Source organism: Nicotiana tomentosiformis, chromosome 3 (genome assembly GCF_000390325.3).
Source record: "Nicotiana tomentosiformis chromosome 3, ASM39032v3, whole genome shotgun sequence".
NCBI lineage: Eukaryota > Viridiplantae > Streptophyta > Magnoliopsida > Solanales > Solanaceae > Nicotiana > Nicotiana tomentosiformis.
In genome coordinates this window covers 87533486-87604548 of record NC_090814.1, presented here as the reverse complement: position 1 = coordinate 87604548, position 71063 = coordinate 87533486, and the positions used below count along the sequence as shown (strand labels likewise).

The following is a 71063-nucleotide window of genomic DNA, read 5'->3' as shown; positions in this document are numbered from 1 at the left end:
AAGCCGTCAAATTACTGTGTAATCTTACCATGAACATACCCAGGGGTAATCCCACGTCACCCTAATCCACATAAGCCTGCCGACACAACCTAACTGAAGATCCTTAATTCTATCTTAGCCCATAGACCATAGAATCCAATTTTCCAACATCCAAAATTTTCTATAAGACCCAAATCTTGCATCTATACACTGTATAAGTCTGAACAAGCTACATCAAGCCATAATCGTAACCTAAGACACAATCACATGTATACCACATAACTCAAATACTCATAGCAATAATTTCTAATCGCCGTAGCTGCTTAATATAACTCGGTACTGGTAATAAACCTCATATCAAACAAAACCTCATTCTAAAACCTTTGTACATTGCAAATGATGAAAGAAACAAACAAAAACTCATAACTATTCGTCAAATCAACCAGGCATGGAGCTTTCTCTCATTCGACAAGAACTATAGCTAATTTCTTTTTTGTAAGCCGATCTGCTACATTAGCCTTCCAAATATACCACAATCAAATCTGATAGCACCCATTATAGGTTCAATGACCTTACCTTATCCAGCACAACTATTCTATTGACACGCCACACCAATACAACTTGTAGAATAACGATTCTAGTGGTTTCAAGAATTTAGGTGCAGTGCCTAAGGATTTCGGGTCCGTTGTGTGGTTAAGGATCGAGTTCGTACAGTAGATTATGAAAGGTTCTTGGAGTGTTCTATGTTATCATCGGGTATGCGGTGCAGTATTTGAAAAAAAGAAGAAATAGCTTCGGATTCGAGAAGGGTCTTGCAGAACGGGCATACCAGTTGGAGATGCTATTATGCGCTTGAGGAGGGTGTGAGATAGTTCACGAGAATTGAGGTGATGTAGTCTCGTGATTTGGGTCACTCGGGATGAGTGCAGATTGAGTTTGTTATGTTTTAGAATGTAGCTATTATTATTTTTAAGGCAAATCAAGAGTAAATTGGAAGAAATGAGTTAGGTTAGTAATGGTTGAATCAGCATGATTGTGGCAATGATCAGTTCCTTCGGCGTGTAAAGTTATACATGTGGTTTGTGGTTGTACGTGCGGGCTTGACAGCTACCATAACTTGATTTATTGGGGAGGTATTTAAGTCAAATGGCCTTGTTGTTTAAATGGATTCCGGAAGAGTTACGATGGTCAAGATCATAACTTGGGATTGTATTTTTGCGGTTTGGGAATTCAGTTGTGTGTTGCAATGATCCTTCTGAAGTAAGTTAAGTGAAAGGAATCTAACCAATAAAGTATTTATTCTATTAGTAGTTCAGGGGTTATGATGAATTCTTGTACTCTAGTGTAGCGGCATGATAGGTGCAGTGAGCGGCATGGGAATTAGAAGTTGAGGATCAAGGTTACGGTTCGATGTTGATAAGAATGTTACGAGCTCGGATGAGCAGAGAAGAATTCAGATATTTAGAGTAAGTTGGCGTTATCTTAGTGTCACCTGAGAATGGTGTTCTTTGGAAGAGGCATTGTGTATTGATTTGCGGATTGTGATTTGCCTTACAGAATTAGTACGCTTGGTGGTATGGAGGTGCATATTTTGCTACCTGGTGCGGAAGGTCACAGGAGCATGCCCCACGAGAAGATTGTATAAGTGTGGCATGTTAGTCATTTGATTGTGAAATATTAAAACCAAGTATGGAGATTATAGTAATATCGGAATGTGATAGTTTATGCCTGAGAGGCATTCTATTCCTTGGGTTGTGGACTGTGTGAGGTTGTTCCGAATTTGACGGTTGTTCTTATGTGTCATGGAAAAGGTTATTGTGGATCCTTGAAAGGTTATTAGCCCAGTATGGTATGATTAGAATCAGATTGAGGTTCGTTGATGGGTCTAATGTCAACGTGTGTTGTACATCAGTCCGGATGTGTTCATTCAGCATAGCGTTGCTTATGGAAGAGCCTTCGGGCATTGGATGTTATTCCCGTCGTCAGTTATTCCATGTAATACTCTATTGTGCCATGTAGGTTGTGAGACGGCTTGATTATCTGCACATGTGTTGTGGTCCCGTGTAGCTTGTGGTGTTATATGAGCAGGATGGATCTCGAGATATAGGTCATTTATCGCACCTTAGTTGTGCTTGGGTCTTGTAGCGTATGGCGCTATCCGTCTCCCCAGGGTTGTATTTTCGCACTTGGCGTGCTTATGGTCGTTATTCGGGTATTTTATTGGTATAAGCATTATGGCTTGATGGGTACTTCCTTATTTATTGTTATGTGTGGATCGGGTGGTACGCCACCACGGATATGTTGTTTGGATCAGGTTGTACGCCGCAACGGTATCATGTTTGGATCGGGTTGCACGCTGCAATAGTGAGATGTTGTGTACGGTTCCATATATCTCTTCTTGTGTATTTTGTTTCTCATTCTCTTCATAGCGTCTGTTCGACCATCTTATTTATTACGCGAGCTGGATAGTTTCTTTCCAGAGTTCATTTTTTCTTATGTATCACATTCGAGTTTGTAGCTTGTCGGCGCATTGATGGCGTCAAATGAGATTATTGGTAGTGATTGAGATGGCTTACTGCCTGAGCATCTTATACTGGGTGAGACGAGGTTATTATACCTGAGATCAGTGCGATCAGAGTTATGAAAGGTATATTAAAGAGCAAATATCGTTATTCGGTTCAGAATGAGGTAATGGTCCCTGTCAGGAGAAGAGACTCCATGATTTATTGATTTGGTTAGGTGGTTATGAGTTTCTACACATCTCTTCCATCGTGGCAGTATCGCGAGAGTTGGAACATGGCTTATATGCGTTATGAGATATACTACGGGCTTCGGGTCAGTGAAATTTTAGTTGTTGTGCTTGGAGGAGGTTGCCTTGGGCAAATAAGTTATACGGCGCATTGTGTGATGTCAGCATGGGTGCATGATCATGTTTTGGTACAGTATGTAGTGACTGATAAGGTGTTTGTATGTTAGAATCAGGTCTTGTAGAGAAATTCAGAGGCTGGAATTTGGTTCTAAGGCTTATTGACTAAATAAAAAGGGAGGATCTTTAGTATGGCTCGAGCTAATGTGCTCAACTGGGTTCGAGATTTGGAAGGGTTCGAGTTGAAATCGGAACATTGGTTCCTTAAGTTGGCCTTAAAAGTCTAAGTTTGACTTCGGTCAACATTTTGAGTAAACAACCTCGGAATCGGGATTTGACGGTTCCAATAGGTTTGTATGTTGATTTCGGACTTGGGCGTATATTCGGATCAGGTTTTGGATGATCCGGGAGCGTCTTGGTGCCTAATAGTGAAAGTTGGTCCTTTGAAGGTTTTAGAAGTTCTTTAAATTTAGTTTGGAGTGGGTTTTGGTGATATCAAGGTCCAAATGGAATTCCGAGACCAGGAATAGTTCTTTAATGTCATTTAAGACTTGCACGCAAAATTTGGTGTCATTCCGAGAAGTTTAAGTACGTTTTGGTGCATTGGGAGTAAATTGAAGAACTTGAAGTTCATAAGTTTGATTCAATTTATTTTGGGGTGTGATTCTTAGTTTTAAAGTTGTTTCGGGCATTCCGAGAGTTCGAGCGAGTCCGTTTTATGATTCCAAACTTGTTGGTATGTTCGGGCGAGGCCCCGGGGGCCCCGAGTGTCAATCGGACGAGGCTCAGACCAAGTTGGAAATTGGGAGCAATAGCTGAAGCTCCCAAATGCTGCCATAATCGCACCTGCGCTTGGCCAGCCGCAGGTGTGAGCTCGCAGAAGCGAGCCAGAGCTCGCAAAAGCGGTCAAGGAAGGGTAGCCTAGGATCTGCAGGTGCGCCCCAACCTCCGCAGAAGCGGGACCGCTGGAGCGAAACCCCGTCCGTAGAAGCAGAGCCAGCCTGCGTGCCTGGGCACTTCCACAGAAACGGACTTTTGTCCGCAGAAGCGACAATGCAGGTGCGAGATCGCTGGAGGCAGTGAGGTCTCTTTTAAAACGAGACTTAGTTATTTTGGCTCATTTATTTCTATTGTTGGGCGATATTTGGAGCTCTTAGAGAGGGGATTTCACCTAGCACTTGGAGGTAAGTAATTTCTATATAATGCGTGTTAAATACATAGTTTATGAGTAGATTATAACATGTAAATTAGTAAAAATTATGGGTTTAGGTGAAAACCTAGGTTTTTGATAAAAATAAGATTTAATCATGAAATTTGTTATGGAATCTAATAAAAATCTTATATTTGAGTTCATGAGGTTATGGGTAACAACTTTCTTCAAAACATTTTGGAATCCGGGCAAGTGGGCCCGGGGGTGCATTTAAGGAATTTTGCAAATAGGCTTGGGAAATCACTTTGATAGTTGGGATATGAACTTTTAAGCGTGTATTAATTATTTTAAATAATATTTGACTAGTTGCGAGTTGTTTCGCGCCAAATTGAGGGGTTGGGCACAATCTTGGACCGGAAAGTAGGCCTTGAGACGAGATAAGTCTCGCGCCAAATTGAGGGGTTGGGCACAATCTTGGACCGGAAAGTAGGCCTTGAGACGAGATAAGTCTCTTTTCTAACCTTGTAAGAGGGAATTAACCCCATATGTGAACTTAATCATTATGTACTTCTATTTGTGGGGGGTTACGTACGTACGAAGTGACGAGAGTCCGTGTGTAGCTACTATTCATGCTTATGTCCGGGTAGATTTAGGCTTACACCATGTTTTTGTTGATATTGTTGCTTGTTTATGCTTACTAATTGTTTGGATTAAAGGGGAGGTTGAGGATTTCAATATTTTAAAGGTTCATAGCTGAATTTCTTACCTTGAAAGAGAATTGAGAAATATTATGATAACTTGAGAAAATCTATATTCAACCGCTTCGCAAGTACATTCCGCGAGAGGGGTAAATTTTCACTACTCCCATGGGAGTGGGTCATTCGCCTCGGTAGGTTGATTGATGTATCTAAGGTTCGGGTCGTTCGACCCTCGGCAGTGCACAATATATTTTTATGTATATTTGGATCGGGCCGTACGTCCTCGGCATAATTCGTGCGTAAAGATATTGGAACCCCTTATATTTAATATTGTTCCATGGACTTGAAAGGTGAAAATATTAGACGAGAGAAATGACTTGGTTCTCAATTGAAATGAAAGGACTGTTTACTTACTTTCCTGCTTTGAGTTCTATTATCATTTTATATATCATGTTTAATTACAACTTCATACTATTATATTTTTGGCCCATAGTAAGTGTCGAAGTCGACCCCTCGTCACTACTTCTTTGAGGTTAGGCTAGATACTTATTGGGTACATGTTGTTTATGTACTCACGCAACACTTCTGCACTTGATGTGCAGGATCTGAGGCAGGTGCATCTGGTTATCAGTCCGGCGTGCACGCTTGACTTCTGGCCCGAGACCACACGGTGAGCAGCCCTTCCGAGCCATTCAGCAGCAGCCCGAATCTCTCTTTTGATTTATTTTCTGTCTATTCTATTTCAGACACTCGAGTAGAGATCTTTTGTATATTCTACTAGTAGCTCACACAGTTGTGATACCAGATCATGGCACACGCTAGTAGACTTATGATTTTGGATTTATTTTTATGATTATGATTTGCACTGAGTTCCTTTCGTTTAATTATTTTACATCTGTAAATTTCTAAATCTTTTAGCAATGAGGAATGTTATTCACTTAGCAAACTTATTAAAAATGGGAAAAAACTAGATTGATTAGTGTTGGCTTGCCTAACAATGGTGTTGGGCGACATCACGACCTATGATGGAATTGGGTCGTGATAGGAAGAATGTAACGACCCGACCGGTCGTTTTGAGCTCTAGCTCGTCGTTCGGCGATTTGAGATCTTGGATAGCTTCACTTCAGGTATTATGACTTGTACGTGTAAGAAAATTCTAATTTCGGAAGCTTTAAGTTGGAAGAATTGACTAAGGTTTGACTTTTGAGTAAACGATCTCGGAATTAGGATTTGATGGTTCCAATAGGTTCATAAGCATTTCGGCGCTTATAATGGAAAGTTAACATTTTGAAAGTTCAAGAATTTCGTAAGTTTGATTTGAAGTGGACTTTGGTGTTATCGATGTCCGGTTGAGGTTTCGAGCCTTGGAATAGGTTCGTATCGTGATTTGTGACTTGTACGCAAAAGTTTGGCATCATTTCGGAATGTTTTGATATGGTTCGGATGCGTTCCTCGATGTTTAAAAGTTTAAAGAAAGGTTTCGGTCGTCGATTTGCAATTTTGATGTTGTTTTGTCACGCCCCGAACCTGATGGCGAGACCGGCACCCAGTGCCTTGCTTAACATAGCTTACCAACTTGCAACTGAGGGACTCTGAACATACAATGTCATACTTTGGCCACGGGGCCACATTGCAGGATAATTTGCGAAGCAAAATATAAAATAGAACGGAAACTAGCTTTGACTAAACATCAATATAAAGTTGGGACGACAAGGCCGTCATAACTACTACAACCGACAAACCAACAAAATATACATACAAAGCCTACAAGCCCAACATGTTGCACTAACTGACAGGATATGTCTACACGCTTTACTGGTAGATGTACTGTGATCGGAACAGGGCTCCGACCTACCCATAATATATATACATATATACACAATATGTACATAAAACCCTAGATCCGGCAACTCCGAAAGAAGTGTAGCTTACCGATCAAGCTGAACTCGGGCAACACCTACTGAGGATGTCTACCCGTCTGTCTCTCTGAACCTGCACGCATAAAATGCAGCATCCCTAGAAAAGGGACGTCAGTATGAAATAATATGCCGAGTATGTAAGACAATAGACTAACTTAAAGCTGAAACTGAACTGATAACATAATAACTGAAAGTAACTAGGATTCAAAGATGATCTGGAGATATACTTACCTGCTGATACTGACTCAACTCTCTCAATATAGTAAGTAAAATAAATGTACGGCCCTATAAGGATCGGTACGTGTAACTGCTCGGTCATAGTAGGCTCACTCATAAGTGCTCGGCCATAATAGGCTAGGTATCTCGGCCATTCTGGGCTCGCTCATAGGCGTTCGGCCACAATAGGCTTGGTATATAACTTACCATCTGATCAGAGGTTGCCCAATATGGGCCTGTCCATCGATTATAGCTCGATGGTGGTGAAAGTACTGTAATACTGTGTATATATATATATAGACCCTATGCTCGCTTGACTGAACTTATGAGACTAGAATAATGTACATAAGTTTAGGAATACAAACTTCTCTTTATGCCTCGTTATCAAACTCATGTAGTTACGGGATCATGCTAAAATGAAGAAAGGTTTAGCCTTAACATACCTTATCACAATCTTTACATTCACCAAGTTGAACTCGCCTCTTTTCACCTTAATCTACAACAACGTTAATAATACTATCATTAAGTTACGAAAGGTACAACTATCACACAACGAACGACAAGCTTATTTTGTATTAAAACGGGCAGCATCTCCCCTATAATCCTTACTTCCTCCAAATTCAAGATAACACTAACAACACAAGAAAACAACAATATCAACATATATACATTATTTTCCAACCTTATATACACCACAAAATACTACAAAACAGCCCAACATACCCCAATCTCTTCATAAACAAAACGACCACCGTAGTAGTGTCAAACAGCCCGAAAATGTTACGACGAACGACCAGCCCACCACCCTGCATTTATGTTGTGTTTATACACACCCTTACTCCTCCAAAACTCCATAAAACAATTGTAAAACACGCAATCCAACAGCAACACAAAACAATCCGCTACAAGTGAATAACTCGAAATCACAGCTTCCTATCACCGTCCCGTGAGTTCTTACAATTATAGAACGACTTTCCATACATCTCGAGCAGACAAAATGAATAAAAGAGAGCAGTAAACTTACCTTATTTGTTGAGTAACTCAGCTCCTATCTTGGTTCTTCAAACTCTAGGTTTTACCTCCAACTAGAACTTCAAAAGGAGAGAAATTCAATTAGGGTTTGTGTGTAATTTTTGGGAGGATGTTTGAAGGGGTTTAGTTATGGTTATTTTGTCCTCTTATCAGTGTATTATATGAATGAAATAGGCCTTTAAAATGTCTCTTGGACGACCCAAACTGGCCTATTTTTGGACTCTCATTTAAGCAAGTAGGTGACACACCTACTTGTTACCTAGCAGCTTGCGCAGTCTCGCAAAAATGCATATTCTCTCTACTCCAATGTCGTATTGACAAATAGTTTAATGTGTTAGAAAATAAACTCATAGATATTCAATTAAATAGGTGGAACACCCCGTAATTCTAAGTATATTGGGAGAAAATCGCAGTTACATTTGACCCAAATTTCAGTAAAATTTATGAACGTAACTTGTGATGACTTTCATCGACTTTTGTTCCACAACTCGCTTGACTTCAAAACAAAACACACGAATATCATACAACTAACTTAACTCATAACATAACCTCCTTATCATGTTAAGTACCCTAGTCTCACCCCAAAAGTACATGTTATAACATTCACAACTTGTCGACTTTCGACGAAACATTATTTTCTTCAATTCCTTTAGCTTCTAAACCTTCCAACCCTCTTTGTACTTGTTGTTCATGATCTTCAATATTTTTAACCTCCTAGGTAACATGATTAACTTACTATATATACTTTCAAATATGATCTCATTTTTGGTCCTACATTAATTTGCTTACGACACAATTTTACGTACAAAAATATAGGGTGTAACATCACGAATGTTTACTCTTAGAGACTTTTGGAAAATTTTGCCAGAGTCTCATCCATACACTAGACTAAAACCAACCTACATGCAGCTAGAAAATATACTATATATGCCATACATGGACAATGTCTATAAATAGAAACACTTGGCCTCACACGGCCGTCAATCATAAATACTGAAAGTCAAAAATAAGAGCATACCTGATGACCTATTGGCCTGAATAGAGTTGTGCTTATGTATCCCATCTCGAGCCATATCTTTAGTTTGAAATAGGTGGGGGTATTTAGACTTCATTTCTTCCTCTGTTTCCCACATCATCTCTTCCACATTCTTGCTTCTCCATAAAACCTTTACGGAAGCTACCTCCTTATTTCGTAATTTGCGGATTTGTCGGTCTAGGATGGAACCTGGAACTTTCTCGTATGACAAGTTATCCATAATCTGTACATTATCAGTAGGCACACTACTAAAAAATCAGGTTTTAGCGACTGACCAATTCTGTAGCTAAAGAGAAAAATTCGTCGCTAATCTCATTTAGCGACGGATTAGCAATGGATTATCAAGAAATTCTACTAGCTACGAATATTTTAGCGACAGATTAGCGACGACGTTCGTAGCTAATTCCAGTTTCTTTTGTAGTGGCACAACTCGGGTAGGATCGCCAATGCACTTCCGTAGCATAGATACGTAAAAAAAATGGATGGACAGACTCCAATTCCGAGGGAAATTCTAACTCATACGCTACTTGGTCCACTCTCCGAATAATCCTATAAGGCCCAATATACTGTGGGCTAAGCTTGCCTTTTTTTCCAAACCTCATCACGCCCTTCATAGGCAACACCTTTAAGAACACCCAATCATCAACCCCGAACTCTAAGTCTCGTCGTCATACGTCGGAATATGACTTCTGACGGCTCTGGGCTGTCAACAGTCGCTCCTGGATAAGTTTTACCTTCTCTACGGCCTGCTGAATCAAGTATGGCCCATGTAACCCAGATTCTCCAATATCAAACCACCCTATAGGAGATCTGCACTTACGCCCATACAAAGCCTCGTACGAAGCCATCTGGATACTGGAGTGGTAATTGTTATTATATGCAAACTCGATAAGAGGTAGATGTTCATCCCAACTTATTTTAAAATCCAACACACATGCTCGTAACATATCCTCGAGCATTTGAATTATGCGCTCGGCTTGTCCATCAGTCTGTGGATGAAAAGTTGTGCTGAGATTCACCTGAGTCCCTAGACCTCTCTCAAATGACCTCCAAAAATGTGTTGTAAACTGGGCCCCACAGTCAGATATAATAGATACTGGTACTCCGTGTAGCCGCACTATCTCCTTAATATATAACTTCGCATAATCTTCGATTGTATATATAGATCTGACTGGTAGGAAATGGGCTGATTTCGTGAGCCTATCGACTATCACCCATATAGAATTGAACTTACGATGAGAACGAGGCAAACCTGCGATGAAGTCCATGTTTATCGCCTCCCATTTCCACGTCGGGATTTCTATAGTCTGCATTAGCCCTTCGGGCTTCTGGTGATTTACCTTCACCTGCTGGCAACTAGGACACTAGGCAACAAACTCAACAATGTTCTTATGTATATCGTTCAACTAGTACACATCCTTAATGTCACGATACAACTTCGTCGATCCAGGATGAATGGAGTACCACGAATAATGTGCCTCTGATATAATCCTGTCTCGTAGCCCTACTACATCTGGAACACATAGACGACCCCTATATCTGAGAACCACATCTCCCTTGAGCTCTAACAATGGCTTCTTTTACTACGGAACTCGCTCTCTCAACTCGACCAACTCCGGGTCCTCGTACTACCTTTCCTTGACTTCAACTATGAGAGATGATTTTGTAGTGTTTTGGAGTACAACTCCACCATCGTCAGAATCTACTAACTGAACCCCCAAACAAGCCAATTGATGAATCTCTCTAGCTAATTGTCATTTTTCAGCCTTTACATGTGCTAAGCTACCCATAGATCAGCGACTTAAGGCATCTGCTACAATATTAGCTTTCCCTGGATGGTAGAGAATGTTAACATCATAATCTTTCAATAACTCTAGCCATCGCCTATGTCGCAAATTCAACTCTTTTTACTTGAAGATATATTGTAGGCTTTTACGATCTGTCAATATATTAACATGAACACCATATAAATAATGCCGCCATATCTTAAGTACATGGACAACCGCAGCTAACTCGAGGTTGTAGGTCGGATAATTCCTCTCGTGCTTCCTCAACTGCCTTGAAGCATATGCAATTACCTTCCCATGTTGCATCAGGACACATCCTAACCCAACACTTGAGGCATCACAATACACGGCATAACCCTCTGGACCCTCTGGAAGTGTTAAAACTGGCGCTGAGGTCAACCTGTTCTTAAGCTCTTGGGAACTCCGTTCGCAAGACTCTATCCACTGAAACTTAGCTGCTTTCTAAGTCAGCTCCGTCAATGGTGCCGAAAGGGAAGAAAAACCCTCTACGAACCTCCGATAGTAACCTTTTAAGACTAGAAAGCTACAAACCTCTGTCGGAGTGGTAGGTCTAGGCCAAGATTTCACGGCCTCAATCTTCTGAGTGTCTACCTTTATACCTTCATCGGATACAATATGCCTCAATAATGCTACAGACTTTAACCAGAATTCACATTTAGAAAACTTAGCATACAACTTACGATCACATAGGGTTTGGAGTACCGCTCGTAGGTGGTCTGCATGGTCCTCCTCTAAACATGAATAAACCAGAATATCATCAACAAATACTATCACGAACAGATCAAAAAATGGTCGGAATACGCTATTTATCAAGTCCATAAATATGGCGGGGGCATTCGTCAACCTGAAGGACATGACAAGGAACTTAAAGTGGCCATATCGGGTCCTAAAGGATGTCTTCAGAATATATATCTACCGAACTCTGACCTGCTGGTACCCCGACCACAAATCTATCTTTGAAAAGCATCTAGCCCCCTGCAACTGATCAAACAAGTCATCGATCCTTGGAAGTGAATACTTATTCTTAATGGTTACCTTGTTCAACTGCCTATAATCGATACACATCCTCAGCGAGCCGTCTTTCTTCCGCACAAACAGTACTGGTGCACCCCAAGGTGAGGTACTGGTTTGATGAAACCTTTCTCCAGCAAATCTTTTAACTGCTCCTTTAACTCCTTCAATTCGGCATGTGTCATTCTATACAGAGGTATGGATATTGGTTGAGTCCCCGGAAGCAAATCGATGCTAAAATCAATCTCTCGCTCTGGAGGAAAACCTGGAAGCTCATCTAAAAACACATCTGCGTACTCTTTGACTACTGGAATAGACTGAAGTGTAGGTATCTCAGCATCTGCATCTCTAACTCGCACAATATGATAAATGCACCCTTTTGCGATCATTTTCCTCGCCTTCAGATAGGAAATAAACCTACCTCTGGGTGTCACTGTATTACCTATCCATTCAAGGACTGGCTCATCCGGAAAATGAAATCTTGCTGCCTTTGCTTGGCAATCAATTGTGGCATAGCAAGCTGCCAACCAGTCCATGCCCATGATAGCATCAAAATCCATCATCTCTCGCTCAACTAAGTCGGCTAAGGTTCGAAGACTAGAAACTATCACCGTACAACCTCGGTAAACCCGTCTAGCAATAATCGATTCTCTAACCAGTGTAGATACCATAAAAGGATCACTTAGTATTTTAGGAACTTGACCAAACATCCCCGCGACAAATGGGGTAATATACAATAAAGTAGATCCTGGGTCTATCAGGGCATAAGCACCGTGAGAGCAAATGGTCAATATACCTGTCACAACGTCTGGTGAAGACTCCTGGTCCTGTCGACCCGCTAAAGCATAGATATGGTTCTAGTTACCACCTGAATTGGAACCTCTACCTCTGCCTCGACCTCTACCAGCCGAAGACTGAGACTCGCGCCCCGAAGGATGCACGAACATAGATGATCCTGTTGCTGAACTCGATGGTTGTGCCATACCCCCAGAATCTCTATTTGGGCCGCATCATATGCCCCGGACGCCCACAAGTATAACAAGCATCAGAACCTGCTCGGCATTGGCCTAAGTGTCCTCTACCACAGATATAACACCACGGCGGAAATGACCATGTCTACCCTGAACCTCGTTGTCGCTGCAAACCCGACGCCCGTGAGCTCTCACCTGGTCCTGACTGAGTATATCGGTCATACCTGTAACCTTGTAACTGAGGTGGCAGAGGCCTAGGTCACCGTCCGAAATACTGGGGCCTATAACTACCTTGAGACTGCTCCTGAGACCTGGCAAATCTCATCATCTTATGCTGCCCTTGCTCAGTCCTCTATGTACCCTGCTGCTGACGCCTACCCCTTTCTATATTCTGGGCGAATGCCTGAATTTGGGAGATATCCATACTATCCTGCAATGCAGTGGTGGTATATGCCTTGGTCAACTCTAGGCCAACCCTGCTATAAATCTGTGGATCCTGTCTCGCATAGTAGCAACTATGGATGGTACATATCTGGCCAATGAGTCAAAACGGAGACTATACTCTCGGACACTCATATTGCCCTGCTTGAGGGCTAGAAATTGATCGACTCGAGCCTGTCGGATGTCCCGCGGTAAGTACTAGTCAAGGAAGGCATCTGAAAAATTCTCCCAAACAGCTAGAGGTGTATCACGTCCCCTGGACCTCTCCCATCCCCCGTACGAAAGGATGGCTATATCTCGGAGTCGAAAAGTTGCTAGCTCAACTGGCACTCCTCAACTCAGTGGAGGGGGAACTGGAGGTGCGATATCCCTAGGGATCTCCTCAGGTGGTGGAGGATCCGGTAATGGATGAGTAGGGGTCTCGTCCTGGGCCTCAAACTGGGCCCTATCTACTTGGGGTACCCTGCTGGTCCCCTCACCCACTGCTATGTCTCTCTTCTATTATTGTTGAGAGGAGGATTGTACTACGTATTTATACTTGTTATTTTATTTATTTATTCTGCCTCATATCTGTTTACTTCTTACTGTACATAATTTATTGGACCACTAGTAAGTGTCAATGTCGGCCCCTCGTCACTACCTCTCCGGGGTTAGGCTAGATACTTACTGGGTACACATTGATTTACGTACTCATGCTGCACTTGCTGCACTTATTGTGCATGTACATATATGTCTGGTGGTCTTTTGGGCGCAAAGGCGCGGCTATTGCGGGGACTTTGTCGTGAGCTGCATTTCATGTTACGATCCGCAGCCTGCAGAGCCTCCATCAGAGTTATTTATATTCCCCTGTCTAATTTGTATTCCACACAAATGTTGTATTTAATTATATTTCCTAATTGATGCTCATGCACTAGTGACACCGGGTTTTGGGGGTTCCTACTTGTTGTTAATTATTGTAGTTCATGTAAATATTTTTATTTTACCCTATAAATTCTATTTTATACTATTTAATTAATGGAAATTATGATTTCAAACTAATAAAATGAGTAAACAAGTTGATCAATCACTGTTGGCTTGCCTGACGGCGGTATTAGGCACCATCACGACCTTTAGTGGATTTCGGGTCGTGACAGGCATGGCGTCATTCCCCTCATTGTGGGTGTCACTGATTGAGTCCTCGAAATGAGGTTGATCCCCTCGAACCTCGGGATTGTGCGTGTTGTTAACACCGTTATCTACTATTTTTTATGATTTTTTCTAAGACAAAATAATCAAAACACGTTAGTAAAAAAGGCAATGATCAACTTAATTGCACGACTGTCTAGGCCCCACGGTGGGCGCCAAATTATTTACCCGGAAAACTGTACAGTTGAATTTATACGTGGTTTTTAGACAAGTGAATTAATTTGATCCTAAAATAACAAGATAATTGAAGAAATATATAACACTTAGCCTTGATAGGAAGACGAAATAACATAAACAAAGACTCTGGTAATGAAGCCTCTGAGGCGCAACAATAATAAGAACAAGAACATAAAATAAAAAGGTAAAATTGTGTAATGACCCAATCGGTCATTTTAACTTTTAGAAACTTGTTCCCTAAAATAAAACTCCCCGAATACGCTTTTATTAATTTATGACTTGCGGGGATGGTTGGTTCGGGATTTGGAAGCGTTTGGGTTGAAATCGAAACACTTGGTTCCTCAAGTTAGCTTTAAATGGACAAGTTTGACTTCGGTCAACATTTTGAGAAAACTACCTCGAAATCGGGATTTGACGGTTCCAATAGGTTCGTATGATGAATTTTGACTTGGGCGTATGTTCGAATCGGGTTTTTGATAACCCGGGAGCGTTTTGACGTTTTGACGTTTTTGAGAAAAGCGTTTTGACATGCTTTTCGTGTCATTCCGAGTAGTTTAAGTATATTTCGGCGCATTGGAAGTAAATTGAAGAACTTGAAATTCTTAAGTTTGAATCAATTTGGTTTAGGATATGATTCTTAGATTTGATATTGTTTTAGGCGTTCCGATAGTTCGAGTGAGTCCGTTTTATGATTTCAAACCTGTTGGTATGTTCGGGCGGGGTCCCGGGGACCCTGAGTGTCAATCGGACGAGGCTCAGACCAAGTTGGAAGTTGGGAGCCAAAACTGAAGCTCCCAACTACTGTCAGAATCGCACCTGCGCTTGGCCAGTCGCAGGTGCGACATTCGCAGATGTGACAGAAGCTCGCAGGCGCGGCACTCGCATATGCGAGATTTCTTCGCAAAAGCGGAAAAGGGAAGGGGGCAATCGACCGCAGATGCGGAGAAATTGCGCACCTGCGAACGTGTAGGTGCGAAGAAGGATGCGCAGAAGCGACCTTGGCCTAGGCGAGTGAAACTCGCACCTGCGAGGATTTTCCGCAGGTGCAAAAACCGCAGATGCGAATACCTTCCGCAGATGCGAAAAATCTGTCCGGGCAGAACCTTAAAGTAGATGAAGCTCAGTCCATTTTTGTTCATTTTTCCTCCATGTTTGCGCGATTTCAGAGCTCTTTGTGAGGAATTTTCAACTAACAACTTGGAGGTAAGTTAATTCTACACCCTTTGAGTTAAATACATAGATTATGGGTGGATTATAACTAGTAAATCTTAGAAATCAAGGGTTTAGGTGAAAAACCTAGATTTTTATAAAAATGAGATTTTAACCACGAAAATGGTTATGGAATTGGATAGAAATTATATATTTGAGTTCTTGAGATTATGGGTAACGTTTTCATCTGAAAATTTTTGGAATCCAGGCACTTGGGTCCAGGGTAAATTTTAGAAATTTTACCATTTTGGATAGGGTAATTTATTTAATAGATAAATTTTGAATTATTGAACATATATTAATTATTTTATATAACTTTTGGATAGTTTTGGATTTTTCGGCATTGAATCGAGAATTTTACGCGACGCGGTAATCGAAAAGTGGACTTTGAGACGAGGTAAGTCTCTTGTCTAATCTTGTGAGGGGAAAATTACCCCATAGGGATTAAATTAAATAATTGTTGCTAATTGCGGGGGCTACGTACGTACGAGGTGACGAGAGTCCGTGCGTAGCTACTATAAATGCTAAAGTCTGGGTAGTTTAGGACTCAAAGCATGAATTACTTGTGTAAATTGTATTCCCTGATTAATTAATATTAAATTGATATATATGAATATATTGTGAATTGTTAGATAAAGATATTAAAGGATGGAAATCTCATATGCTTGATTTTCTGTTTAAATCAATTAATTGTTAAAAGAAATTGTTCTTCCTCCCGAATTTATCTTATAATAAATATACTCTCCTTCCGGAGGTACATAAAAATGTCCTCCTATCTTGTGGAGCGGGCCGAACGCCTCGACAGGATAGATGCATCTATGGATCGCGTCGCACGTCCCTCGGCAGTGTATACGACACTCTGGATCGGGTCGTACGTCCTCGGCAGAAATCATGCTTAATAATAATAATAATTACACGATACTTTAATAGCTTATTTAAGCTTGCGAAGCTAATTGATAAATTAAAAAATCCTTGAAATTTAATGAATTATTATTCTTGCTTGTTAAAGAATTAATTGTTATTCCTGTAAGTGATATTTAATTGATAAATTAGAAATTATTTGAATTGAAAAAGTTTAATTAATATATTGAGAATTGTTGCATTTGAAGGAATTTGATTATTTCCGCTGATTAAATAAATTATTTTAAATTCTGTGAATCATGCTGATTTAAATATCCTAGTTGTATTTCAATTATTATTATTGACCCATAATGAGTGTCAAAGTCGGCCATCTCGTCTCTACCACTTCGAGATTAGGCTTGATACTTACTAGGTACACGTTGTTTACGTACTCATACTACACTTGCTGCACTTTTTGTGCAGGAACTGAGGTAAGTACTAGTGGGGGGACCTATCATCTTACACCCACGTTATTCAGGGGTATAATGGTGAGCTGTTTCTCTGATCCGTTCTGCAGCTACTAGTGTCTCTCTTTGTATTTTTTTTCATCCTGTCTATTTTTATTTCAGACAGTATTTGAGATTTTATATAATCTACTAGATGCTCATACACTTGTGACACCAGGTCTTGGCACATACATTGGTAGAGTTTGGGTTTTATTAATTCTCTTGGTTTTAAATTTTGTCAATGAATGCTTAATTTATTGAGTTGGCTTGCCTAGCCGTAGTGTTGGGCGCCATCACGACCTATAGGTGAAATTGGGTCTTGACAAATTGATTAGAGCTTTGAGTAGATTGTAGTATTAGTTTGCCAGAAAATTTGTGTCCTTACAATGATAACAAAGCTCACTATTTATAGCTACATCTAGGAAATAAGGTCCTAGGATTGTACCCTTCTTTAATGTCAATTATGAGGGCCATTGATGAAGATGTAACGGTGAGCATAAATGTTAAATTCCTTGTAACGGGCAACATACTTAATATTGTGGAATATTCTCCATTAAATGCTACCGGCGAAGAGTATTTATTGCATCCTTATGAGTATTATTCTTTCTGGTGACAGATGGGACCGTTGCCTTCGGTTTTGGCTATCCCCCATCTTAGGTTCCACGTGTCCCTCTTTTGGGCGGTCACGTAGCATAGTATATTTTACCATATACAACAATATTATTATATAAAAATCATTCACTATAAAAATTAAGTTTTTCTTAGAATTATGTTGTATTTTACCTCTCTATAATAGCTTTTTACCTATGATAGTAACATAATCTTTATAGCAACTAATCTTAGGAAACGCGCGATGCGCGTGAATCATGTCTCAATGAGTATAAATTTATTTAAATATAGTATTGAGTTATATAATAAAAGTGTAAGTTTCTAAAGATGGTCATAAATACTGGTTGTGTATAACTAACTTAATAATTGAAGGAATTATCTTGGAAGTCCTCGATCATCAATAACTCAACCTAACATTTGTTCAAGGTTTGTAATTTCATAATTTCAGTTTCACGGCGTGCCTTGAAAATCTAAATAATCTTGAAGGATACAACTTAGAACATATAAGCAGCCAACTAATAATCTACGAACTTTAAATAAATACAAAATAAAAGTACAATAATAAATAAAAAAGACATTAAAAAAATATAGCAAGCTAGTAAGAGAATCTACAATTGAAAGCTAGCTAATGAACCCACACATATTTAGCTAAACGTATCACGGATTAATGACACGACCCCAAATTCCCTCCGTAGGATGTCGTGATGGCACCTAGTCTCTAAGACTAGGTAAGCCTATCAATGCGGAATAATAATAAATATCTGAAATAAATAAACTACAATTCAAACAATTTCAACTCCCAAAACCCGGTAGAAATAAGTCACAAGCTTCTAAGAATTTATTCTCTATGTCTCTATACATCAGAGTCTAAAGCAAATAAGGAAGACAACATAGTAAGATAGAAGGGGACTCCGGAGTCTGCGGACGCTGACAGATATACCTTGAAGTCTCCTCGTACAGCTAGTTTACTGATGCGTGGTCTGATAAGATGTACCTGGATCTGCACAAAAAGATGTGCAGAAGCATAGTATGAGTACACCACAGCGGTACCCAGTAAGTGCCAAGCCTAACCTTGGTAGAGTAGTGACGAGATCAGGGCAGGCCCTACTGGAGAATAAATAATAGCATGGTAAAATGTTTAAACAATATTATAAGATAAAATGACAATAGAAATGAATCAAGTAGTATGCCACATTTAATTACATCAAATAATGGCAAATAAATACCTCGTGAAAACAAAATAAAATTCTTTTCAACTTGAAGAAAATCACAATAATAATCAAAGGCAACTGCGGCCATAAATCAATATCAACAAGGGCACTCCCGAGGTACCGCCTCGTAGTCCCAAATCATAAACAAATTCACAATATCTCATTTCCTTATACCACCGCGAGAGCCTTCACAATTTATTTAAAGAAAGTATTTTTTTTCCCCGAAATAGCATCACGCGTTTTAGTCACCCTTATCACACGGCATGACTTTTAGTAGTCACCCCTACTAGCCATGCCTATCAAGCCACCCTTATCTTACCGCATGCGTTTCAACACCCAGACCTTATACCACCGCATGCATATCAATATCACAATATATCATAATTTGCACCTCAAGTGCCCAATATTTCAATTTTTCACAAAAAAATCAACAACAATATTTTTCAATAATAAAGAGCTCACGGCTCATGCCAGAATAATCCAAAAAAAAAATCTTACGAAAATATTCAATAATAAATAACTCAGGAAAATAATATTTCAAAATTTTAATACGTTGCTTCAATATCAAATTTAAAAATATCAAATACTTCATATTAATAATAATTCATATTAATAATATTTAATTTAAAGAAAATCAACCTTCAATTAATGCACAGTATAAAAGAAACCAAGTTTCAATTAAACAGGTAAAATAATTAACAGAAAAAAGGCAAACAAATCTAAAATATATATCACAGATCAATGATGAAGAATATAACAAGATAAAATAATTTAATAATTGCGCAACAATGATCTACACAATTTAAAAATATAATCTTTCATATTTAGCCCGTGTACACACTCGTCACCTCGTGTACACGACTTTCAACACATTTCAATAATCACATTAATATCAATTCTAGGGAAAATTTTCCCCACACAAGGTTAGACAAGTCACTTACCTCGACTTGCTCCAATTTAATCAAGTATTATGCTCTTTCCTCGATTTTTCAACTCCGATCGACTCGTATCTAGTCATAATTAATTCGATACAATCAGCAAAAATTATAGAATTAATTCTAGACGAAAATACTACATTTGTTTTCAATAAAAATTCGAAATTAACTCAAAAATGGCCCGTGGGGCCCATGTCTCGAAATCCGGCGAAAGTTACGAAATATGAACGCCCATTCAACCACGAGTCTAATCATACCAAAATGACTAAATTCCAATAACGATTCGACCCTTAAGTCCACAAATCTATCCAAGAGGGTTTTCAAATTTTTTTAACTTAAATCACCAATTAAATGTTAAAAATAGTGATGGATTCGGGTAATCTAACCAAGATTGAGTTAAGAACACTTACCCCAATATTTTTCCTTGAAGATATATCAAAAATCGCCTCTGCTCAAGCTCCAAGTTGTTAAAAATGGCGAATGAGACGAACCCCCCCTGTTTTTATAACTTACGGATCTGTCCAGGCTGACCTCGATCGTGGAATCCGATCCTGGACCTCGATCATGAGAGTCCGATCCTGGACCTCGATCATGGCCCTCGACCCTAGGGCTCGATCACAGTCGTCGATCCTGGCTATCGATCATGGCTTCGATCCTTACGACCTTCAATCACTGGCCTTGGTCATAACCCTCAATCCTGGGCCTTCGATCAGTGGCCTTCGATCATGGATTTCGAGCCTGCCTTCGATCCTCGGTTCGATTTCTGGGGCTCGATTGCACAGCAGAAGAGAATTTGCAGCAGCTATTTAAGTCCCATTTTTGATCCGTTAACCATCCGAAACTCACCTGAGGCCCTTGGGACCTCAACCCAATACACCAACAAGTCCTAAAATATCATACGAACTTATTCGAAACCTCAAATCACAACAAACAACGCTAAAATCACGAGTCACACATAGATTCAAGCCTAATGAACTTTGAAATTTTCAATTTCTACAAACAACACTGGAACCTATCAAATCAAGTCCGATTGACTTCAAATTTTGCACGCAAGTTATAAATGACATAACAGAGCTATAAAAAATTTCAGAATCGGATTTCGACCCCGATATCAAAAAGTCAACCCCTCGGTCAAACTTTCCAAAAATTCAACTTTCGGCATTTCAAGCCTAATTCCACTACGGACTTCCAAATAAAATTTTGATCACGTTCCTAAGTCCAAAATTACCATACGGAGCTGTTGGAATTATCAAAATTCTATTCTGGAGTCATTTGCACATAATTCGATATCCGGTCACTATTTGAACTTAAACTTTAAATTTTTCGTCAAAATTTCATATCTCGGACTAGGGACCTCGGAATTTGATTCCGGGCATACGCCCAAGTCCCAATTTCTGATACGGACCTACCGGAACTGTCAAAATACTGATCCGAGTCCGTTTGCTTAAAATATTGACCAAAGTCAACTCAGTTATGTTTTAAGTATCTAATTCACATTTTAATCCATTTTTCACCTGAAAACTTTTCGAAAATTTTTTTATGGACTGCACACGCAAGTCGAGTAATGGTAAATAGTGCTTAGATCACAAAATTAATTATTAAATTTAAAGATGATATTTTGGATCATCACAATTAAAAATTAAAAGATCTCATAAATTACCTTGTTATTTTTGTGCATATTATTGATTTCTGCTCAACATTCCGCATAATTGTAATTGTGCATTTAAAACTTTTAAAATTTAAAAGTATAATATTGAATAATTTTATTGATGCAGTAGTCTTGTATATTTTTAAAAAGTGAACTATCTATGTTATTGTTCAAGAACATGTACCTTTTCTTTCTTAAATCTTTTTATTTTTTCTTCATCTATCTTTTTATAATTTAAGTGTAAGACTTATACAAAATGAAATTTAATAAGAAAACAAATTAATAAGTAAAACTTTAATTAATTTTAAGCTCCTAAATATTAAAAAATAATTAAATACTATTAAATGAAGTGTTTCTTAAAATTTAACATAAAATTTGAGGGACTTCAAAATATAATTTTTTTTTATGATAAAGATCAAATTTGGAATGAAAAGAAAAAGGTTAGTTTTAAATTCTAGTCTTTCAACCTAGGTAAATATTATTTCATTAATGGTATTCTATTGGATGGTAATGCTCACATTTTTTTACTTAATTAATATGTTGTAATGACTAAAGGCTAAAGATTAGGAGTCCTTACTTAGTTTAATAAGAAAATAATTAATAACCAAAATTTTAGGTGATTTAAATGTCCTAAATATTAGGAAAGTAACTTAAATTACAATTGTGTCCAATGTAAAATCTATTTTTAGAGGGTAAAAAAGACGAACGGCATTTCGTTAAAGGCATTCGTGCTTTTAATATAGTATAGATATACTCTTTGTAAAATTACCCTTATATGATATCTATGTAGAATCTCTAAGATTACGAATAATAAGTCTAAAGATAAAGAATATTATGTTACTTGCATAATTAAAAATTTCACTCATTTCCATTAAAAGATATGTTTGTTTATTTTCATTCAATTGCACAAAAGTTTTTATCATGCAAAACGATTAATATTTGAAATATCTACATACATCTTTCCACTGGATAAAGTTTTTAATGAATTTATTAATAATATATTAGTTTTCTTTAATATGTATATCTTTTGAGATTTTAAATTTAAATAATTTTCTTATCTTTTATCTATAATATTAATTTTGTTTTATTAGTAATTTTTGTCTATAACAGCCAAATAATATCTAAACATCAAATGATATTATATGTGTATAACAATCATTCAGTATAAAGGCAAAAAAAAAAATCAGAAAAAGCGACGCGGTTATAAAAAAGGTTTGACTATATATTTTTATTATTTAGGTGCAATATTTTGATCCCGATAAAATTTCTCCAACACTTCCTTATTGATCTTATATTATTCACTAGTCTGCTATTTACTTGATTACCACTATCTCAAAAGACATTGGCAAAAGAACAACAGAAGTACAAGAAATAACTCAGGGCGCTAGAAATTTAGGAAGTCATATGTCTATTATATTACCCGTAGCTAGGAAACAATCTTATTTTCTCTCAATAACTTAATAAAATTCCAATAAGAGCGTAATTTTAAGTTGCAGAGAAAAGTTAAAGGGTAAATTGAGATACTTTTCTTGAAAAAATTGAACATATGGAAGGGCGGATCCACCCTTTAGCACGATTATAGTATGACACAAGCTAAGTTAGTATAATTATCATATATTTATGTAAAAAAATTCTTAAACTGGGTTAAATATTTGATCCTGTCCCCCCCAGTCGCAAACTAGACAGAGGTGTCATGACTGATAGACCTTTTTGAATTTTGAAAGCTTTTCTCGGTCGTATGTAAAATTCAAGTTCAAATTCATTTTGAACCTTATCTAACTTTCTTTTTAGTAATGCTTTTTATGTCCTTTGTCTCACTCATTTCCTTTTTAGCTACCTCCCAATTTTCTATCTGTCATTTATTATTTTTTATGTTTTTTTTTCTTCTATTCATATATTTTATCTGTGATCTTTAACAAGAACGCTAAAAAAAGAGCCTCCAAAATTTAAAAATTCCTTAAAATAAGCTTTTCTCTTAATCTCAAAACTTTTATTTTCTTTCTTTCAAAATAAAAAAACATGATTTTGGATTACCTATTTCAAAATAAAATAGTATATGAATTTTGGATTGAGATCAAATTTAATTTTTATAATTTTTTATTATAATATAAAAATTTGTGATATTTTATGATTGTTAAATACAATTTAAATCTCCTTATTATTAAATTATGATGAATATTTCGCAAGCATTGCTTAGGAAAATATGAGATTTATGATTTTAATTTATGGGATCTTGTAGTTTACCTAATTCTGCATTCACTTATGGGGTATAATTTATCTATTGAAGATATATTTTTTATTTTTCTTATTCTAATTGTGGAATCCCCTTATTGGAGATGTTATTTTACTTGTACAAATTTATTTTTAGCATACAAAAAAGATGTAGCCCCCTAGTGAAAATATTGATTTTATTTATATTGTTAATAATAAAGGTTTGATTCCTTCTTTAAAATGATAATTTGCAACTTGATGTCTCATACAATAACAACAACAATATATCCGGTGAAAATCTACAAGTAGAATCCGGGGAGGAGATATAATTTTCATATTTACAAATAAAAAATACTTTTTAAATTGCCTGAATAAACCAAAACAATAAATCGAACAAACGTTTCAAATAAACTATATATTAGTTATTATAAGGTATACGTTAAAGGAAATTGTATCATCCCCACCTTCAAATCCTAGATTGCTCTAGTATGTAGTCCACCCAATTTTACGTAATGAAAAGTATGAGAGAGTTTATTTGTATATTGTATAAGGGTATAAATGGACAAAAAATATATTTTGAATAAACCTTTATTAAAATTAAAAAGAAAAAAAAAACACATGTTTCATGCAAGATTTCGTTTACTGCAAAAGGTACAATTTTGCCCTCAACTTCATGGCTTGGTCCCGGTTCCAGCAGTAAGAAAAAGATTGTAAAAATCTTCTACTGTATTACGTTAGATTTCGCATTGAATGCTTCAATGTCAAATCCTTAAACCCACAATTTTCAATTCCAAGTTGCAGGGTAAACAAGTACTTGAGATTTACGTTTCGGGTTAGCAGTCCTCAAATCCAATTTCAACCTCCACAGCTGAATTTTGCAGTTCTCACTGCACTTGGAAGAATCGAACATATCCACAGAGGCAAGATTCTTCTTTTCATTCTCCCATTTCGTTTCTATGCAAATCTTTGATTTTTTTTTTTTTTTTTGATTTTGACTTTTGAGGAAATAGTTTGTTTGGGTACTGACTGTTGAATTAATATGTGCTATCACTTTTTGACCTAAACCTTCTATTCATCTTAATTTGGCACGTCAAATGAGAGTCTTCATATAGGCTTTGCTGTTGTCTGAGAAGAAGAGTAACTTCGATTTCTCATCTTTCTTTTCCTATGCGGGATTCGAGCTTGCAAATCTAGAGCCCTGATTTTCATGATTGCCCCGACGGGTTTAATGGGTTTATGAGTTTACTTGTTCGAGAGATTATTGATAGGGTACTGTTTTGTGACACTGAATTCACTTATATTTATGTGCTGATAAGGTTCAATTCGCTCCTCCACGATAAAATTTCCTGAAGAAAGGTGCTACACTATATATACCATGTTGCCAGCTTATATATGAATGGATCAGTCGATTGAATTGAACTCCGCTGATAATTTCAGTTATTTTCCCTACTATTGCCTATCATGATTTTAGGAGCTGGTACAGTATGGTATCAATGGCACTCGCTTCAATTCCAATACTCTATATGAATCACCTGCTGGATTCAGCTATATGACTCCTCTATATCCATCTGCTTTTATTCCAATACTAATTGACTTGTCTTTCAAGGCCAATTAGGATTCTTTAGAAATAGTGCAGTATAGATTTTTTTGATAAAGTAATAATTTTTACTAATGATGTTGGGCAAAAGATACTCATATACAAGAAGTATTCCAAAAATTAGAAAACCAAACAATAGAGTTGTTTTCTACCAATAAAAGTAGAAAAAGTAAAAAACACTAGCTGATTTCTTCCTATATTCCCAAAGCCTTGGTAGGCGAGTTACCGGGTACCTGTGTTGGTGGGAGGTAGCAGGTACCCAATGGAATAGCCAAGGTGCACGCAAGTTGGTCTAGACACCACCATCATAAAAAAAAAGTGCAGTATAGTTAGCTGTCATTATTTTCGAGATCGTGCATCCGAAAATCCTCAACCCCTGCAGGTTCCCTTGTATTTCTACCTTTTTGCATGTATTGGAATTAAGGCTGCTATTCCTACTTGGTACTGTTCTAATCAATTATTGATGCTATTGCGGTTATGTGCAGGCTATAGCATCTGCAGGCTGTCTGTGCAGAAGTTCTCATGGCTGACTCTGGAGAGAATAGTGCCTTATTCCCCATTTTTATATTGTCAGTAATTGCCCTACCCTTAGTACCCTATACAATACTTAAATTACTTCGTGCTGCTTCAAAGAGGGATAAGAGTATTCACTGTGAGTGTTCAGTTTGCTCTCGATCTGGAAAACATCACAAATCCATTTTTCGAAGGGTGAGCTATCAACCAAACATCTATATTTAATTTTATGTTGGATGTGTGCATGGAGATTATTATTGGTATTACAACCCAATATCCTGTTTTCTAATCTCTGAATTTCCTCGTGCAGATCTCTAGTTTTTTAACGTGTAGCAACCTGACTGTGCTGCTGCTCTGGGTCATTGTGGCCTTCCTTGTTTATTCCATCAAGCAAAGTAGTCGTGAGGTGAAAGTCAATCACGTTACAGTTACTTCTCCTAATGAGATTAATAGGTTATCCTAGATTTTTCTCCTTGCATATCAATGTTAGGAAGACATGCTTTGGGACTCCCCTCCCCCCCCCCCCCCCCCCCAAAAGAATTGAAAAAAGAGAAAAAGAGCCGAGAGTTGTTGCATGTAAAGTTTAAAATGTTTTTGTCGTGGATCTGGCTGACATAGTAGCCTTTTCTTTTTAATCAGATTGAAGCTTTTGATCCATTCAGTATTCTTGGGCTAGAACCAGGAGTTTCGGAATCTGTAATAAAGAAGGCTTATAGGAGACTTTCAATACAATACCATCCAGACAAAAACCCCGATCCAGGTGAGAGGTGTTACGGGGATGCAGTTAATTGTCTACCTCTTATTGATGAAGATCCGTCTCAGAAACAAAAAGAGTATAGAAAGGAAAAGAATAGAAAGGAACTAAAATTGATAAAGAATCGGGTATTCTTATTATGATCTCTGCTTACCAGTTATTAATCAATTTTCTTCTCCATTTTCAGCTGCTAATAAGTATTTCGTGGAGTATATTTCCAAAGCTTACCAGGCGCTGACAGATCCAGTCTCAAGGGAGAATTTTGAGAAATATGGACATCCAGATGGCAGACAGGTGTTGCGTTTTATCCAGTAACAAAATTATACTAGTACTGTTATCTATGTGGAATGGGAGAAATATGTTCAGTGCCTTGAAATCCTTACATAAGTATTAACTATATTACATCCTGCTGTAGGGTTTTCAAATGGGAATTGCACTTCCTCAGTTTCTGCTTGATTTCAATGGCGCATCTGGTGGGATATTATTAATTTGGATTCTTGGAGGTTTTATACTGCTGCCCATGGCATTTGGCGTTGTTTATCTATCAAGAGCATCAAAATATGGGGGAAATTTTGTCAGGCGTGAAACTCTAGCCACTTATTTTGATCTAGTGAAACCCTCCTTGGCTCCAAGGTAAAAACATTTTTGCCAAACATATGCACGGTAATTGTTTAATACATAAAATACATTAGACACATTGCATGGTGAAACCGCATGTAAAATATGATGGTGCATTAAGTGAAGTAGTAATAGTAGCTCGTTTGAATGTCTTCTTACCCGAACAAATTAACTCCCTTGGAATTTATCTTTAAAAAGAAGGGGAAAAAAAAAACTTCTTATGTAAATTTATATGTCCTCAGAAAAGAAAGAAAAAAAGTAGTTATCTTTGTCGGAGAAAACTCATTCAACCTTTGGTCTATATCTTTAACTAACTGACGCAGTGCACAGATTTTGTCCGTATTAGTTAAATCTCTGTTTCTTTGCTGCCCTCTATGATACATATGCTTAACCAATGTAGATCAGCTATTTTTTAATTGATATTTAGCTTCCATTGTTCTTCTAGATAGATTATGTTCACATCCAGTCAGAGCTATAATTATTTCTTTTATCAATTCTGAGCTAAATTGATATATAGCTGCTTGATTGATTGAGTTTATATACCAAAAGAATCAATTCCAGATGCACACGCCTTGCATATTGTCACCTCTAACATCTTACATGAATGTGCTTGAGGACAATACCCTTACCTCTGCATGCTCGCTATCCTGCTTATTAGGACATTCACTAACCTTATGAAACTTTGAGCCCGTTTGGACATAACAAATTTTTCCCCTTTTTCCAAAAAAATTTCACTTTTTTTCGAAATCAGCGTTTGTTCAAGTGAAAATTTTCGATTTTCACTTGAAGATGCATTTTGGAAATTTTCGAAAATTTGAAAAACTCCAAAAAGCTGTTTTTCAAAATTTTCACTCAAATAATTCACAAAACTTCAAAAACAACCCAAAATTACATTCATGTCCAAATACAACTTTAAATTTCAAATACCATTTTCACTTGAAACTTTTTTTCCCCCTATTTTGGAATTTTACAATTTTTATGTCCAAACGCCCACTTTATTAGAAATTTTACGTTCTTGAGGAAAAAAGTTCCTTTTGCCCTCATGCCCTGAATCCTCAATCTCTGAACATTAAGCCTCTTGCCTTAGTTGATATTAAGTGTACTCAGCTTGTGATATTTTTTAATGTTTTTTAAACTGCTTGTGACACTTGAAATGACAGCAAAGTTCTGGATGTCTTCATTAAGGCAGCTGAATTCATGGATATTCCAGTTCGAAGAGCCGATGAAGAACCTCTTCAGGAACTCTTCAAACTTGTGAAAAGTGAATTGAACCTGGATGGTAAGAATGCCAGGCAGGAACAAGCAAAATTTTGGAAACAACATCCTGCTCTTGTTAAGGTGAAGCTAATAGGAGATATAACAATGATAATTGAAGCATTTTATATTTGCCATGAATCTCTTGTAGCTAAGTTTAATTCCCTTCCTTTTTTCAGGCAGAGATGTTGATTCAAGCCCATTTACTTCGTAAGGCAGACACTTTCTCTAGTAACTTGCAGCAAGATTACAAAAATGTGCTGCAGCTTGCGCCTCGTCTTCTCGAAGGGCTGATCAAGGTAAATTTTTGCGTTACCTCTTAAAGCAAGGTGCATTACTCTTGCAGGGCACTTCTAGCATCATGCAGTGTTTCACTCCCAGAGTTAAGTTTCATGCTATTATTGCCTGTCAGATGACATGTCTTATTCTAGTTTCAAGTTATTCTTTTGCTAGTATGTCGACCCTCAGTACTTTGAGTTGAATTTGATATATTGAGTTTGTTATGGATGTACTGGGATACTGATGGAAACCTCCTAGGCTGTCCAAAGTGGAGGTAATTTGTCTTGTCTTTTCTGCTAGAGAACATACTGCCTTTTATTTTCCAAGCAGAAACAACCACAACAGGCACTCCAAAGTAAATAAAAGGCTAAAACACTAAATGAAAATACAAGATTGCTATGAAAATAGAGTAAGACATGAAATGGCAAAGCTCAAACCTGTAACATTCTCGGGAAACTGACTTGGCTTTGACAACCATGAACAAGTCCAGGTTGACATGCTTTTTAGCAAGTTTTCAAGAATTGTCTGAACCATTTTCCCATTCCTTAGCTTCTCTTTTTTGTTCTTCAACAATCCAGACTCCTTGTCGACATTCTTGTTTGCAACATCATAGTGAAATGTAAATTATGAGGACAAAATGAAGAAACTAGAACAGTATTTCACATTCCTTGACATATTTATGGCGGTTAGATTGTAACGTTGAGAGAGAAAATTTGCATCAGTATTGTGTATTCTACATAGTTGCTTAGACTTAGTTCATTACTTATAGATGTATTTTTTTTTTTTTTTGGGCGTGAATATTATTTGCTGCTAGTATGTGTTGGCTAGTATAAATTTGGCTTTGCACTTTACTCTTTGTTTCTCGTCTACCCTCTATTTTCAATTGTGACTTGGAGTTAGTACTCTTGTTTATTGTTGCATGCAGATGGCAACAGTACCACGCACTGCTAAGGGACATGGTTGGCTAAGGCCTGCAATCGGAGTCATCGAGCTCTCCCAGTGCATAATTCAGGTCTTTGATTTACTGCCGTTTAAGCAATCCTGCTCTGATTGTCTCTTTTGGAAAAAATTGCTGGATAAATTCAACCAAATATTGAAACTTGCTAGTGACCTCCTTGTTGTCATAAAACAGGCTGAAGATTTCGCTGAACACCCCCTGCAATTAACTTAAACCTCCATTGTAAGGCAAGCGTATATGACATCCGACAACCACACACTAGATGAACCTCAATACTTTTAAGTTCTAAAATGCCTTTGTTTAATAAATGTGTCAGACATGTCCCGAGTACTTCCTTTTAAAACATCCTTTAAGAGACTTTTTTCTCATAAATTATGCCTTCTTTTTCTGTTTTTGGAATTAATCCATGCACATATTGTTAGTGAGAAAGAAGGTTAATTGTAAGGAATTAGGAAATAGGAGATTTGAAGTCTCATAGGTTAAGTAATGCATACATAGGATTGCCTTCAGACTTGTGCTGAAGAGGGGTGGCTTTGGTGGTTGTTACTGCCTTACTGGTTATTTATATTAACTTGGTTCTGCTATTATAATGAAGAAGATTGGGAATGGAAGAATTAGACGAAGGAGTGAGGAGAATTGGGTTGCTAGTGGCGCTGAGACCGGGTTGTTCTGGTAGCTCTTTTGAGGCTGATAGCATTCTTTATTGCTGCCATCTGGTTTTTGAATAACGTTTACTCTTAAGGAGACAGATCTGATTTACATTTCTGTGGCCTTCCATATTAGAAATAGTACGCAATAGACCAGAACAAGCTAATACTCATTGAACCTTTGGTATATGAGTTTTTAATCCAGATTAGGCGGTCCATGATCCTGCAATTGCTCACTGCCAAACAGATTAGTCGATTTGATTACATGCCTTGTCAATCCAATATGTAAACATGAAGAAAGAGAGATTTTCTTGACATTACTAAAGGTACTACTTGTCACAGGAAAAATCGAGTTCTAAATTGCCTGAGAGAGAGAGAGACTTCTCTGCTAGCAAGTTCATGATAGAATAATTATGTTAATAGCCCGACATAGAGTAATGAATTCTGAAATTCTTTGAAAAACAGATATTTGTCACCCAACTGGTAAAGTTGATCTTAGGTTGAATTAGCAGAAAGGGAGTATTTAGAAAAGTTCTTTACACCCCGAGGAGATACTTTGATTATGTTTGATCTTAAGGGAGGTAATGTACAAGTTCCACCTTACACGTCAGAAAATTAGATTTTCCTCAAATGTCAACTAGACCTGGTAACTTGGACAGGTTGGCATAGGAAACTGGCCAAACCGGCCCAGAAAACGAGGTCCATGGTCGTTCCAGATGAAAAGGCAAGGCTGTATCGGTCCCAAATGTAGCCCAAATTCGGCACAGACCCGGGCTTGGCTATAGGAATGACCAGGACCGGATTGGCTCGTAATCGAGAAAAAGTAACTTACATTTTAGTAATACTTGAGGTTTCAATTTGAAGAATTCTTTGAAACAATCATCAAGTTTTCTTTGAAATCTTCCATTAACAATGAGGTTTCAATCTGAGATTTCTAAGTGTTCCATTTGGAATTCATCTCAAAGTTAATAATATGTGAGATATTTCTCTTCAATATTATTACTTTTCAGTTTTTAATAATATTTTACATTTTACACTGTTATGCTTCACATCCTTCAATATTATGATTATATAATAAGTTACAAAAAAAACGGGCGTCCCCTAGTAAAAGCTAGTACAACTGGTTTGGGGGCCAGAGCCGGTCCCACCCCCCTGGAAATTTTAACTGGCCCAGTTGGTAGCTCAATGTCAAACTCAAGCTTTCTTTCATTATTTTAAAAGCCGTGTGACCTTACTGTGTTAAAAGAAAAGCTTCTTCAGCTTTTCAGAAAATTGAGTAGTCTGTTGTGGATGCAGGCCGTTCCTCTTAGTGCTAGAAAGGCAGGTTCAGGATCCTCTGATGGTGTTGCTTCACTTTTGCAGCTTCCACATTTCAGTGATGCGGTCATCACAAAGATAGGGAAGAAGGTAAGCGTTCTTTTCCTATCCAGACATATTAGAGATGCTCCATAAGAAGATAGCTCTAGACAGTTATTAAGAAGCATAGTTTATTTTGTTATTGTTTTAGTCATCTACTTTATTTTCCTTCTAAATGGATTCAAGATTTTGGTTGAGCTTTTCAAACCATTTGGTCCAAGCGAATGCAATGAAACGGAAAGTTATTTTCTGACATTTCTTGGATACCATTCAATTTCATTTCAATTGTTAGCCTTTTTTTTTTCTAAATAAATTTACTAATAATGACCATTTCTCTTTTTCGCACTTAGATAAACCATCATTTGGATAATGCTAAAAGGTTTCTAGCTCCTGGAAGCTTTAAGTTCTTTCTTATTCAGTTGACGGGTACCCGTAGGTTCTAAGTTTTAGGCATGCTATTAGCATCATTAAATGGTATGGTACAGGCAACATTCTTTCTTCTGTCCTATTTACTAGGCTCCAATTGTTGTTTCATTATTATTCCTGACATGGTTCTTGTCATAGTCATAACGTTTACTTTTTGTTGTCCATGGAAGGTGCGTACGCTACAGGACCTCCAGGACATGACCTTTCAAGAACGTGCCGAACTGCTTTCTGGTGTTGCTGGCCTATCTGCTTCTGTATTACAAGACGTGGAGAAGGTACTGGAATTGATGCCTCGTGCAACAATAGAAGTTACTTGCGAGACTGAGGGGGAGGAAGGCATACAAGAGGGGGACATTGTCACAGTGCAGGCATGGGTGACACTCAGACGTGCTAATGGTTTGATCTCAGCCCTTCCACACGCTCCATACTATCCATTCTCCAAGGGAGAGAATTTCTGGTTTTTACTTGCAGATACCAATTCAAATGATGTCTGGTTTTCTGAAAGTGTCAACTTTATGGATGAAGCAGCAGCCATAACAACTGCTTCAACAATAACTGAAGCGAAACTGGAAGCATCGGGGGCAAGTATGGAGGAGATTACTGCTGCTGTTAAAGATGCTGTCACGAAAGTTAAGAGCGGGTGTCGACTGGTGTTGGGCAAGATCCAAGCTCCACAGGCCGGAAATTACAATTTAAACTGTCATTTGATGTGTGACACATGGATTGGGTGCGACACGAAGACAAACTTAAAACTAAAAATATTGAAAAGGAGCAGAGCTGGAAGTCGAGGTGGTCTTGTGGCTGAGGGAGTGCAGGGGGAGAATGGCCTTGAAGATGAAGATGACATTGAAGAAGATGAAGAGGGCGATCAAAGTGAGTATAGTGAGGATGAGGATGAAGATGAAGAGGAAGATGAGGCTGAGGTTGAGAAAAAGAATAATAACAGAAAGGGCTTTGCTAATGGCTCCGCTCGAAGAAAGGGTAGAAAATAAGGTCAAGGCGCATGAGAGACGAAATAGCCTGTCTTTTGATGTATTCTGGAATAGTGCTACATATTTTTTAGAATTGGCTTCTTGGTACTGAATGAACCACAATTTGAGAAAATTAATTTATAACAGTTTCACATAAAATTCTACATGGTTTGGACCAATTTCTACCTTCATTCACATTTCTGATTTCTCCCTTTTGGTTCCTATAGTTGTTCTCAACCTTCGCCCTTATACAAACTCGTATGCTCTTCCTCTTGGCATACGCATGAGGTTATGGATTCAAAGTGAATTACCTCAGATTAGTGGTGGCAAAATGAATAAAAGAAAATAGTTATCCACTCATATTATCCATTAGAAAATGAGCTGGATAATGAACTTTTTAAAAAGGGAAAATGGCCAAATATATCCCTCTACTTTCGAATATTGTCTATATTTAATCTCCGTTATACTATCCGATCAAATTTACCCCTACCATTATACTATCTGGTTAAATTTACCCCTATCATCAGCAAACATTTAAAAATTATCCCTTGATCTATTAAGTAATCCAAAATCTCTCAAATTCCTTTTATTTAAATCACTTGTTGTTTTTCCTACTCCACTATTTTTAAAAATTACTATTGATGCGAATTCTAAAGTTATTAGACTATACAAAGTATTCATGAATATTTTTAATTACCAATGCACCCACTTCTCTTCTTGTAATAATGGGTTTGGAATTGGTTTAAAATTTTATTATTTTCAACCATATACACACCGTATAATTCAGTGGGTCTATTTATTGTGTATTATATGCAGTTGATCATCATGTATGTGCATGCATATTCAAATATATTTTGTCATTGTATGGTTAGTATAGAGTTCGATCAACTAACTTAAGAGTGCACAATATGTAGGCATTTGATTAAAGCAAAGTTTAATTCGACAATGTAAAGTCTCCGAGGAACTTCAACTTCAATCACTAATGCGTCCAAAGTCTCCATACATTTGGTGCAACGAATTCATTAAAATTGGGATCTTGTAAATACTTTTAGAATTTAGACAAGCTACCTGATTTAGATTCTTCAATTTATTATACTTTGTTTATTAACGGTTGTATCATTTAATATTTTTCTCTTATTTTTTTTCTCCAATTCAGAAAGTAGGTAAATGCCAATTATTTCAAAAATAGTAGACCAAGAAGAAGAATCAGTGACTTAATTAAAATGATTTGGGAGATTCTGGGTCACCTGACGGACTGAGGGGTAATTTTTAAAAGTTTGCTGATTGTAGGGGTAAATTTCGCCGGATAGTATAACATAGGTTAAATGTAGACAATATCTGAAAGTAGAGGGGTATATTTGGCCATTTTTCCTTTTAAAAACGGATCAAATATGGATAAGAACCATATTATCCACTTAGAAAATGGATAACTAATGAGTTTAACTTTTATATTTGTAAAGCGTCAAATTGGGAGTTCCTCGAGTCTAAAAATTCTCCTAAAGTGATCATACTCAAAAAGCCATGGATAATATGGATATCTGGTTAACCCATTTTTTATCCGTACTAAATATGGTCCGGATCGAACAATTTATCCGTTTTTGCATTGCCCGTTTTCAACCCGTCCCATATCCGAACCGACCCGCGCGTTTGCCACCCCTACCTCAGATTAACTTAAATTACACCTATGGTTTTGGTGTTGTTGCTGGTTCATTTGATGATGAGCAGTTAAGTTCATCTCACACGAGAGGCAATGCAGTAATAAATGTCAAAACAATGAGATCTTTGATAGTATACAAAGCATTAAGTTGACATAGAAGATTCCCTTGATTCGCTAGGTACAGTTGATATTTCACCGGGTTCATACTCGTCAACTTCTTTAAGTTGCTCTACAGAATCTTCATCAACTTCATCTGCTTGATCTTTTGTTTGGTCTCCTAACTCAGACTCATCTACTTCTTCAGACTTACTTACAACATCACTATTATTAGAGTTATAAAGATCTTTTGTTCTTATTTTGACCCTCTTTCCTTTTATGTATCGATATTCCCACTTTGGGGGTGGGTATTTCTTGTTCAATTTCTGGTACTTGTCCAACTTTCCAAGTTTCTGAAAAACATTTCCCACCATTGTGACAATCGGCACAGTGGGCCTAATCCCAAGTTCTTCCATGTCTGCGAATATCTGCAGAAGAACACAAATCCAGATATTCAGCAATAGAACAAGACAGATACATTAATTCAATTAAAGAATACAATACATTGATGGCTCATGTAGAAAAAAAGCTTCCTTCCAAAAATAGTGTTATTCCAATGCAATCTATACCTTCTCATACCAAAAGAGGTTAAGCAAAAGTAGCTATGCTAAAGTCCGTAAATTCGGAGAGAGATTCCCCTGTTACCCGGCTTAGTGACAAAGGTGAGGAACAAGTCACATGTAGCATATAACGTTCATACAGTACCACAATAAGTCTATTCAAACTTAGTATCCCACCAAAATTAACCTTCAAGCTTTCTTTTTGAGTAACTTCAAAATCGTGTTCATTTTTTAAAGAGAATTGCTACATTTTGTATGTTAACAGAAGGTTCACTCGTCTCCGTTTACTCTTCTCAACACAAATTATTATCCTTTTATTCCTGAAAGCCTAACCAAAGGCAACAACTTTCACCAGTAACCTGGCTTGAGGGACAAGTTACATGTACCATATAAGGTTCATAAGAATTTGGAAACCCCGACAAGTTAGACGTACCATATAAGTCCAATCAAAATTGACAGTCAACCTTTCCTTTCCTTTATGCGTTAAAATACCTTTTCCTTCCTGAAAGCCTAGCTAATGGCACAAAAGGTACTCCTCAATTTAGAATCACTAAGGTTAAAAAGTTTCTGCTTCTTAATGCTCATGTCAAGTAAAAAGTGAAAACTCACAAATGGCTTAGTAGTTTAGCAACTAGAAAGGCTGCCTTTTTTGTCAGAATTAGGAGAAAGGCATTACCCATGGTGTAGGCATGTAGCTGGGAGATTTCCACAGGTTAACTTAGCCAATCTAGCTTTAACCTAACAATTGAGATAATGTAATACTTTAACTTACAATTTCAACTTTAAATTTCAGACTATATATATATTATCTTCTTTTTTAGAATGGTAATATTTTCATCTCTCTATCAGTACAAAGGTTGTACTGAGAAAACAAATTACATCCCCAGATTGGCAAAATAAAAGGGATCCCTCTCGACAAAAACTTACAGGGACTGTGATTTCGAGTATTGATTCACAATCATTTACAAGGTTGCTCTTACACCAAAATAAAAACAGTAATATACAATTCAATTTTATTCTCTGGATGGGATTTCTTTTATCCTCAAAACACCTGGAATTTCTTTCATTCCACACTGTTCGCCAAATACACACTGGAATCTTTCTCCACCATATTCTTCTCATTTAAACCCCCAGTTACACCACACCAGCATCTTAGGAGATTACTAGTTAGCTTTGGCACAACCCAACTCATTCAACCATACTTTGGAACATTTGCCACAATTGAGAGGTAACAACACCATGTAAGAACAAGTGGGAATTACCCTCAACCTCCTTTTCACATAGGTAGCATCTGGAACTTAGTATATAACCCCCTCTTCTTTAAATATATTATATCTTCTCTTATAAAACATTTCCACCAGTGTTAATAGGTGTATAATTAGGTCTTCTTTGACTTTGTCAAAACAACAACATCTATGCCTCAGTTCCGAACAAGTTGTCGGCTATATGAATTCCGTCAAAAGCTTAAACTATTTTTCCTATAGAAGCTCTACTGAGATCATCCACTAATCCACATTTATTATACGTGTTATTACTCTCTTCTGGGCTAATTCCAATTTTCATTTATGTACTTTTCTGCTTAAATCCAGAGGCCTAAGGGATCATGGGTAGTGAAAGAAAAGGCACTATTCCATGGAAATAAAAGAGCAAGTACCAAGATATAATTGGGAGAGAAACCAATAAATTGAAGGAAGAGAAAGAGGAAAAAATAAACAAATGCGGGATACCTCAAACATCTTGTCATTCATCTCCTTGTGATAGTATATGGAGATCATTTTCTGAAAGAAAATACGAGGCATGCTTTCCAGATTCTCAGAGAATAGTTTCAGCCAAAGCTCTTCAGCTTCCTCAAGTCTTCCATCCTCAGCCAAGGCGTTTAGCAACGTGAAATAGCTTCCCATTGTTCTCCCTTGACCCTTACTTAACATCCACTTTGTCACCTATAATTACATATGCTTTATTGATATAATTATACTAGGACCTGACAAGTCTGTCAAAGTGAAAAGTTAGAGCACCACATAAGATGCTACCTGAATTATCCTTTTCCACTCCTTTTCATTCTCAAGGATCTTTAACGCTTTCTTCACTGTAATCAAAGGGAACTCCAGTTCCCATGCAATAAAAGAATCAAGAGCTCCATAAACTTCTTCCTTGACATTTGATAACCCCTTTATCTACAAAAAGGAAATTCAAAAGCAAACTAAATTCTCTTAAATATTTTATTATTCAGGATCCATGTGCCTTATTCAGGAGAGGTGCCTGACATGCCACGTGGAAGAGACTGAGGCAAATCTCATGAACGTTGAGACCTTTTGCTTTCAAATCAGAGAGAAAAATTAGAAAAGAGAAAAGCTTACACACTCAACAAGCTTCAGTGACTTAGAAATGGTCCCAAATTTCCTTTTAGTTTTCCACACTCGAGGATACCTTGGTCGTGGACCTTTAGCTTCGCAAACCTGAGAAACATCAAATTATGACGAAAGGGGACTTCAAGGTCAATAAGAGAAGGAAAAAGAAAAGAGCAGTGTGTAGCTAAAAGAGAAAAAGGAAGACAAGGGCAAAAATAATGAATCACAGAAATCCAGATTGAGCATATTTCCATTAGACATCCATGTAGGCAAACAATGATTCCTCCTAGAGGGAAATTGATGTTCTTTACAGTTGCCATAAAGTTCGTCTGATCTTGCACAATTTTTTTCTTTTCCTCAATAGCTTCTCTGAACAGTGAAGGTACTAATTAAATCAAAGGTATAACAAAAATCTTTAAAAAACTACATGAACAGATACCCTTTCTCTAATTACTTTCAAACAAATTGAAATTAACGCTGCAGTTTAGTAGCCTAGCATAGAGCTAATAACATAGCAGTGGGGAACGACGAATTTGCTAGACTTTACAAAAACTGCAGAATCTTACCACAATGTTACGATTATAGTTCTTCTTGGGGAGTTCAATTGTTTCCAGTCGTCTAGTAGTAAAATCTACCGGAGAATACCTCAAACAAAGCATTCTCAGCGGGGAAGATAAAGCATCAGTTGAAACTCCTGCACCATACAAGATAAAATGTTACTCAATTTGGGTTAAAAAAAAAGTCCACAGTCCACACCAAAGAGAAAATTCTTTTTTCTTTTTCTTTGGGTCAACAACTGCAACATGAGTGAGAGCAGAATTGGAAGAGAGAAAGATTTACCAGACAATGTTCACAACTAATTGAGAGTCGAAAGTGAGAGACTGCGGTTTAGTAGCTTCCCTTTTCCCGCATATGAATAACTAAAGATATTTTCTCAGTTGGAGGGTTACAACTCCTAAACCAAAATATCAAATGACTGCCAAGGGTACTATTGTAATTTCATAAGGTTAGTTTGGAAGGTGGACTCGGTTGTGGGGACGGTATGGGAGAGAGAGCACAGAATCTTTTATCGCATAATGTAATGAGCAAAGAAGAAGACACAAAGCGAAGAGCTTTCAAAAGGATAATAAGAGAACCACACGGCCCAATCACGAAGAGAGATGGACGAAAAAGATCATTGAAAACCCAGCACTTTTTGCTTCTATTTCACTGATCTCTCTCCCTAATTCAATTCCGAAAATGCTGATGGTAGAACCCGCCGTCGCCGCCGTCCGTTTCTCCGCCGGTAACTTCAACTCCACCTACCGCCGGTTTTCTCACTCCGCCAGCTTCTCCATCCCTCGGTACTACTACTACTTCTCCTATTACTACTAATTACAGCTAATTATCTTCTAATAACAGAAAAAGCACAGCTCAAATAAGAAGTTTGCTTGTGGGAATAAATTTAGGAGATTAGCGACGGAGCATGGCGGTGGAAGAATAAGAAAGGGTAAGGGAAAATGTGGAATTAAAGCAAGTACGAAAGATCAGTCAAATGCGGGTACTGGACCAGTGAAACAGAATGCGAAGCCGTCCAGGTATCATCCGTTTGAAGACATTTCGGATTCAGAAATTGGGGAGAATGAGGAAGCTCAACTTACGCCTGCTGAAACTTCTAAAACAATCATTGAGGTAATGATCGTACCCTTTCCTTTTATTTTGCGAAAAAATTGATGGATTCATCTTTGCTTCGAATTACTTATAAAAAGAATATCTTTGTTCGGAATGGCATATTGGAAGAATTTAGTGTTTTTAATGCTAATGTAAAGAGATTCTTAGTGATTAGCTGTTGGAAAATTATAAATAAAGAACAGAAAGTTTGGAATCACCTAAGACTTTGTTTCCTTGCTGAACTGTGGCTTCTCAATGCCCTTGGATATCAACTTCTAAATTTAAACAACTTTACTGGCAGTTGAATTTAGTGCTGATTTTGCACAATGCTATAATGCTTTTACAAACTTTCGGTGGCTCGGTGCCAGGACATTACTCCCAGGCTCTCAATATCTTATTGCTTTCCCTTCACCCCCGTCACGAGCAAATATGATATTTCTTATACTACTTGATCTTTAACACTCATGTTTTCAGGTTTTTCTGGCCAGATGTGCGTTACATAACTGATGAACTCGGAAAGCTACTTATCATTGTAGCTAGTTGTTATAAAGCTAATATTGGTTTTACCACTTGATCTATAGGTAAACAGCAAAGCAACACTCATGTTTTCAGGTGTGGTCAACAATGAAGTGCATGAGAACATTTTCTGGCCAGACTTGCCTTACATAACTGATGAACTTGGAAGTAAGCTGTTCAATTCTTATTATTTAGCATGTTTTCCTGCTGCTAGTACCTTTTGGTCATGGTTAGTGGCATATTCTCACTCCTTTATGAAGGTTTATGTGCTTTGCCTTTTTGTCAGACATCTACTTTCAAGTAAAGAATGATGAAGACATCCTGCAAACTTTGACAGCTGAAGAAAATGTTGTGGTAAGGACATTGAAGTTAAAAAGTTCTGTTATTCCTGTTTACATAATGGTTAATTGCTACATTTTCTTTTTCACATTTTTGGTGATTGTTGACTCACACAGAGCATACTGCCGTCTCCGAGTATTTCCAATGACTTTGCTATGCTTGATATATGTTTCTTGATTAGTCAACTATCGTCCAGTGTGATACTTACCTTTTTGCAAAATCATGTCATAATGTATAATGATGAAAGTTGTGATATGCTAGTTTATGTATCATACTGGATAAGTTTGTTTGAGTAAAGCAACTTCTTGGTAGCTGTTTCTATAATTATTTTCCCGTGGAAAGACTGTTCTATCACATAATTACTCGCCTGTTTTCAGGTATCAAATGTTTATTGACAACTTCAGAGATAAACTGGAGTTTGCCTTTACACATTCTTGTCTGTTCCAACTATCTTGGAGCTCTTTTAGCCTTCCAGAAAAGGAAAAAGGAAAGGCTTTTGAATAGTGAGAGGCAGCTATGTGCATGCATAATACTAATAACTACGATGAAGCTCACACAAGTCTGCTTTTTTGTTATCTTCCTAGGTAGTTACTAACAAAAAGTTGATAAGAAAAGAGTTCTGAATGCTTGCTTAAATTTCGAATACGATGCAGCAAGTAATTATTGGCCTAGATACCGCTGAAATGCTAAGTGAGCTAGAGTCATTTGGTCAATCTGAAGTTGATTATGGCATAGATGAATTTGACGATGAGGACAGTGATATTGATGACGAAGATGACCTCGATGAAGATGACGACGACGATGGTGATGAAGATGACAATGACTATGACAAGGTATTTACTTATTTCAACTTTTTACTTTTTAGAATGTGAGTAACTGCACTTTCCATTTATAAACATCAGTTAAAATGCTTGTTCACAGGATTGGGTTGCCATTCTTGATGATGAAGATCAGGATGGGGATTCTGATGGGTCATTGGGAGACTGGGCTAAATTAGAAACCATGCGCTCTTCTCATCCAATGTATTTTGCCAAAAAGATTGCCGAGGTGATTTTCCACATCATTGATTTCATGCCATGAAAAGTCAAAGTTAAATTTAAGAGAGTCATCAAATTGGCTTCCTATTAAGTGAAATTAGCACATCATTACATTCAATTTTCGGCACATGCACATGCCGTGCTGGCATTATATCTTTTGACTCTGCCCTAGGGAGGGGGTAAGGTCTGCGTACATACTACCCTCCCCAGACCCCACTAGTGGGATTATACTGGGTTGTTGTTGTTGTTGTTGTACTCTGCTATTTAATTGGTAATTTAACCCATTTCTTTTGTGGTCTACTTTGCTGCTCAGGTTGTGACAGATGATCCTATAGATTTTATGGACCAGCCTCCTGCAGGTCTTGCTATACAAGGCGTTCTAAGGCCGTCCTTCCTTGAAGAGCACACTACTATTCAAAAGCAGATATCTGAACATAGGCTGAGTGATGCTGACTTAAACCAGATGGAAAAAGATGAAGACCACAAAGAAAAGGGCGGTATTCAAATAAATGGCCACAAACATGAGAGTGGATCATCACAAGATAGCCCAAACTGGGCAGAATTGGAGAAGGATGAGAACCTAGGAAATGGAACTTCATTTTACAAGCTAGAGATGATCAAAATTCAGTTAATTTCTTCCAACGGGAATCAGGTAATGTGTGTAGGTTTTATGAGGCTCAACCTTGAACGCTGTTGGTTAACATTCCATTCTTCACTCTGCGCGTATCTCAGTTTATATAGTGCTAGTTCTGTGTCCACAATAATTATTTTGGTCATCTTGAAACTCATTGTAGACAAGATCCATGGAATATTATTTTATTATTTATCTGAATCAATTTTTCTAAAAAGAAACTTGATCAGTTCTATATCTGCATTCTTTGACCATTTTGTGCTTGTGGGATTCCGGTTAACATATTTATCATTATTCAGGGATTACCAAGTTTATGTTTTCTATTTTGGTGCTCACAGATCTTTGTTGAGTTAGATGATTTTAGGAGAGCTAGGCCTGATGCAATAGCACATTCAGCTGCCAAAATAATATCTCGGCTTAAAGCTGCTGGAGAGAAGACTACACAGGCTCTTAGATCTCTCTGTTGGAGATGCAAGGGAATTCAGGTGGAGGTATGGCCCTTCACCTGTAATAAGAGATTCCAAGATTTCCCTGAGATCAGTAGATTTACTTGTTTTTCTGTCCTCAGAATTCATTGCTATACAACCCACGAACCCAGGGATTGGTTTACCTGTTTCATTCTAGGTAAAATAATAGAACAAACCATGCAACTCAACCTCCCTTTCTCCTGCGCTGGAGAAAATTTTGATAAGATAAGATAAAAACAGAAACATGAACATGTTACTGGAAGATAAAACGTCCTCAGATAATCCTTTTCTCCTGATAACAATGTCTAATATTGTAGTCAGCATTTGGAATTGAAACAGACGAATTTCAGTTCTGTTATGTATTCACATTTTGGAAATACGAGTGCTCAGCACTTGGCTGAGATTATGATGGGAAAGGTGTCTTATACATCGAACCTAGTTCTTCCATTTCGTATGACGCTCACTGGGGAATTCATCTCGAGTTTCTTGTTGTGATTTGTGGCAGGAGGTGTCTCTGATTGGTGTGGACAGCCTTGGTTTTGACTTGAGAGTTTGCTCTGGGACACAAGTCCAAACACTGCGGTTTTCATTTAGAAAGCGGGTAAGACATTTTGGTACTTTTGCTTCTTAAGATTTTCAGGACCCCATCTTTAATTTCTAGTCTTGTTACATGCCAACTGTTTTGTAAATGAATTCCTTGGTGGATCAAAGTCTTTGACATGAACCTGACAAACAGGCTCTGTATAGTGGGTGCCAGAAATTAGTCGCCATAAAAGTTTTGGCTTAGGCTGTTAAAGAGGCACACTTATGTCTTAACGGTGTACCCTCACGAGCATGCCTGATACTTTATTATTGGCCAAACACGTACGATTTTCTTTTCAGCGAAGGGTGGCGGTCAGAAACATGGTCAGTGAGAATTGGTATAGCCGATCTCAACTTGTTTGCGACTGAAGCGTAGTAATTGTTGTTGTTGAAAGTGGTGGTGAGACTTGGATGTAAGACTTCTGCATTGCTCTAATACGAATGTGAATTGTGAAGTATGCCACCACTTTATTTTAAAACCTTAAATTATTAGAGAAAGCACATTTTTGTTTACTTAACTATGTCTTCAACATCTAAACTATCAACTATCGTGGTTTTAGCTTTTAGGGAATCATATGTTCTACTACCAAAGGTAGTCCTTTTTTGTTCTTAGTTCTTCAGCAAGAGAAAAGTTAGAAACCTTGAAGACAAACTGTATTCTTTAGTGCCAGCATTTCTTCTTTACCCGATATCCGAGAAAAGGTAATAGAATGTTGTATTTGCAGGCCTCGTCAGAGTATAGTGCTGAAAGACAACTCAATGATCTACTGTTTCCCCGGATCCACCACAAGTCGCGCCAAAAGAAAGAAAGTCACCAAGCTGAATCATGAAAAGCTAAGAGACAAAGGTCTAGTTATTCTCTAGATCTTGTTGTACTTCTGACTCAGAATTGTGTATAGCATGTAGTCATTGTTTGATTGATCCCATCGTATTTTTTTCAGTTAAGGGTCATAATTACTTGGTGGTTACATTAATTTTAATATGTACTCGGCTTTGTACAGCTTAATTGCCATGCAGAAGAATTTTGGTAATAATTATTTCCTTTTATCTTTGTATTGTGTGAGACTTCGGAACATTTTTCTTATGTTCATTCGAACAAAAGGTCATCGGTTGTATACTTAAATATTCATAAGAACAAAAGGTGCGGTTTGTTGTACTGGTATATTTGTTTCGCTTACAAGCACAGGAATAATCTTAAATTAAAATTTACATGCAGACACAATGGAATATTGAAAAACAAAAAGCTGTCAAGAGACACATCTTTGACAGCTTGTTTGGATGGTTCATGTATCGTACTGTATTGTATTATACTGTATCATTTTGATAAATACAATATTTGGATATATTGTGTCGTTTGTCATCGTTTCATGATATTACGCACCAGCAATATGAAGAATAAACTTGCAATATTATAAAGAAAAATTATGATACAGGGTAAAATTATTATATAAAAAGGTAGGGTAAATGATAAAATAAAATTATTTAATAATAATGAAGGGTGAGATTGAGAGAAAAAGACAAGGTAATGACACGTCCACACCAAATCAGTCGTTACATAACGTGGCACATTTCGTCGTTATGTAACGACGGATTTAACGATATGATACAATAAAATTTAAGTAACAATCAAAACAAATATCGTATTTAAAGTAACAATACGATACAATACAATGGGTAACAACCGTCCAAACAAGCTGTGAGGTCCCTCTGATTTTGTTTTTGTAGAAATTAGTCTTTAGTGTAATTTACTATATGCACATTGTGAAAAGTCACTATTCAAGCAATGGTTAATAATTTTTTAACATCAATAAGTTATATCTTTAAATTTGGTAAGCCTATATTTTCTTCTTACAGAAAACTGTTTCTAAGAATTTAACTTTAATATGCATAGACCTTCAATTCAGATATTTGGTAAACAGTACGTTTATTATTTCATGAAACAGTTAATGAAATATTTATCTAATTTGTCTATTCCATTTCCCCCGCTTAATTTGGTTTACAAATACCAGTTTTTAAAAGGTTAGGCATTTCACCTAGTAGAGTGAGGGTAAGCCACGAGATATAGAGCATGAGCCCCGTCATCTTTAATTTTATTATTTTATAAATTAATAAAATTGCATAACGCTGTAAAAATTCAAGAATTTCAAATGCAGGAAAAAGTAGAAAAATATCTAAACATGCTCATTCATATGCCCTCGAACACTACAGTAATAATAACTCCTTGAATTTCTTTTCTTTTTTTGTTAATTAATAAGTCCTTGAAATTTAATGACCTTTCAGTGTGACCAATAATAATGTGAAGTGGAGAAAAAAGATAACGTGAAATTACTGATGAAGTATTTTTAAAATAATAAGGTATGTAAACCAATTTAAAAGTCGTTAAACACAAGGACCTATCAGGAGACAAGAAAGGAAAAGTTTAAGAAAACTTACTTTGAGAAATAATGGAAAGGACATCTATATCCAATTATAAAGTTAAAAAAAACGAATGAAAAAACTTACTTTGAAATAATTATAAAATATTTGTTCAAAAAAAAAAAGATAATTACAAATATAGTGCTAGTATTACTTGCAAGTTCCTTGCAGTAGCATATGAAGAAGGGATTAATCAATATTCAAGTTGAACATTCCTAATCCAATTCCCATTCTTCAAGATAATAAATGGAAAAATTTTCATTCGTAGAGCACGAAGTATAAAGGGTCGGCGGGTCGCTAGTGCCATAAATTAGGTGCATAAATTTACTATTATTAGAGTGTATATTCAATCGCACATGTAAATTGTAATGTAAACTAAGATAAATGTCTCCTGGTAAATACACACTAACCAAGTTTTGGTAATTAAATTAAGTTCAAAGTAATTGTGACTTGGAATTAAGGAGTCTTTTTAAAATTCAAGTTCCAACACTTCCACATTTATGAAAGTGGATTGACTGGATTCCAATCGTCACATAAGACTAGCCAGTCTTTACCTATAAAATCAGAGCACCTGCTATTGTTTTTTTTATCAAGCCTCATCAGAAATCCTTAGTCGATCATTCTATTGTAATATTGGCTTATTGTACTTTGCAAAAGTGATAATGGCATCCACTGACAAACGTGAAATCAAAATGATCAATGGCACTGTTCTGCTCATGAAAAAGACACCTTTGGACCTTGGTTCTTCTCAAGTGTTAGCTCCACATGAAACTTATGAAATTCTTGGGCATAAGGTCATCCTGCAGCTTGTTAGCTCTGTCCATGGAGATCAAGGTATGATATGTTATATAGTTTCAACAAAAAATTCACTTCAGTTTCTATGTTACTATGTAGCTAGTGTGTCACTATATTGAATGTGTGGATTAACAATCATATGTTTATACACTTGAAGGAAAAACTTTGAAAGGGAAGCTTGGGAATCCTTCACATTTAAGAGATGAGAACAAATCAGGCAGCGAATCGAAGTTTTGTGTCACATTTGAGTGGGATCATGAAGTTCTTGGAGCTCCAGGTGCATTCATCATCAAGAACTTTAATACAAGTGAATTCTATCTCAAGTCACTCACTCTTGAAGCTAGTGATCCAAGTCAAGACACTGTGCAATTTGTATGCAACTCTTGGGTTTATCCTGCTGAGAAATATAAGTCAGGCCGCATTTTCTTTGTGAATCAGGTACAAGCAAAATGATTCAAATTTAGTGTTATAGATCACATCATTTACTCATTTTCCGTTTGATGATTTCTTTGTATGATTTGCAACAGGCTTGGCTTCCTAGTGAAACTCCTGCAGCATTGCGCGTGTATAGAGAAGAAGAGTTGCTAATGTTGAGAGGAAATGGAACTGGAAAGCTTCAAGAATGGGACAGGGTTTATGACTATGATTGTTACAATGATCTTGGAGATCCAGACAATGGTCCACTTTATGCCAGACCAGTCCTTGGAGGATCTGTAGAGCATCCTTATCCGCGAAGAGGAAGAACAGGCCGACCACCATCTAAGGCTGTTAAGTCTTTCAATAAAACCATTTTTACTTTTTGTAAAACCTCTATACAGATATGTACCCCTAGTTGTTTATTTTTACACTTGCTTGTACAGACCTACCACTGAAAGCCGGCTTCCACAAATAGCTAGCTTTGCAATTTATGTCCCGAGGGATGAAAAGTTTTCGCCTTTAAAGATGACAGATGTCCTTAGTAATGCACAGAAAGCCATTGCGCAAGTCTTTGCTCCTCAGCTTGCTTCTTTAGGAAATCTCACTCTCAATGAATTCAACAGCTTTGAAGATGTACTGAAAGTGTATGAACCTGGATCTCCAGGATTTCTTAAGTATCCAACGCCACATGTTATTAGAGGTAATTTTGGATGACTTTCGGTTGATTCATTTCTGTAATAATTCAATTTTTGTTGTGTTCTCTAAAATTTTAAATTGGTGAAACAGAGGATAAGTCGGCTTGGATGTCTGATGAAGAATTTGGAAGAGAGACGTTAGCTGGATTGAACCCTGTGTGCATAACTGGCCTAAAAGTAAAAACTTTCAATTCTTTGTCCAATTCTTCTATCTTGTCTATTATCTGAAGAATGGAGTAGATTACATTCTTTGCATTTTTGGTACAGGAGTTCCCCCCCACGAGCAAACTGGATCCAAAAACTTTTGGTGACCAAACAAGCAAAATAACCAGAGAACAAATACAGAATCAGCTAGATGGAATGACCATTGAAGAGGTAAGTGACTAACTGTTTGTTGTTTTTTGCAAATCCTTCCAAGTTGACTAATCTGGTCAGTGCTGACTCAAATGTATATTTTCTTCTTCTTAGGCCATGGAGGTGAACCGACTTTTCATACTGAACTACCATGACATTGTGATGCCATATGCGAGGAAAGTTAACACGTCGCATTCAAAGATTTACGCCTCAAGAAGTGTGCTCTTTCTGCAAAAAGACGGTACTTTGAATCCCCTGGCGATTGAACTAAGCTTGCCTCATCCAGATGGAGAACAACATGGTGCTATTAGCAAAGTATTCACTCCAGCTGAAGACGGTGTTGAGGGTGCTTTGTGGCAAACTGCAAAGGCATTTGTAGCAATTAATGATTCTGGAGTTCATCAGCTTCTCAGTCACTGGTATTTCAAACTAGCTGAAGTCCATGTAGTGTAATCTGTTACTGAATATTCGTTTGATCACAAGTCTAATGTTCTTCACAGGTTACGTACTCATGCATCAGTTGAGCCTTTTGTGATTGCGGCAAATAGGCAGCTAAGCGTGCTCCATCCTGTCTATAAGCTTTTGCATCCTCACTTCCGTGATACTATGCATATCAATGCCTTGGCTCGACAGGCTGTGCTTAATGCTGGAGGTATTGTTGAGAAGACTGTTTTCCCTGGACCATTGTCGATGGAGTTGACATCTATTGCTTACCGGGACTGGGTTTTCCCTGATCAAGCACTCCCTGCTGAACTTGTTAAGAGGTAAGTCACAACTTCTTGTGCTAGTTTATCTTCTTTGTAATGATTTCCTAATGTAATACTGCTTTTTTTGTGTACTGTTTTTCTTCAGAGGAGTGGCAGTTGAAGATCCTTCATCCAAACATGGTGTCCGCTTACTAATTGAAGACTAGATGGACTTGATATCTGGTCAGCAATCAAAAGCTGGGTACAGGAATATATCAGTTTGTATTACAAATCAGATGACATGCTTCAGAAGGACACTGAACTCCAAGCCTGGTGGAAGGAACTCCGCGAAGTAGGACATGGTGACAAGAAAGATGAGCCTTGGTGGCCTAAAATGCAGACACGCCAAGAACTGATCGACTCAGTGACTATCATTATCTGGATGGCATCTGCTCTTCATGCAGCTGTTAATTTTGGGCAGTATCCATATGGAGACTATGCACCAAATCGCCCTGGTATGAGCCGAAGGCTTATTCCTGAGCCTGGGACCCCTGAGTATGAGGAGCTGAAGGTGAACCCTGTAAAAGGATATCTGAAGACAATAACACCCCAGTTCCAGACTCTTATTGGAATATCTGCTCTCGAGGTTTTGTCAACACATACTTCAGATGAAATTTATCTTGGTCAGAGGGATTCTGATGAATGGACTAAGGACAAAGAAGCTCTGCAAGCTCAGAGGGATTCTGATGAATGGACTAAGGACAAAGAAGCTCTGCAAGCTTTTGAAAGGTTTGGAAAGAAGCTGGCTCAAATTGAGGAAAATATTACAAAGATGAACAATTATAAGAAGTGGAAGAACAGGACAGGCCCTGGTAAGATGCCATACACATTGCTTTATCCGACAAGCGAACCAGGACTTACTGCCAAAGGAATTCCCAATAGTATCTCTATTTAAGTTACTTGCTAAAATGATCCAGTGATATCATCACTGGATTTGTGACAGGCCTCTGAGCTAAAGAGCGTCTGTCTATCTATTTCCTAGCTTTGTAATGTTAAACCAGCTTCTATTTTGTTTATATAATTATAATATGAGATATTATCTCTCTTATTAGTTACATCTGTGGCTTATCTGTTTCCTTGTTCTCCTTGTGAACTTGAATGTAGCACCAACTCTTAACTTCAATTGCAAATTAAGGATGATATAAAGACTCTCATTTGCCATAAATTGAAACATTTCTAGGTGTTAAATTAAAAACAGGAAGGACATGCTAACTTATAGATGACACAAGTTCTTAACTATTTCATAGAAATTGTTTGGAATGCCCCTTTAATTGGAACTAATTCCTTACCCTGTTTGGAAATGCCCCTTTAATTGGAACTAATTCCTTACCCTGCAACCTATTCTCATTGCTTGAAATAGAAAGACCTTAAAATGTGTATGTATAGTTAAGTTGCATAAATTTATTGAACGATAAGTAAAGAAACATTCATGACTGAAAAACTATTGCTACTTGTATGAGTACTATTTACCGTTCAATTCTAGTATCACCTTGTTCTTGTTTAGAGTCTCAATTTTATTTTCTGTACTTAGTGGAAAGTATCTAAGATAAGCAAGAGGAGCTAACAAGAAAGCAATCAAGAAGATTTTACTAAAATGTTATTTAATTAACAATGGTAAAGTGAAAGCACTTGATTGTTTATCCAAGTCAGAGATGCGTAATTCTCTAATAATAAATCGTATCCTATGAGTGATTTTGTTGTTGGTAATTTCTCTCCGATGAACGTTTCTGATGGTTTCAAGGTCAAGGACAAAGAAGTAGCTAGGGTTTGATGTTTTTGATGTTGTTGTCTGAAAGTGTACACATACACACTTATGTCATTGGGTCTCATTATTGGACTGAGTTGGGAGGAGCTATTGAGCCTAATTTCTTGGGTCGTTTTTCCTTGTGAGTGTTTGAGATTTATTTTGTGTAGAGCATTGTTGAGCCCAGTACTAGAAGATTCTTTACAGCTATTTATACATTGTAAATAATTATTTCATGTATTTATCCGTTAGGTGGTTAGACTTGAGCAATAGAATAATGTCACTTGGCGACAGTTCTGCATCTGAAAAAATTCGAAGTGATTCCGATTTGCCTTTGATGTCGGATCTTTGCAACAAATTACCCTATCTCCACACTCACTTCTAATATTAGTTCAAATATATGTAGCAAGCTATAATATGGTTAACAGTGCCCTAATCGCAACAGTAGTTCAAATATATGTAGCAAGCTATAATATGGTTAACAGTGCCCTAATCGCAACAGTGCTTCCTATGGCCGAGCCTCTTCCATCTCTTCTTCTTCCTAATTTTCCACCACACCCATCAAGAGCCAAGCTCCGCGCGTCCAAACCCAGTAAATTTCTCCGGCAACTGAGCTCTCACGCGCCGCCAATACGCCTGTCTTTCCGGCGAGATTTCAGCCACGCGCCGGCGCGTGTGGCCTTTTCCGGCGACTTTTCAAATTTTTTTTCTTCAGACAGCCTCTTCTCGAGGCATTTCCGAGCCATCCCGTGCCAGTTTCACCAAATTCTGACGACTTTTTATTTTTTCGGCCTTTAAACCCCAGTTTCTGACGATTGTTTCCTTTGTTCAGTACGAGAAAACCTTCCTCCCTTCATATATACTGTTTTCACCCACTGTGAATACTGTTATCCCGACTATTGAGGCTTTTTCCGGCCAGTTTTTTCGGGACAGCCGCATTTAGAATATGATGGATTGTACAGAGAGAAGCTCTTTTTTCTCTCTAGAATCTAGAAAACTGGAAAACATGTCTTTTATGAAAGCTGTCTCTTGGCCAGCCCTAGAACTTGGGGGAAGATGCCATCGAAAGCTCGACGTAGGACAAGAGCCGCAGTTCACGCTGTCCGAGGAGCACACTCTCAGGCGCAAGGGTTTCTTGGAATCTAGTCTCGTTGGGTCTTTCTCCAAATGGGTTGGTTCTCCGGAGGCTGTTAGGAACTGGGCAGCAGAGGCATGGAACGTCAAGGACGGGCTGAAAATATCGCAATTGGGGGACACTCAATATCTCTTTCGTTTTGTTAACAAGTCTCAAGCTTCGGAAATTCTTGTCAGAGGAAACAGGTGGTTCGATGGGAACTTTTTAAATCTAGACAGATGGATGGAGCATGATGGGTGTCTTAACCCTCGCTTCACTGGCGAAACATTGGTGGTCAACATGGTGGGTCTCCCGGTGCATCTTTGGTGTCTTGACCTATTCAAGAAGATAGGGAAATCTATGGGGTTTTTATTGATGTCATTTGCAGTTTACACAATCTCTCGTGAGTGAGGATTGTGGCGAGGAAAGGGGGCAGAATCCCTGTCTCCACTGTGGTGGAAGATGGCTACTTGAGTTATAGGGTTTGGTTAAGCCCTGAATTTCGCCCTATCTTTATGCCTGTGATAGCGACGGAAGAAAAGGGAAGGTCAGATAGAATGGGGAGGGGGAGGGGGGAATCAGTCTCTGAGGGGAGGGGAGGGTTCGCCGGATCACTGGATTAAGCCGGAATCAAACGTTAGATCGAGAAGAGACGGGAGGTTTGAAATTGGAGGAGGAATACAAAATTTTAACAGGAGAAGGAGACGTGAATGGGTCAGTGAGGCGGGCTGGAAAGGCTGAATGGGACGGTCCTTTTCTACTTATCATAGGGCCAGGCATATTTTCAGCAAGTATAGGCCTGGGCCTCCTCACATGGGCCCAGCAACTTTTCCCAATTCCATTAGAATTGACCCTAAGGGGCCCAGTTTATTTCAAGCTACGCATGATAAGGCTCCTAAGCATATGGGAACAGTCGTTCCTTCTTCCTCTGGACAAGGTGCTTCACACAGTGGCACTCCTTCACCGAGCTCTAGTGACATGTGCCCCTCTACGATGGCCGCTGCTGCAGGGGCAGAACCGGCTAAGGATGGTACTGTTAATCCACGGCCCCCGACTCTGATTGACCCGGTTCCATCAACCCCTCACCTGCTCCTGGGCTTAGTTGTGCTGAGACCACACTTAAAGCTTCTTCTTCTTCTAGGGAGATTGTTGAGCATGCCCCAATTGATGTTAGTGTCGGACCAGTATTTTCAGTTAATATGCTGCCAAGGGTTCCGTGCTCTCTTCCGCCATGCTACCCTACTTATGGTTCTGGACATTCCTATAGCAACGGGGTGTTAATTTTAGAGGTTGCTGACCCCCAAGGAAACGGTGAGACCCTTTCGGAGGTTAAAACTCCTAGTGCTAGAAATGCTATGGTCTTGTATTCCTCTGGTAATAGCAAGGAAAGGGCATATATAGAAGAAGCCTGCCCAATTTCGTCAAAGATCGGAGGAGGGGATATGTCTTTTTGGATGGAGGATAAACTATTAAACTTTGGGAAGTTTTTAGGTGTTTCTGTTGAAGGGAAGGAAGATAGGGTGTTAGAACTGTTGAGGGAGATTGAGCAACAATCTCTTTACGATGGTGCAGGGAGGGAGTTGGGTAAAGGTGTTAAGCAAAATAACTTAGGGGATGTAGTGGTGTATCAGAGAAGGGGCCGGGTGTGTGACAGGGAGAAAGGGACCTCGGCTAGGGGGGGTGGGGAAATGGGGGCTATTGTTGCTTATGGAAGTTAAGATCCTTTCATGGAATGTGAGGGGGATGAATGACCCAAACAAAAGGGCCATCATCAAAGTGGGAGTTAGGGAGTGGGGTGCCAACCTAGTTTGTTTTCAGGAGACCAAAATAGAAGTTTTGTCAGATGCGATCATGAGAAGTGTCTGGGGAGGTAGCTAGGTGAAATATGACTGGGTCCCAGCAGTGGGAAGTGTCGGGGGCATCCTACTCATGTGGGATGATAGAAGCTTGGAGGTAAAGGAGATTAGGAAAGGAGTTTTCTCTTTGGCAGCTCTCGTCAAAGATAGAGTGAGTGGGGTGGAGTGGGGATTTGGGGGAGTGTATGGGCCGGTAGGGGAAGGGTCCAAGGTGTCTTTCTAGAAGGAACTGGCCAATATTATGGGGGAATTGGACATTCCATGGGTTCTAGGGGGAGACTTTAACACTATTAGATTCCCGGAGGAGAGATTAGGGGGTAGTGTGATTTCGAGGGCCATGGAGGAGTTTTATGACTTCATCAATGATAACTTTCTCATTGACCTTCCTCTGTCAGGGGAAAGGTTTACTTGGGCCAGGGCGGAGGATTCCAACTCAAGGTCTAGAATTGATAGATTCCTGACATCTCCCGCATGGGATGAGCTGGTGCCGAATGTGCTGCAGATTCCTTTACCTAGGTTGACTTCAGATCATTTGCCTATTTTGCTAGATGGATGCATAGGGTGGGGGTGCGTGTTCCCTTCCGATTCGAAAACATATGGTTGAAAGTGCCAGGATTCTGTGACAAGGTGAAAGAATGGTGGACAAGCTATGGGGTATCAGGGACACCTTCATACCGTCTTTCGAAGAAACTCAAATTGCTCAAGGGAGATATTATTAGGTGGAATAAGGAGGTTTTTGGGAGGATAGAGGTTAAAATGAGGGAGCTTATGCATGAATTGGGGGATTTAGAAAAAGGGGAAGGGGCGGGGGAGTTAGACGAATCTGAGAAAGAGAGATTGGGGAAGGTTAAGAGGGAAATAGTCGAGTTAGCAATAGCGGCAAAAATCGAGGGCGCTCTGGCTAAAGGAGGGGGATTCGAATACCAAGTATTTCCATAGGATGGCGGTCGCAAATCGAAGGAGAAACTTCATAGAGTCCTTAGTTGTGGATGGGGTGAGGATTGAGGGAGAGGAGGAGGTAAAAGGGGCGACAACGGGGTTTTATGAGAACTTATATAAAGAGGAAGTTCAACCATATAGGGGAGGGAGACAGCGAGAGGCTAGAAAAGGGTTTTCGAGGAGGAGGAGGTGCACGAGGCTGTGTCGTGTTGTGCTGGTGATAAGGCCCCCGGGCCTGATGGTTTCTCCTTGACTTTCTTTCAGCTCTTTTGGGATACCATCAAGGGGGAGTTGATGGAAGCCATTGAATACTTCCATGCGAATGGTGTTTTCGAGAGAAGTATCAATGCTTCCTTTATTACTATTGTGCCTAAGAAAGAAGGTGCATCTTGTATCAGAGACTACAGGCCTATTAGTCTAGTGGGGAGCATTTACAAGATTATTTCTAAAGTGCTTTCCAACAGACTTAAGAAGGTTCTTGACATGACTGTTTCGTCCTCCCAGAATGCATTTGTGGAAGGTAGGCAGATCCTGGATGCTACCTTGGTGGCAAATGAACTTGTAGACAGCAGAAGGAAAAATAGAGAACCCGGCTTACTATGCAAGTTAGATCTTGAGAAGGCTTTCGACCATGTCAATTGGAAGTTCCTGGACTTCATTATGATGCGGATGGGGTTTGGGGAAAGATGGAGGGGATGGATAAAGTTCTGCATTTCCTCAGTCAGATTCTCTGTCCTGGTTAATGGTAACCCGTGTGGTTTCTTTGGCAGCCCCAGGGGTCTCAGGCAAGGTGACCCTTATCCCCCATGTTATTCATTCTAGTGATGGATGCTCTGAGCAAAATGATGGATCGTGCGGCGGGCGGAGGTTTCTTGAGAGGATTCTCAACTCCGATTGGGGTGCTCAGTGCCCGAAGAGTCTCACATTTGATTTTTGCGGATGACACACTGGTTTTCTGTGATGCCGATATGGATCAGTGAACCTACCTGAAGCAGGTCCTGCAGTGGTTTCAGTTAGTATCAGGACTCAAAATCAATATCGGCAAGTGTGAGATTTTCCCGGTAGGTGAGGTTACTAATATTGATGCTTTGTCTGGTGTTCTCAGATGCAAGGTGGGATCCCTTCCCACTACTTACCTGGGCCCCTTTGGGCGCTTCATATAAGGATACTACGGTTTGGAATTCAGTGATCGAGCGGGTTGAAAAAAGATTAGCAGGGTGGCAGAAATGGTATTTGTCAAAAGGAGGTAAGGAAGTGCTTCTCAAAAGCACTTTATCGAGTATGCCCACCTATTACTTATCCCTGTTGCAAGCACCGGTGAGCATCACAGAAAAACTGGAGCGATTTCAAAGGAACTTTCTGTGGGATGCGGCGGATGGAACTAGAAAGTTTCATCTAGTGAATTGGCAGACAGTCACTTCCCCAAAGAAGTGGGGTGGACTTGGAGTGAAAGATCTTAGGGTATTTAACAGAGCTTTAATGAAAAAATGGCTGTAGAGATTCGGGGTAGAAGAGCATGCTATATGGAGGGAGGACATAGTAGAAAAGTACGATTCAACGGGAGGGGGTTGGAGGACCAAGGCGATCACAACACTTTTCGGGTGTGGCATGTGGAGGAGTATCATGAAGAATTGGGAAGAATTCAGTGGCAACATCACTTACGGGGTGGGAGATGGAAGGAGAATCAGCTTTTGGAATCATATGCGGTGTGGAGAGGATACTCTGAGGATCTCCTTCCCCCACGTCTTCAGAGTTTCAAACCAGAAGGAACTGATGGTCCAACAGATTCGCAAGGAGCATGAAGGGGGGGGTAGTATGGGACCTCTCATTCAGGAGGAACATGCAAGATTGGGAGATTGCAGATCTTCAAGTCTTGTTGGCACTGCTATACGGGCAAGACATACTCCAGCCGTCCTGCGACTCTTGGAGATGGGGCTTGCGTGGCGATGGTTTGTTCACCGTAAAGTCCTTTTACCAGAGTATGTTGGTGAGAGAGGAGATCACTTTTCCATACTCCTCGATCTGGATTCCTAGGGCGCCCACGAAGGTGTGCTTTTTTGCATGGCTAGCGGCAAGGGGAGTGATCTTGACTGCTGAAAATCTCCGAAAGAGGGGAATTACACTTGTTAGTTGGTGCTACATGTGTAAAAGCTCTGGGGAAGAAGTTGATCACCTTATGTTGCATTGCCCTGTGTCCTCTGCATTGTGGAGGTCAATCCTGAATCTTTTTGGTGTTCAATGGGTGATGCCAAGCACTGTAAAGGAATTGTTATATAGCTGGGGCGGTTTTCGTAGAAGAAGAAAGCAAAAGGCGTGGAAGTTCGCCCCGTTAGCTCTCATGTGGGTAGTATGGGGGGAGAGAAATAGGAGAGCTTTTGAGGAGATTGAGTCTCCTTTTTCACATCTTAAGAATAGTCTTTTATCTTTGATCGCTTTTTGGTGCACTCATTTAGCCCCTACTTGTATAGAAGATTGGGCGTCTTTTGTAGAGAATCATTTTCTGATGTAAATTCTCTACGTCTTTGGTATACTTTGTGTACACGGGAGTTCTCTCCCTTTTGATTAATATAATTTACCTTATCAAAAAAAATAATTCCACTTGGCTCAAGTCAGTTATAGGCTAGATTCCTTTTTCCTTTATAAATTCATGCTCTTGTACAGTGTCCAACACACGAAATATTGAAGAAAGATTTTCTGGAATTCAGTATTCCTTCATGGTATCAGAGCTTAATTCCGAGGTTAAAATCATTAGATCAGACAATGCTTTTGAATTAGGAACTGGAAACATTCAGTCAGATTTCCTTTCTTCACAAGGAATTATTCATCAGACCAATTGTGTGTACACCCCACAACAAAATAGTATAGTAGAGAAGAAGCACAAACATTTATTAGAAACATCTAAGGCACTACTGTACCAGTCACATTTACCTGTTTCTTTTGGGGAGATTGTTTATGCAACCTACCTAATCAACAGATACCCTTCCAGAGTCTTACATTTAAAGACCCCTTATGCGGTCTTGTTTAAGGTCAAGCCTGATTACTCTAACCTTAGGTGTTTTGGTTGTTTATGCTTTGCTTCCACTATTACCAATCACATAACAAAACTTGATCCTAGGGCAGTACCTTGTGTTTTCCTTGGGTATCCACATGGATAAGAAAGGTTATAAAGTGCTTAACCTTAAAGCTCTTAAGACTACCATTTCTAGATATGTTGTGTTCCATAAGGAATTCTTTCCCTTTGCTTCTATAAACTCCCCTACTACAAGTCATCATGTTTTGCCCCTTGCTCAACCAAGTCACTCACCTAGTCCAGTTCCTGATTTTTTAACCTAAAACTTTACCTATCAGTTCACATTTCATTCCTAATTCTCCAAGTCCTACACCTCAATCCATTCCTACTCATCTGTCTACTCCTAGATCATCCCCTATTCCATCATCTTCTAGATCCCATATCTCAGGGACTAACACTCCTATTTTCCACCTCTAGATTCTGAACCTATGATGTATGCTCTCATTAGAAAATCTTCAAGGCCTCATAATCCACCTTCCTATCTTAAAGATTATACATGCAATGCACTCCAGCTCACAGATGTAAGTAGTTCTTGTTTCCTCACTCCTGTCATACCAGATTCACTATCCTTTAGTAGACTTTCCTCTTCAAATCAACATATGCTTAATTATCTACCTAATGTTCAAGAAGCAACTGGTTATAGTTAGGTTGCACATCACCCAGGATGGCAGGAGGCTATGGCAAGGGAAATTGAGGCTCTTGAGCTCAACAAAACTTGGGAGGTAGTTGAACTACCCCCTGGTAGGAAAGCCTTGCCATGCAAATGGATGTACAAAGTTAAACAACATTCGGATGAAAGTGAAGAACAATTGAAAGCAAGGCTAGTCATTATAGAGTACATACAAAAGGAAGGAGTGGACTTTACTAAAACATTTTCACCAGTGGTCAAGATGACCACCATCAGGTGTATACTTGCTACAACAGTAAAAAGAGTTTGGGGTTTGTATCAATTAGATGTGGACAATGCGTTTCTACATGGAGACTTGCACGAGGAAGTCTATATGAAATTCCCAGTAGGAGTTATCCCACCATCTCCTACACATGTCTGCAAATTGAAAAAGTCACTTTATGGACTTCATCAAACTTCGGGACAATGGTATGCTAAGCTCACCAATGCCCTAAATTTTAAGGGTTTCACTCACTCGTTAAATGACTACTCCTTGTTCTTTAAAAGGTCAAATTCCTCTATCTCTATTGTAGTTGTCTATGTCGATGATATCTTACTAACATGTAATGATACAACAGAATTACAAGCACTAAAAGATTTTCTTCATCAAGAATTTAGAATCAAGGATCTTGGGGACTTACATTTTTTTTCTGGGTATGAAGATGATCCGCGGAACACAGGGATTGATCCTTTCACAAAGGAAGTTTACCCTTGATCTCCTCAAGGAATTTGATGCAATGCAACTGGTTTCTGTTTCTTCTCCGCTTGATCCAACAACTAGACTTCTTGCTAAGACAGGGGATCCTGTAAAGGACCCTACTTTGTATCGTCATTTGCTTGGAAAATTGAATTACCTGACACATACCAGACCAGATTTATCTTTCACGGTCCAGCACTTGAGCCAATACATGCAGGACCCCAGGAAGCCCTATCTTGATGCTGCTTATCGCGTGCTTCGATATTTGTTGAAGGATCCTGGCCTTGGTCTTTTTATGTCATCTTCATCCTCTTTTCAGCTCTTGGCATTTTGTGATTCGGTTTGGGCGACTTGTTCAGATTCGCGCAAATTAGTTAGTGGCTTTTATATATCGCTTGGAGCTTTGTCATACCTCAATTTCTCTTAGTTCTGCTGAGGCCGAATATCGCTCAATGCGACAAGTGGTTGCAAAACTTACTTGGCTGGTCCGTCTCTTTGAGGATCTTTCTATTCCCATAACACTTCCGGTTCCCTTACACTCAGATAGCCAAGCAGCGATACATATAGCGAAAAACCCCGTGTTTCACGAACGGACAAAACACGTTGAGTTAGACTGCCACTTTGTCGGGCAACAGTTCTTGTCCGGTTTGATTTCCCTCTCTTTTGTTCGATCTTCGTCTCAAATGGCGGATCTCTTCACAAAATCGCTCCCACGACCTCATCATCATAATCTCTTGGCCAAGTTGGGGGTGTTTTCTCCCCCTTCCAACTTGAGGGGGGTGTTGGTGGTAATTTCTCTCCGATGAACGTTTCTGATGGTTTCAAGGTCAAGGACAAAGAAGTAGCTAGGATTTGATGTTGTTGTCTGAAAATGTACACATACACACTTGTCCGTTGAATTCAGAATGGGTCTCGTTATTGGACTGAGTTGGGATGAGCTATTGGGCCTAATTTCTTGGGCCGTTTTTCCTTGTGAGTGTTTGAGATTTGTTTTCTGCAGAGCATTGTTGAGCCCAGTACTAGAAGATTCTTTACAGCTGTTTATATATTGTAAATAATTATTTCATGTATTTATCCGTTAGGTGGTTAGATTTAAGCAATAGAATAATGCCACTTGGCTCAAGTCAGTTATAGGCTAGATTACTTTTCCCTGTATAAATTCATGCTCTTGTACAAGTGACCAACACACGAAATATAGAAGAAAGATTTTCTGAAATTTAGTATTTCTTCAGATTTATCATTTTTAAATAAATTTCACAAAAGAGTAAACAACAACAACAACAACCCAATATAATCTGGGACTCAACAACAACCCAATATAATCTGGGACTCGAACTCACAATCTCTTAATTGAAAGTGGAAGGTGCTCACAACTAGAGCAACCGACTCATATCAACCTCTGATCGTAGAGAAAATGGAAGGAAATAGAAATTTTATTTCCTTATCGTTTGACTTTAACTCCGATAAAGCTTTTACTTCTTTTTTTTACTGCATTGAATATTTAACTCTTTCGACCTATTTGCCAACCAAACAAGAGAAGGTAAAGTTTGAAACTCTCTCTTCTTTCCTCCTCCCTTCTTTGTGAGGAAAGGATTAGACTATCTTCTCATAAATGACCGGTCTATTACTAATTATCATCCAAATATTTAAATCATATAAACTATACATGAGCCTATACTTTTCTCGTTCAGTGAACGCCCCACGTTTGTTTATGTTATTCCAGATTACTTATCTTGATTAACTTCACATCCTCATGAAAAACAGATCGACATTTAGCTCTCCGCTGCAGTAATGGTTGCTTGTTGGGCGTACATAGCAGTTGCAACTACATGGGTAGTATGTGTCAGGCCAAAGAAGATATTGCAAACATGCAGTTATCTTCAATGAGTTCCGCGGATTGATAATGAGACCAATACTCCTTCACAAGTTGCCCGAAGAGCGAACCTTCTTGTTTCATCAGCTTCATTGGTTCATCATACTCCACTAATTTCCCTGTATTCACAACCAAAGTTAAAGTCACTACAGCTAAAACATTCTGGGATTAGCATGTTTGAAAGTCTTAACGTAGTCGTGTGTAAAAGAAAACAAACAAGTCTTACCATCACTAATGGCCATAACCATTGTACAATCCATTACTGTAGGTATCCTGTGGGCAACTGTAATTACAGTACTGTTAGAAAATTCTGTCCTGATAGTTTTCTGCAATATCATATCAGTGGCATTATCGATCGATGCAGTTGCTTCGTCAAGTACCAAAATCTTGCTTTTCCTCAAAAGAGCACGTCCCAAACAGAACAACTGCCGCTGCCCCATGCTCCAGTTTGATCCATCTTCCACAACTGAAATAACTCTTCAATGGTTAACAGAAACCTACTTGGATAAAATAATCATACCTGCTGCTGGAAAACTTACCCAATGAGTTAAGCCCCTTTGCTTTTTCTTCAACTGCCTCTTTTAGCTGACATTTTGCAAGAACCTTTCCAGTGGAGATGACATGAATGAACGCAATAAATCAGAAGATCGCTTTGGTACAATGCACATTCTCCATCTAGTGCAAAAAAAAAAAAGAAGGCCAAATACATATTAAGTTAACTTACGTCCCATATTTCCTCATCAGTACGCTGATATAAGGGATCCAAGTTGTATCTTACTGTTCCATTGAAGAGTGTAGGGTCCTGAGGTATAATCCCGAATTGGGACCTTAAATCATGAAGACCGATTTTAGAAATGTCAATTTCATCTACCAATATCCTTCCACCTGCTGGTTCCACTAATCGAAATAGGGCCCCGATGAGTGTAGTCTTGCCACTCCCAGTTCGGCCAACAATACCAATCTTATGACCTTCTTCAAATGTACAAGTGATCCCCCTTAGAACAAGAGGGGAATCTTCCCTATATCTGATCTGTTTTGGAGTATACTTATCAGCATCTTGATCAGTTCTAAATACAAGAAAATTAGGGTGGTGAGAAAAAATTTACCTGCAAATCTTGAATTTCAACTTTACCCCTCGTTGGCCAATTGACTGGTGGACGGTTCTCTTTAACAATTTCAGGAGCTTCACTTGGAATGTGCATATACTGGTTAAATCTTTCTACAGAAATTATGTAATTTGCTAGCCTGCACTGGATTTGAATGGAAGCAACAAGAGACATGTTTAAGGAAAGACCATAGGACAAAGCCATTCCAATAAATCCTGCAAAAGAATAATAGCCTGTTATTAGAAATCTCCTGTTTAACATTAGGCAAAAGGTTAAGGAACAATAATATAGAATTCTTTATTCGAGTCCCAAGATTAATATTTATCATGGCATACCTGAACTGAAAGTCCCTGGAGGAAGCAAAACCATGCAAAGTGCCGAGGATGCAAGAAAAGTTGCACTAATAGTTTCCAATCGTTGAATCAACCACTCATTTGCTGCAAAATTGTGGAAAAACGGACTGGCATTTATATCAATTAGCTCAAAAGTCTTCATAAAAAATCTGTCTTCCTCTTTGAATGCCCTTATAGTCACAGCTCCGGCAATAGATTCAGCAAGATGGTTAGCCACAAATGATTTGGTAGTACCATTTATCCGCATCAACACTTTGGCAGATGCATAGTAGTATTTCTGCCATGAGTAAGAGAGAGTTTTAAGTCTCAATTTACCAGTTACTGTTGGCACAAGAATAGTGTTGCAGAGAATTAAAGCTTTAAAATCCTACAACCCTTGCCAGAGAATCATATTTCCGGACTATTCAGTTTGGAGGCATAGAGCGTAAAAGAAATGAAAAGTTAAAAATTTGTTTAACAGTAACAAATCCTGTCCTACTTTCATACAGTGGGCAGAGCCATGCAACTCAAATACAGGATGTTGAGATAAATAAAACAGTCAACTCTTACCTGCAACTGAATGGCAAGAAAAACCATTGGGATTGAGAAAACCAGAACTTGCCAAGTGACAGCAGTTAGCACTGTAAGATTAGCATAGAAGTTTGTGGTAGATCCAAAAGCGAAAATCAAGTTGAAAGGAACATCAAGATCAACTATACTCAAATCTGATGAGACCTGCATACACGGGTTTGGGGTAGTGGAGAGATAGCAAAAATGGTTAGGTCCATAAACATAGTATCAATGTTATAGCTTGTATTTCAATGTTCATGTTTGAGATATTTACCCTGCTAAATATCCTTCCCAAAGGTGTAGAGTCATAAAATGACATAGGAGCACGGAAAAGAGAATTTAATAGCTGCGAGAACAAGGAATTTGATGATTGCAAACTCAAAAAGACCGTCAATAGAGATCGAGATAGCAAAAACAATGTTGATACAACACCAATTAGCAAGTAAACTGCAATAAGCCTCAAAGTGCTAACTTGGGGATTATCAACATTTGCAGCCATCCAGGAGTTCTGTGATATCTGACCAACCACATATGTTATGAAGGAGAGTACAGCCATGACAAAGAAGAAGTACCCTTTGTTCTGATTTAGATACTGAACATAAGGCTTAAATCCAGTATCTCCGACTTCTCTCTCTTCTTGCTTAATCAGCTGATCACCTACAGAGGCTATAGAATTTTTGTCAGTATCAGTTTTTTGAATTTCTCTTGAACGAGATTCCCTCCTTGATGATGGATTAACCTCTGCAACTCTTTCTGAACCAGCGGTCTCTTTGTGTGCATCGACCAAGTCCTGGAATTCTTTGCTCAATGCCAATAACTGATGATATGCAGCTGCATGTAGAATTTCTCCATCTGACATTAACTGCGAATAAATTAACATATGTAAGGCCATTTCTTGTGAATATAACCATTCAATTTCAAATATCAATGTAATTTTACAGAGAATATATCAGGGATTCAAGAGTTCACTTTCTTTTTCTTCTTTAGAAAAACAAGCCATCAATAAGAAGTCATATTAGAAAGAGAAGTTCATCAAGAAAAACTAACCAGAACTACATCAAAAGCAGGAAGAAAATCAACTTGTTGAGTCACAAGTAAGATGGTCTTCCCCGAGAGAGCTCTCATGACATAATCCTGCAAATGACCGGTTCAAATTTGAGCTTGCACGTCAGAAGAAACGATATGAAGCACAATACTATTTCTCACATTGAATAGACTACTAGCAGTATGGGCATCTACAGCACTGAATGGATCATCCAGGAGATATATATCAGCATTATGATACAGTGCGCGAGCAAGTTGAATGCGCTGCTTTTGACCACCACTAAGATTAACTCCTCTTTCACCTATTTCAGTGAGATCACCATAAGGTAGCAACTCAAGGTCTTTTAAAAGTGAACATTTTTCCAATGTTTGCTGGTATCTCTGGTTATCCAGTGGAGAACCAAACAAAATATTTTCTCGTATTGACCCCGTCTGAATCCATGCAGACTGAGAGACATAGGCAATTCTTCCATTAACTTGAACCTGCAGAACACAGAGAATATATATATCAGTTGGGGGGATATGGAATTATTTTCTTGTGCAGGACGTGAAGTAAATTATGTATGTGCTTACAATAATAAACTTTGAGAACCTACTTATCATTTTCCTACCTAGCAAGGAAAACAGTAACTAACCAGTACAACTTACAGTTCCTTGGATACTTGGAACTTCTCCAAGAAGTGCTCCCAGAAGAGTTGACTTTCCTGAGCCCACCTCCCCACATATTGCAATCTTCTCACCGGGTCTAACCTCCAAATTAATATTTCTCAGTGTAGGTCGAGATGAATTCTCTTCCCATGAGAGATTAGCTGATTTGATAAGTATAGCATTATGTGTACTTGCAAAGTTGTGATCCTGCCTAACGTTTGCATTTTCTAGCTCATGGGCCTCAAGGAACTTGACAATCCTTGCAAATGAAACTTTGGCTTGAATCACCACACCAATAACGTCAGGAATGGTTCTTATTGGATCCTGAACAATACGTAAAGTTGCTACAAAGGTGAAAACGTTGCTTGCATGCAGTGGAACACGTAGGAAATAACAAGACCCAAATGTTGCAGCAGAGACCAAAACAGGTGATGACCACAAAAGGAAGACATTATATCCCTTACTCAACTGAACGGCTGATAACCATTTCTCTTCTACTCTCCTCAAACTTTCAATTACACTCTTAAAATGAGTTTCCCATGCATATAATTTCAGAACTTTCATATTCACAAGAGCCTCTGAGATAGCCTTGAGCCTATCATCTTGTGCTACCATTAGCTTGGTCTGGAATTTATGTTGCAACTTTGCTAGCGGAGCGTTGCACAGCACAGTGAGTATAATCACTACCAAGGATGCAAAAGTTGCAAGTCCAACTGCGCGGAAGAGAATGATAAGAGCAAAGCAGAGCTGGACACTTGTTGTCCACGTTTGATGCAACCAAAAAGGAAACTCTCCAATTCGATAAGCATCCACAGTTACATAGTTCATGATTTTGCCGCTAGAATGCATCAGCTTAGCAGCATTGGATAATCTTATTTGCTTCTTATAAATGGCTGCTGTAAGTAAAGACCTTACTTTTAGACCAATTAGTCTGCTCCTGAAGTACCATTGCCTTTGTGACAAGGATTCCAAGTTCTTTGATATAAAAAGCAGAATAGCCAATAAAAATCCCTCATTTTTAAAAGCTACGTCTCCTTCAGCAACCTTAATGAACGCATTAAGAAGCAGAGGACCAGCAGAAAGAGTAGTTATTTTCAGTAGCGCAAAGAATCCTGAGACAATGAGCTCCTTCCAGTGACATAATACAATTGTCTTCAAAATGGACGGCTGGGAAGAGGGATCAACTTGTGTCTGTTTGTTCAGTAGATCCACATACATTAAGTAACAAGATTCAGCACGATCCGCCTCACGCAATGTGGGCATGTCTTCATCCTCAAGAATTTTGTGCTTCCCCTTCTTCATCAGTGGATTCAACCACCAAAATGACATTTGATTAAGAATCCCAGCCTTAGCAAACAGAGTGACAGAGCTAACAGAATCACTTTTACCGATTCCATTGGCAGCACCATTTAAGGGAGTATAAAGATCATTTTTATCTCTCTCTTCATGCTGCAGCCCCTTGTAGGTGCATAACAACAATAAACATGCTCCTACAAAGGACAAAACATCTAGAGCTATCTTCATTGTTACCTCTTTACCAATAATAGCTGCAAAGAGTGACACACTCGCAAAAATTCCAGCAAAGACAAAGGCAAGAATTGACAAGAGCTTCAGAGGGGTTCTTGAAATATGGTTCCCTCGAAGGCTTGCGGTTAAACTTACCGATAACCATGTAATTCCATGAAACAAGATTAGTAACCACCAACGCAGTGGTAATGTACTATGGGTTTTCTTCACCTGGTCAACATAGAGCCAAATGAATAAGGACAAATATATTATCCCCAGTAAACCATTAAAAATAGCAGAAGCCAACTGCAAACGCGAGAACCCAGAAAAACGAGCAGGAATGTTGGTAGATTTTAAATATGACTTGAAAAATAGAGTGAATAGGAAGAACAACAGGAGTATAACATCAAAACAAATGATCAACACATGATTGATACAGGATGAAGGTTGTGCCACGGACATCCAATCAGTACTGCAATCGCAATCCATGCAATGGGCAAATTCAACTCCTGGTATCAAGAAAGTATTAACAAGATCAGACTTCTGAAGAGACATTCCTGTGGAAAAAAAAGAAGTAAAAGAAATTGTATGGTTAAGAATTATTGAAAGGCACAACTTTAGAATCAATTATTTCGACAAACTAGGTTGCAAGCAGTTGTGAAGATGCTCAAAATTAACTCGATGCACCTTAATATATTTCCTTTTTTATGACGTTGGTGTACGGTCAAGCTTGCGCGCTTTAATATGTTGTATATGTCGTCATAAATGTGTATACAGATAAATAGATAAATATGAGCACTACTACATCCACAGACTTCACTACTCAGCTAATCTTTCACCAATGCTAGACAGTGAAATATAACAAAACTAAAAGGCGGAATACATCGACAACCCCTTAAGCTTGCCAGTATATTTCCTTTAGACACTCGAACTAAGGCCTGTTTCAATTGAGCACCGAACCCATTACAAAATGTGCCTATTAGACAATTCCCACTCATACATTACAAAGTGCAGCAAAAATTTCTGGATTAATTTATGTAATTTGGTTTCTTGGTCTGTTGGAACCAATTAAGGTTGGTAGTAATTTATGGAATATCTATATAATGTTGGACAAACTGTTTGTTGGGTGTGCGAACAAAGTCACACATAGATAGCTGAAAAGATTGGAAATATACATATAAGGTGCATTTATCTCTTAATAGTGTGAGGTCTTTTTGAAAATTCATACGAGCTTGGCTCATAGCGGACAATATCACATTATGTTAAGAGTATCATTGGGCTGACTTAGCCCAACAACCGGTATCAAAGTCCAGGTTTGGCGGGACGAGTATGACGATGATTGTAGAGTGATGGCGTGGGGCTCGGTTTTCTTCCCCTCACGAGCTTAGAGATGCACGCAGACAAGAAGAAGCTAGTAGCGGGCTTTGGTTGTAATGGGTTCAGGTGCTTAATTGAACCAGGCTTTAGTTCGAGTGTCTGAATGAAATATACCGGCAAATATAAGGGGCTTTAATGTATTCTGCCAAAATATAACTGAAAGAAAGAATGGTTCCAAGAGACCAATCGTTACTTGGTGCTCTGCTCAGCATAAGATAATAAGAAATTCACATGCGAGATTCCAAAATGCATCTAAGAAACAGTAATAAAAGGTCAGACCAAGCCAAAGAAAAAAAAAATGAAAGAACCAAAAACCGGCAAACCAGAGTAAACAAAAAGTTGAAGACAGTAAAAAGGACTAACCAAAATAGCAGAAGGTGGATGACAAAAACGCTGCGAGTCATGGAAATGCCACCAACAGAAAACAATATAATCCTTAAAACCCAGAAGTAATGGTGATTATGTCGTTCATCTTTAAAACTCAGAGCTAGTAATAAGACAGAGGAAAAGATGAAAGGGCGGGTGATTATTTTGGATGGCACAGTACTATACTTTTGGTTGGCTTTATTAACTAAGCTTCTATTACCCAAAAAAACTAAGCTTTAAAAAATCCCTTTTTTTTTGTCTTATAATCATCACTTAGGTGTTACGTCAAGCACCTAGGAGGTAATAAAAACAATCACTATGTTTCACAAACCGAAGTAAAAAATGAATTGTATAGTGGATCATAATTTGCGGTTTACTCAACATGCAACAACACAAACGCCTTGGCGTATAGGGACAAACTCCATTCCATTGAATGAGTTGACCAAAGAATACATATTTTATGTTATGTTCACAGATGCTCTGTTATCCTAATATCTTTATTTCCTTTGCGCGAACTTATCCACTAATCCAGTTTTTGCAAAGACTGTTCACGTTAATTTAGCGGTGTGATGAACAACGCAAGGCCTTATATATGGTCATTTAATTCAAGAAGACTTATGGAGAAAATTAGTTACTTTGTTTTGTGAACGCCCCTTTTTGGGATGCTCGTGATATTTATGTCCGATCTCTAAAAATAATTTAGCTTTTAAAAAGATTAAATAAAAGAACGAAACGATGTAACACCTAAAGTTGTGATCAAACACATTAGTTACAAAAATCGATTTATTTTGAGAAGTGCTTTTTTTCGGCAGTTCTTTTTGTAAAAAGTACTTTTGGTGAAAAACAATTTGTGTTTGACTAATTAATTTGAAAAACACTTCTAAGTAAGTAGCAGTTTGTGTTTGGCCAAACTTTTAAAAAGTATTTCTAAGTGTATTTTTTGATTCTCAAAAAAGTATTTATAGGAAGAAACTATTTTTTTCTGTTTCTGCTTCTACTTAAAAATACTTTTTTTTTCTCCTAAAAGCACTTGGCCAAAAAGGCTATTTGCTCTTAGTAGTGTTTCTCTTTTCTTTTTTAAGACCCTCATTATATCTAGTAGCTTAAATAAACAAGGGAAAGAAAATTTTAGTTTATTTTTCCCTCTTTCCACTTTAGCTTTACTCCCGAAACTGAGAAAGAAAACAAGAACCAATTCTAATACTAAGAACAGAGTGATTGTTTTCAACTCTGATGGCATAGACATCAATACTTGTACATTGTAATTCATGATTCATGAACTAAGTAATGAAGTTAAGCACTAGAGTTATTCAAGCAACTCTAACAAGTAATGTTGCGGAAGCCGAATATATAGAGAGTGATTAAATCACAACTACTATATCTAAAGGTAGCTAATAAATAGTAAATGAGACAATAATAAAAGGAACACCAGAAATTAACGAGGTTCAGCAAAATTTAATTTTTGCCTAGTCCTCGGACACAATCAACTCAAACTTTATTTCACTCCAAAAAATACAAGTGAAATACTACAAGTGAGAAAGAAGATTCAAATGACTTAGGAGATAAGAAGGCAAGTGAGAGATGTTTTCAAATGAACAAAACTTTTGCTATTTATAGAAGGGAAATGATCTTAATAATGTCATGCATGACACTATATTAAGTGTGAACATGCAATGTAAATGCATGAAAAATGCATCTACCAATTTCTTCCTAAAATGAGGCTTCAAATGTTCACACTAGTTCACATTAATCTTGTCAAATTCAACAAATCTCCACATTGGCAAGATTCCTCTTTTTTCAATTTTCTCTTACTGATAAATTTTGATTGTGTCTTCAACTTCAATCTTCAAAGTTCAACAATGTTGATCAAGTTCAAACAATGTTAAAATTTGATCGCGGTCACTACTTTTGTTAGCATATCGGCAGGGTTGTCTGTAGTCCGAATTTTCTGCACCATGACTCCACCTTCTTCTATAATATCTCGTACAAAGTGATATCGAACATCAATGTGCTTCGTCCTTGCATGATAAACTTGGTTCTTTGCTAATTGGATAGCACTCTGGCTATCACAAAATAGTGTGATGCTTTCTTGACCAATACCAAGCTCTCTAAGTAACCCTTGAAGCCAAATTGCCTCCTTTACAGCCTCCGTAATTGCCATGTACTTTGCCTCAGTAGTAGACAAAGCAACCATTGACTGCAAAGTAGATTTCCAACTAACTGGTGCATTTGCAAAAGTGAAAACATAATCAGTAGTTGATCTACGCTTGTCCAAATCACCTGCATAATCCGAGTCACAATATCTAACCAAATACTGACTATCTTCCTGCTCAAAAATAAATCCAAAATCTACAGTATTACGAATATACCGTATAATCCATTTCACATCTTGCTAATGCTCCTTTCTTGGATCATGCATATACCTGCTTACAACTACGATAGCATGTGAAATATCAGGTCTTGTGCAAACCATTGCATACATCAAACTACCAACGACATTCGCATATGGCACTCTTGACATATACTCTCGTTCACCTTCATTCTTCGGCGACATAGCAACACTAAGCTTAAAGTGAGGAGCAAGAGGAGTTCTAACCGACTTCATGTTCTCATTCATGCCAAATCGATCTATTACTCTCTTCAAGTATTCTTTCTGATTTAGATAGAGTTTCTTTGAATGTCTATCTCTTTTTATCTCCATGCCAAGAATTTTCTTCGCCTCACCTAAATCCTTCATCTCAAACTCCTTTCTTAGTTGAAACTTCAACTTCTCAATTTCCTCTTGACTTTTGGAACCTATCAACATATCATCAACGTATAGGAGAAGATATATGAAGGATCCATCGTCAAGCTTGCGCAAATACACACAATGATCGTATTTGCTTCTTTTGTACTTCTGCCGCAACATAAATTTGTCAAATCATTTGTACCATTGTTTAGAAGATTGTTTCAATCCGTACAATGATTTTTCAAGTTTGCACACCATATTTTCCTTTTCAGCAACTTTGAATCCTTCTGGCTGAGTCATATAGATTTCCTCTTCCAAGTCTCTATGTAAAAATGCAGTTTTTACATCTAACTGAACTAGTTCCAAATTCAACTGTGCTATCAAAACCAACAAAACTCGAATGGAGTAGTGTTTCACGACTGGAGAAAATACCTCATTGTAATCAATTCCCTCCTTATGAGCGTACCCTTTGGCCACCAATCTTGCTTTATAGCAAACATCTTCTTGGTTAGGAAATCCTTCTTTCTTTGCAAATACCGATTTGTACCTAATTGCTTTCTTGCCCTTCGGGAGATTGGCCAATTTTCATGTGCAATTCTGATGAAGGGACTGCATTTCTTCATTCATGGCAATCCTACACTTATCTTCTTTTGAACTTTGGACTGCATCTTTATAAGTGGTAGGAACACCATCAGCTACAATTGAGGTTGCACAAGCCATTATCTCTATGAGACGGACATGTTTCTTTATTATTCTTTTTGGCTTGTTGGTTGCTATTGATTCAAGTTGTTGTTGGGGTTCCTGAGTTGGAATCTCCCCTTCCACTTACTCTTCTTCCAGGGGATAATCTTCTATCGTTTCCTCATTTTCTCCCTGTGTTGGGAAAATTAATTTTCCCTCAAACTCCACCTCCTTTGAAGCACCATCAGTTTATTTGACATCTTCAACTATCACCTTATCTATTATGGCGGATTCATCAAAGGTAACATCTTTGTTGAATAAAATTTTTCTTATCTCTGGACACCATAATCGGTATCCTTTAACTCGAGAAGTAATCCCCATAAATATAGCTTTCTTTGCCCTCAGATCC

The 71063-nt window shown here is 38.3% G+C and overlaps 5 protein-coding genes, 1 long non-coding RNA gene and 1 pseudogene across 7 annotated transcripts; 3 read left to right on the top strand and 4 right to left on the bottom strand.

Moving 5' to 3' along the window:
* Positions 1-10689: 10689 nt before the first annotated feature.
* On the bottom strand, positions 10690-12425 carry LOC138908138 (uncharacterized). Its single transcript, XM_070198780.1, has 2 exons — positions 11843-12425; positions 10690-10727 (listed from the first exon to the last, which is right to left on the bottom strand). The coding sequence occupies exons 1-2, from the start codon at positions 12423-12425 to the stop codon at positions 10690-10692; spliced, it is 621 nt and encodes a 206-aa protein (XP_070054881.1).
* Positions 12426-24415: 11990 nt separating this feature from the next.
* On the top strand, positions 24416-33210 carry LOC104098981 (dnaJ protein ERDJ2A-like). 2 transcript variants are annotated; one of them, XM_009605837.4, is made up of 11 exons: positions 24416-24578; positions 25741-25963; positions 26079-26174; positions 26408-26528; positions 26710-26816; positions 26938-27155; positions 28301-28478; positions 28574-28693; positions 29599-29685; positions 31575-31685; positions 32231-33210. In XM_009605837.4, exons 2-11 carry the CDS (start codon positions 25778-25780, stop codon positions 33050-33052), a joined length of 2046 nt encoding a protein of 681 aa, XP_009604132.1. In that variant the 5' UTR covers positions 24416-24578; positions 25741-25777; the 3' UTR covers positions 33053-33210. The 2 variants fall into 2 exon arrangements, with proteins under 2 accessions (XP_009604132.1, XP_009604133.1); XM_009605838.4 differs by lacking the exon at positions 24416-24578 and adding an exon at positions 24788-24927.
* Positions 33211-34790: 1580 nt separating this feature from the next.
* Positions 34791-38640, bottom strand: LOC104098983 (pentatricopeptide repeat-containing protein At4g21190). Its single transcript, XM_009605839.4, has 6 exons — positions 38533-38640; positions 38259-38386; positions 37702-37800; positions 37375-37518; positions 37072-37284; positions 34791-35212 (listed from the first exon to the last, which is right to left on the bottom strand). Exons 2-6 carry the CDS (start codon positions 38349-38351, stop codon positions 34832-34834), a joined length of 930 nt encoding a protein of 309 aa, XP_009604134.1. The 5' UTR covers positions 38352-38386; positions 38533-38640; the 3' UTR covers positions 34791-34831.
* Positions 38641-38790: 150 nt separating this feature from the next.
* On the top strand, positions 38791-43969 carry LOC104098984 (uncharacterized protein At3g49140-like). Its single transcript, XM_009605841.4, has 10 exons — positions 38791-39035; positions 39141-39363; positions 39924-40026; positions 40145-40212; positions 40851-41030; positions 41119-41244; positions 41548-41886; positions 42204-42356; positions 42838-42933; positions 43640-43969. Exons 1-10 carry the CDS (start codon positions 38932-38934, stop codon positions 43742-43744), a joined length of 1497 nt encoding a protein of 498 aa, XP_009604136.1. The 5' UTR covers positions 38791-38931; the 3' UTR covers positions 43745-43969.
* Positions 43970-46204: 2235 nt separating this feature from the next.
* On the bottom strand, positions 46205-59546 carry LOC138907093 (uncharacterized). Its single transcript, XR_011414801.1, has 2 exons — positions 58364-59546; positions 46205-46518 (listed from the first exon to the last, which is right to left on the bottom strand). It is a non-coding gene; the product is annotated as an uncharacterized lncRNA (long non-coding RNA).
* LOC104098985 (probable linoleate 9S-lipoxygenase 5) lies at positions 46625-49393 on the top strand (annotated as a pseudogene).
* Positions 59547-59737: 191 nt separating the features above from the next.
* Positions 59738-67476, bottom strand: LOC104101534 (ABC transporter C family member 10-like). Its single transcript, XM_009609003.4, has 12 exons — positions 67243-67476; positions 63997-66059; positions 63511-63831; positions 63352-63438; positions 62579-63166; positions 62305-62469; positions 61738-62032; positions 61403-61617; positions 61021-61326; positions 60836-60899; positions 60523-60762; positions 59738-60415 (listed from the first exon to the last, which is right to left on the bottom strand). The coding sequence occupies exons 2-12, from the start codon at positions 66055-66057 to the stop codon at positions 60267-60269; spliced, it is 4491 nt and encodes a 1496-aa protein (XP_009607298.1). The 5' UTR covers positions 66058-66059; positions 67243-67476; the 3' UTR covers positions 59738-60266.
* Between the last annotated feature and the right edge of the window lie 3587 nt (positions 67477-71063).

Coding starts and splice junctions, on each gene's coding strand:
- LOC138908138 (XM_070198780.1), bottom strand. CDS start 12,425: ATGTTTGGTCAAGTTCCTAAAATACTAAGTGATCCTTTTATGGTATCT. Junction 10,728..11,842: donor AAAAGATTTGCTGGAGAAAG/GTTTCATCAAAC, acceptor TCTACCATCCAG/GGAAAGCTAATATTGTAGCA.
- LOC104098981 (XM_009605837.4), top strand. CDS start 25,778: ATGGCTGACTCTGGAGAGAATAGTGCCTTATTCCCCATTTTTATATTG. Junction 26,529..26,709: donor AGACAAAAACCCCGATCCAG/GTGAGAGGTGTT, acceptor CTCCATTTTCAG/CTGCTAATAAGTATTTCGTG. Junction 31,686..32,230: donor TCACAAAGATAGGGAAGAAG/GTAAGCGTTCTT, acceptor TGTCCATGGAAG/GTGCGTACGCTACAGGACCT.
- LOC104098983 (XM_009605839.4), bottom strand. CDS start 38,351: ATGCTTTGTTTGAGGTATTCTCCGGTAGATTTTACTACTAGACGACTG. Junction 37,285..37,374: donor AGTGGAAAAGGATAATTCAG/GTAGCATCTTAT, acceptor ATGTAATTATAG/GTGACAAAGTGGATGTTAAG. Junction 35,213..37,071: donor TGAATGACAAGATGTTTGAG/GTATCCCGCATT, acceptor GTTCTTCTGCAG/ATATTCGCAGACATGGAAGA.
- LOC104098984 (XM_009605841.4), top strand. CDS start 38,932: ATGCTGATGGTAGAACCCGCCGTCGCCGCCGTCCGTTTCTCCGCCGGT. Junction 41,887..42,203: donor TTTCTTCCAACGGGAATCAG/GTAATGTGTGTA, acceptor TGGTGCTCACAG/ATCTTTGTTGAGTTAGATGA. Junction 42,357..42,837: donor GCAAGGGAATTCAGGTGGAG/GTATGGCCCTTC, acceptor GATTTGTGGCAG/GAGGTGTCTCTGATTGGTGT.
- LOC104101534 (XM_009609003.4), bottom strand. CDS start 66,057: ATGTCTCTTCAGAAGTCTGATCTTGTTAATACTTTCTTGATACCAGGA. Junction 63,167..63,351: donor CTGCTTTTGATGTAGTTCTG/GTTAGTTTTTCT, acceptor ATTTATTCGCAG/TTAATGTCAGATGGAGAAAT. Junction 61,327..61,402: donor TTGAAATTCAAGATTTGCAG/GTAAATTTTTTC, acceptor ACTCCAAAACAG/ATCAGATATAGGGAAGATTC.